Source organism: Aegilops tauschii, chromosome 7 (genome assembly GCF_002575655.3).
Source record: "Aegilops tauschii subsp. strangulata cultivar AL8/78 chromosome 7, Aet v6.0, whole genome shotgun sequence".
Taxonomy (NCBI): Eukaryota; Viridiplantae; Streptophyta; class Magnoliopsida; order Poales; family Poaceae; genus Aegilops; species Aegilops tauschii.
Window position 1 is genome coordinate 651,482,986 of NC_053041.3, and position 70,942 is coordinate 651,553,927.

At 44.6% G+C, this 70,942-nt stretch overlaps 4 protein-coding genes across 13 annotated transcripts; 1 reads left to right on the top strand and 3 right to left on the bottom strand.

Moving 5' to 3' along the window:
* Nucleotides 1–18,498: 18,498 nt before the first annotated feature.
* Nucleotides 18,499–20,619, bottom strand: LOC109782979 (glucomannan 4-beta-mannosyltransferase 9-like). Its single transcript, XM_020341605.1, has 2 exons — nt 20,335–20,619; nt 18,499–19,776 (listed from the first exon to the last, which is right to left on the bottom strand). The coding sequence occupies exons 1-2, from the start codon at nt 20,617–20,619 to the stop codon at nt 18,499–18,501; spliced, it is 1,563 nt and encodes a 520-aa protein (XP_020197194.1).
* Nucleotides 20,620–32,416: 11,797 nt separating this feature from the next.
* LOC109782965 (uncharacterized) lies at nt 32,417–42,980 on the bottom strand. Of its 9 annotated transcripts, none has more exons than XM_073505611.1 (10): nt 42,602–42,980; nt 42,127–42,300; nt 40,231–41,292; nt 37,277–39,395; nt 36,074–37,093; nt 35,893–35,994; nt 34,506–35,525; nt 33,301–34,335; nt 32,972–33,131; nt 32,417–32,809 (listed from the first exon to the last, which is right to left on the bottom strand). In XM_073505611.1, exons 3-9 carry the CDS (start codon nt 41,278–41,280, stop codon nt 33,016–33,018), a joined length of 6,462 nt encoding a protein of 2,153 aa, XP_073361712.1. In that variant the 5' UTR covers nt 41,281–41,292; nt 42,127–42,300; nt 42,602–42,980; the 3' UTR covers nt 32,417–32,809; nt 32,972–33,015. The 9 variants fall into 9 exon arrangements, 7 of the variants coding, with proteins under 7 accessions (XP_073361712.1, XP_045087129.1, XP_040251250.1 ...); XM_045231194.2 differs by having other exon boundaries at nt 40,231–41,298; XM_040395316.3 differs by having other exon boundaries at nt 40,231–41,298; nt 42,127–42,444.
* An 11,891-nt stretch (nt 42,981–54,871) lies between these two features.
* On the top strand, nt 54,872–59,148 carry LOC109782980 (protein FAR1-RELATED SEQUENCE 5-like). Of its 2 annotated transcripts, XM_073505609.1 has the most exons (4): nt 54,872–55,807; nt 56,255–58,365; nt 58,447–58,614; nt 58,724–59,148. In XM_073505609.1, the coding sequence occupies exons 2-4, from the start codon at nt 56,264–56,266 to the stop codon at nt 58,827–58,829; spliced, it is 2,376 nt and encodes a 791-aa protein (XP_073361710.1). In that variant the 5' UTR covers nt 54,872–55,807; nt 56,255–56,263; the 3' UTR covers nt 58,830–59,148. The 2 variants fall into 2 exon arrangements, with proteins under 2 accessions (XP_073361710.1, XP_073361711.1); XM_073505610.1 differs by lacking the exon at nt 54,872–55,807 and having other exon boundaries at nt 55,848–58,365.
* Nucleotides 59,149–61,628: 2,480 nt separating this feature from the next.
* Nucleotides 61,629–67,680, bottom strand: LOC109782966 (uncharacterized). The gene is made up of 5 exons (XM_073503212.1): nt 67,416–67,680; nt 66,342–66,423; nt 65,201–66,087; nt 64,415–65,124; nt 61,629–64,050 (listed from the first exon to the last, which is right to left on the bottom strand). Exons 1-5 carry the CDS (start codon nt 67,567–67,569, stop codon nt 63,649–63,651), a joined length of 2,235 nt encoding a protein of 744 aa, XP_073359313.1. The 5' UTR covers nt 67,570–67,680; the 3' UTR covers nt 61,629–63,648.
* Between the last annotated feature and the right edge of the window lie 3,262 nt (nt 67,681–70,942).

Here is a 70,942-nt window from a genome sequence, read left to right on the forward strand (position 1 = left end):
AGATACGTTGGAGACGTATCAAGCCGTCATCCTCGAATTCCAGACCATCGGCGTCATTGAGAAACGACAAGGGATCTGCACCGGCGCGGATTATATCCCCAGCAATTGTTCTTTTTCTAAGTCTCTTTCCATAGTTTCTGCAAATATTACAACATGGCAATATACAAACATGAGAGATGGATATATTAGTGGCAAACATAGACCTAGCTCATTAATTAATCACAACAAGGAATCATATGCATATATGAGCAATGGATTAGTTGCGGACCGCCTCAGTCATGCATGTCCGACGCCCCCCCCCCCCCCCCTCATGTCAAAGTTATCGGGCCGGGGTTATACTTTCAGGGTTTGGGTACGGTGGCCTCGATAGTTGGTCGGGTGAGCAGACCGCCTCTCTCTCATGCATGTCCGACGTCCCCCTTCATATGTCCACCACGAGATGGGGTATGAGATCGACAATGCTCTTACTTCTAGGGGTTTGGGTGGCCTCGAGAGTTTGTCGGGTAGGGGAGGGAGGGGGTAGGAGATCGACAACGCCTTTTCTCTAGGGTTTGGGTAGACTCGAGAGTTGGTCGTCCGATATGTCCACCGTGATATAAAATGATACATAGATGACAACAATTCTTTATTAGAAAGCAAACCCGATATCCAACATATCTACATATCATCTGATATATCTAGACTTGTTTTTTCTATATACATCCATCCATCCATACATAGCCACATACATCCATTTAGTAAAAAATTCTATGAACAAAAAAAGATCATACATCAATGGACAAAAAAAGCATTCATTAATGGATCATCCATACATCAATGGATCTCCCATATATTTAGAAAAACAATATGCATACATGCATTTACTAAAAAATTATATGAACAAAAAAACTTCATGTGAACAAAAAACCATACATCAATGGACAAAAAAAGCATACATCAATGGATCATCCATACAATGACATACATCCATATATTTAGAAAAATTTATATGAACAAATAACTTTTGTATGAAAAACAAATTCAGAGTGCATTGGCGACAGCGGCGGAGGCGGCGGGGCAAGGTAGGGGCACGGGGGAAGGCGGGGTGCTCACTGGGGGAGGCGTACGGGGACGGCAAGGTCGGGGAGGCAGGGGTGCAGCGACGGCGACGAGGAGGCGCGATGATGGGAGAGGGGGACGGCGTCGGGGCAGGGAGCAGCGCTTGGCGTCGGGGCAGGGAGGCGATGGCGACAAGGAGCGAGCGACGACGGGGCAGGGCGCGACGACGGCAACAAAGACGAGGAGAGTAGCCTGGCGGTGTCTGGGGCAACTGCAATATGGAAGTGAAAAATTCCTAAGTGTTGGTTATATAGCAAAGCCTTTAGTCCTGGTTGGTGGCACCAACCGGGACCAATGCTACCCTTTGGTCCCGGTTCGTGCCACCAACTGGGACCAAAGGTCTCTTTTCGTCAGCCCAAAGGGCGGGAAGCAGAGACCTTTAGTCCCAGTTGGTGGAACAAACCGCGACCAAAGGGGAGCATTGGTCTTAGTTCGTGCCACCAACCGGGACCAATGGTAGGTATTGGTCCCAGTTGGTGCGAAGAACCAGGACCAAAGGGTGGTGCTGTCCGGGGCCAAAAGTTTAGTCCCACCTCGCTAGCTAAGAGGGGCTCGGAGTGGTTTATAAGCCTCGCTGCAGCAGCCACTTTGAGCTCCTCTTAAATGCAAGCTTACGGGCCTAATATGACACTCCTCTGCCTGTGGGCCTACTGGACCTGCTACGGGCCTGAATCCTGGCCCAACTAGCTAGTTGGTTTTCTAGTCGTATTCAGGCCGTGGTGGCCCAGTAGGTGGCATTTTTTCCTGTTATTTTGTTTTTATGCATTACTTATTTTATTTTGTTTTTTGCTTTATTTTTTAATTCTTTTTGCTTTTAGGTCACAAAAATTATAAACTTTCTGTTAGTGCCATTACTTTTCAAATTTGAGTAGTTTAAATTTAAATTCTTATAAATTTGTGTGAATCACTAGTTTGTGAATAATTTTACTATAAAAATAGATTTTTTAGTGATTCTTTTTCCTATTATTTAATATTATTGTGCTTTATCATTATATTCAATTTGACAATTTTTAGGTTATTTTAAATGTCTATTTTAATCAAAAAAGATTTTTTTATTAATCAAAAACAAATTTTTATGTTATTTTGTTATCAAAAATAGATTTTAGTCAAAACAGATTTTGTTATTAATCAAAAACAGAAAAAATACTTTGGTAATTTTAGTTGCATAAATTTTATAAAATTTTAGTTTCGAAAACACTAGAGGTTTATAAAATCTTTTTAGTTGATTCCTTTTGCTATTAGAGTATTATAAAAGCTTTTTAGTTGATTCTTTTTGCTATTGAAAAATACTATAGTTTCGTTTTAGTTGATCATAATAGAATATTTTAATAGATTATTTTTAGTTAATTATTTTTGCTATTGGAGTTTCATAAAAGTTTTCTAGTTCATTCGTTTTGCTATTAGTTCATTTTTTGAGCTAAATGACCCTGAAATTGAAAAGCAATACAAACAAACTCTGAAAAGGTTGAAAGTTGGCATGGTATCATCATTTCACCCACATAGCATGTGCTAAAAAGATGAGAGGGTTACGGCAAAGATTGGATGCAGTTCTTGTACAAAATGGACAATCTGTTTCGAGGTATGACGGTTTCATACGAAAACTCATCTATTACAAAGGTATTTCATTTTTTGAACTTATTTGAACTCCAGACTTTTTGTGTGTTCAAAATGCACCATTCAAAGGCACATCATCAATTTTCAACTCTTTCTGACTTCATTTGGTATTTTTCATGCATTTACTGATTTTTTTTGAGCTAAATGACCCTGAAATTGAAAAGCACTACAAATGAACTCTGAAAAGGTGAAAAGTTGGCATGGTATCATCATTTCACCCACATAGCATGTGCTAAAAAGATGAGAGGGTTACGGCAAAAACTGGATGCACTTCGTGTACAAAATGGACAATCTCTTTCGAAGTATCAGGGTTTCATATGAAAACTCATCTCTTACAAAGGTATTTCATTTTTTTGAACTTATTTGAACTCCAGACTTTTTGTGTGTTCAAAATGCACCATTCAAAGCCACATCATCAATTTTCAACCCTTTCTGACTTCAGTTGGTATTTTTCATGCATTTACTGATTTTTAGCTAAATGACCCTGAAATTGAAAAGCAATACAAATGAACTCTGAAAAGGTTGAAAGTTGGCATGGTATCATCATTTCACCCACATAGCATGTGCTAAAAAGACGAGAGGTTTACGGCAAAAACTGGATGCAGTTCGTGTACAAAATGGACAATCTCTTTCGAAGTATCAGAGTTTCATACGAAAACTCATCTGTTACAAAGGTATTTCATTTTTTTGAACTTATTTGAACTCCAGAGTTTTTGTGTGTTCAAAATGCATCATTCAAAGCCACATCATCAATTTCCAACCCTTTTTGACTTAATTTGGTATTTTCATGCATTTACTGACTTTTTTAGCTAAATGACCCTGAAAGCACTACAAATGAACTCTGAAAAGGTTGAAAGTTGGCATGGTATCATCATTTCACCCATATAGCATGTGCTAAAAAGATGAGAGGGTTGTGGCAAAAATTGGATGCACTTCATGTACAAAATGGACAATCTCTTTCGAAGTATCAGGGTTTCATATGAAAACTCATGTGTTACAAAGGTATTTCATTTTTTTGAACTTATTTGAACTCCAGATTTTTTGTGTGTTCAAAATGCACCATTCAAAGCCACATCATCAAAATTCACATGTAATGCAGTTGTCACACTGCTCCGGTTGTTTGGAGCGCAGAATATTCTTGTGTTCATTGACATACGGGGTCACCAAGGTAGAATTCTGTAGAACTGTGTAGTGTGCTTGAGACCAAGAACGCCTGTCCCTAAATATTATTGAGTCCGCTCCTAGCGTGCCTTTTCCAGTCAGTCTCCCCTCATACCGCGATTTAGGGAGACCAATCCTCATACTGTGCATTATATATAATTAAGTGTGTCAAAAACCATTACAAAACATCATGAATAGAGAAGTGACCAAATTAATAGAAGTTCATCATCACAACTAAAGTTCATACATAGTTCTCATTGAACAACATATAGCTCTCTAGATCATCTAATTAAACCATACGTTGAAACTATGTAAACCATTTCAATGCAACAACAAATGGGATCATAATCGCAACTAAGGTAACAGTTGATCCAACGGCATAATGATATCAAGCCTCAGTATGGATGGCATATTTTCTAATCTTTCTAATCTTCAACCGCATTGCATCATCTTGATCTTGTGATCATTGACGACTTCCACAACATGCAACTCCAATTCCATCTTCTCTTCCACAATTCTTTTCAATTTTTTCTTCAACTAAATGTTTTCCTTTTCAACTAAATTTAACCTCTCCACAAGAGGGTCGGTTGGAATTTCCGGTTCACATACCTCCTAGATAAAAACATCTATGTCACGTTGGTTGGCATAATTGTCATAAACACTAATACAAATAGTTATAAAAGATAATATACCACATCCGAATCATAGACAGGACGAGGGCCGACATGGGGGGATACCAAAGACATCACACTATATAATAACAAACAATAATAAAAGTAAGAAAATTATACAAATATCTATCTAAATCATACAAGTAAGAATTTTTTTCTTTTACAAAGAAGATAAAAACAGAGGCTCACCACGGTGGTGCCGGCGACGAGATCGGCGTGGGCGATCGACGGCGGTGAGGACGGGGGCGGGACAGGGCGGACTGGCAAACCTAGGAAAATCTTGAGGAAAATGGAGCTTGGACAAGGAGCTTCGAGAGGAGAAAGCTTAAGTGTGGCTCGGACATTTCATCGAACACCTCATGTGCATAGGAGGTGAGCTAGAGCACCACAAAGCTCTCCCACGGCCGGCTGTCGGTGTCAAAACCGGCGGATATCGGGTAGGGGGTCCCGAACTGTGCGTCTAAGGCTAATGGTAACAGGAGGCGGGGGACACAATGTTTACCCAGGTTCGGGCCCTCTCTATGGAGGTAATGCCCTACTTCCTGCTTGATTGATCTTGATGAATATGAGTATTAAAAGAGTTGATCTACCACGAGATCGTAATGGCTAAACCCTAGAAGTCTAGCCTATGATTAGGATTGTTGTTCTCTCTACGGACTAAGCCCTACGATTTATATAGACACCGGAGGGGGCTAGGGTTACACAAAGTCGGTTACAGAGAAAGGAATCTACATATCCGAATCGCCAAGCTTGCCTTCCACGCAAAGGAGAGTCCCATCCGAACACGGGAAGAAGTCTTCTATCTTGTACCTTCATAGCCCAACAGTCCGGCCCATGTATATAGTCCGAGTATCCGAGGACCCCTTAATCCAGGACTCCCTCACCGGCCAAAAAAACAGAGTGATGGCTCTGCTCGCGGGCAGGGGTAAGGGGTATATATAGGCCTCTCTTTTGTCCCGGTTTGTGGCTAAAACTGGGTCTAAAGGATAACCTTTGGTCCCGGTTCCATCCACAAACCGGGACTAAATGTGGTGGGCCAGGAGCGAGGGTCATTGGTCCCAATTTTTGTCTGGAACCGGGACCAAAGGGGTCAGACGGACCGAGACCAATGGCCCCCGAGGCCCGGCCGGCGCCCTGGGCTCACGAACCGGGACTGATGCCCCCTTTGGTCCCGGTTCGTGGTGAACCGGGATTAATGGCCTTTTCTGGCCTGGACCAAAGTCCTGTTTTCTACTAGTGAAGGGACATGAACCGTATTTATCGTTGCTATTAAGTACAAAAAGATGGGGTTTATTCATGCGTGAATTTCTTTTGTCTGCATCATGTTATCTTGCTTAAGGCGTTACTCCATTATTTTAGAACTTAATACTCTAGTTGCATGTTGGATAGCGTTCAAAGGGTGGAGTGATAGTAGTAGATGCAGACAAGATTAGGTCTACTTTTCTCGGACGTTAGGCCTATATATACATGATCATTTCCTTGGATATCGTCTTAACTCGGCTAAATGGTGATTGAATTATGGCACAAGTGCACCTAAGTTGAAGAAGATTGCAATGACAATTCTCACTTTGACATGCAGCGCCTCAACTTGGAAAGTACATACGTGTAGAGTGACGAGATATAGTGTAGTGTATGATATTCTTCTATTGATTTGGCTGGATGCTGCTATATGTGCTGTCAATTTTCAAGTAGTATATGTTAATTTGATGCCTGGCTATATGTTTATTTTTCTCATTTTTTATCAATTTATGCTGAAATGCTATAGGGTTTCACACATTTTGCCGAACGGAGTCGACACTAAGAAGCATAGCGCGCTATTTAAAATCTTGGCACCAACATAGCATGTTTGGTACGCGATACCCTTTTTTTGTGCGGGGAACGTACGTACGTGTAGAGTGAGAGAGATACAGGAGCGTTATACTCTGATTGATTCCACTCGAACGTACGTGTGTATTGGTCCTGAGAAACAAGAAGCGATGACGTAGCCGACGTAGGTCTGCGTGATTTCATTGGGAGCCGATGCAGCCGAATCCGATGACGAAGGCGGCGACGGACTGCATGAGGAGGTAGACATACAAGTGGTCGTGGCCGAAAACCATGTCGTAGAGAGCGCAGTAGAGCAAGAAGAGCCCCATGATTATCTCCGGTGCGAGGAAGCTGCTGCTGCTCTTCTTCTTCCTCTTCTTCTTCTTCTTCTTCTTCTTCTTCTTGGCAATGGTGGTGGTGGTGGCAGCAGGACTAGAGCACGAGAAGTTTCGAGGCCAACGGAGCAACATGTCCCATACTTGCTGCAAAAACTGGACACGTTCTCTCTTAATACACAGAGACTAGCTCGGAGACGGTGCGGTTTACAAGCGGCCTCAAGGGAGGCTTACTCGAAATGCGCCCAAACTTTTACCATACCCTACAGGGGCCTTGTGATGACACCGTGCCAGATCCCGAGCAATCCTACCATCGTACGATTTTCTGAGGATTTCAATGGTTGCATCAGGAATGACATCGTGGTACTTTCGGTAACCCGGTGGCAGGGCATGTCCCTCCCTCGTCTGTGCAAGGCCAAGGCATACCACAAGGACATCACAAAGGATTTCCCATGCCGCTACCGGGCATGATTCCATGTGCCGCCTTGCTCATCTGCAATTTCCGGCGATGAAACCTTAGCAGAGCAATAAATTTCTCGAATATTGCACGCGTGCCCGAAAAATGCGGGAAGTGGCACGTGTCATGCGGTTGCCCCCTTTTTTACCACGAGAAGTTTCGAGGCCAACAAAGCAACAGGACCTTCACTTCCTGCACAAAACGGACATGTTCCCTCTTGATACCCAGAGACTACGTAGCTCGGAGGCGGTGTGGTTTACTAGCGGCCTCAGGGGAAAAATACTTGAATTAAAAAAAATGCCGGCGTCCACCGTTGATGTCGCTTGAGTGCGTCGGTGTTTCCCCAAGGAGTAAGGGAGGATGCAATGCAGCAACAGTAAGCTATTTCCCTCAATGATGACACCAAGGTTATCGAACCAGTAGGAGAACCACGCAACACTACGTAAACGGTACCTGCACACAAATAACAACTACTTGCAACCCGACACGTTAAAGGGGTTGTCAATCCCTTTCGGGTAGCATTGCCAAAAAGTGACGTAAGGATAGGGTAAAATTGTAGTAGATTGATAGATGCAAATAAAAGCAAATAAAACGCAGTAAGGTATTTTTGGGTTTTTGATAATATAGATCTGAAAATAAAAGAAGCAAATAAAAGAAAAGGCAAATGGCAATGTAGATCTGAAAGTATATGATAGGAAAATAGACCGGGGGCCGTAGATTTCACTAGTGGCTTTCTCTCAAAAAATTAGCATACGGTGGGTAGATAAATTACTGTTGGGCAATTGATAGAAAAGCAAATAATTATGACGATATCCAAGACAATGATCATGTATATAGGTATCACGTCCAAGATTAGTAGACCGACTCCTGCCTGCATCTACTACTATTACTCCACACATCGTCCGCTATCCAACATGCATCTAGTGTATTAAGTTCATGAAAAACCGGAGTAATGCAATAAGATCGACGACATGATGTAGACAACATCTATTCATTTAGGAATAGACCCCATATTTTTATTATTAATAACAACGATACATGCATGCCTTGCTGCCCTTTCTGTCACTGTGAAAGGACATCGCAAGATCGAACCTTTACAAATCACCTCTTTGTTGGAAATATGCCCTAGAGGCAATAATAAATTGGTTATTATTATATTTCCTTGTTCACGATAATCGTTTATTATCCATGCTAGAATTGTATTGATAGGAAACTCAGATACATGTGTGGATACATAGACAACACAATGTCCCTAGTAAGCCTCTAGTTGACTAGCTCGTTGTTCAATAGATGGTTACGGTTTCCTGACCATGGACATTGGATGTCGTTGATAACGGGATCACATCATTAGGAGAATGATGTGATGGACGAGACCCAATCCTAAGCCTAGCACAAGATCGTGTAGTTCGTTTGCTCAGAGCTTTTCTAATGTCAAGTATCAGTTCCTTAGACCATGAGATTGTGCAACTCCCGGATACCGTAGGAATGCTTTGGGTGTACCAAACGTCACAACGTAACTGGGTGGCTATAAAGGTGCACTACAGGTATCTCCGAAAGTGTCTGTTGGGTTGGCACGAATCGAGACTGGGATTTGTCACTCCGTGTAAACGGAGAGGTATCTCTGGGCCCACCCGGTAGGACATCATCATAATGTGCACAATGTGACCAAGGAGTTGATCACGGGATGATGTGAGTTACGGAACGAGTAAAGAGACTTGCCGGTAACGAGATTGAACAAGGTATAGGGATACCGACGATCGAATCTCGGGCAAGTACCATACCGATTGACAAAGGGAATTGGGTACGGGATTGATTGAATCCTTGACATCGTGGTTCATCCGATGAGATCATCGTGGAACATGTGGGAGCCAACATGGGTATCCAGATCCCGCTGTTGGTTATTGACCGGAGAACGTCTCGGTCATGTCTGCGTGTCTCCCGAACCCGTAGGGTCTACACACTTAAGGTTCGGTGACGCTAGGGTTGTAGAGCTATTAGTATGCGGTAACCCGAAAGTCGTTCGGAGTCCCGGATGAGATCCCGGATGTCACGAGGAGTTCCGGAATGGTCCGGAGGTAAAGATCTATATATGGGAAGTCTTATTTTGGTCGCCGGAAAAGTTTCGCACTTTATCGGTATTGTACCGCGAGTGCCGAAAGGGGTCCGGGGGTCCACCAGCCCCGGGGGGGCCACATGGGCTGTGGGGGGTGCGCCTTGGCCTATATGGGCCAAGGGAACCAGCCCCAAGAGGCCCATGCGCCAAGAGATAAGATAAACGGAGAGTCCTAAAGGGGGAAGGCACCTCCGAGGTGCCTTGGGGGGGAAGGACTCCCCCCTGGCCGCACCCTTCCTTGGAGGAAGGGCCAAGGCTGCGCCCCCCCCCCCCTCTCCCTTGGCCCTATATATAGTGGGGGGAAGGGAGGGCAGCAATACCCCAAGCCCTGGCGCCTCCCTCTCCCTCCCGTGACACATCTCCCTCCTCCCGCAGCGCTTGGCGAAGCCCTGTTGGAATCTTGCTACTTCCACCACCACGCCGTCGTGCTGCTGGATCTCCATCAACCTCTCCTCCCCCCTTGCTGGATCAAGAAGGAGGAGACGTCGCTGCTCCGTACGTGTGTTGAACGCGGAGGTGCCGTCCGTTCGGCGCTAGGATCATCGGTGATTTGGATCACGACGAGTACGACTCCATCAACCCCGTTCTCTTGAACGCTTCCGCTCGCGATCTACAAGGGTATGTAGATGCACTCCTTCCCTCTCGTTGCTAGTAAACTCCATAGATTGATCTTGGTGATGCGTAGAAAATTTTGAATTTCTGCTACGTTACCCAACAGTGGCATCATGAGCTAGGTCTATGCGTAGTTTCTATGCACGAGTAGAACACAAAGTAGTTGTGGGCGTCGATGTTGTCAATTCTTCTTGCCGCTACTAGTCTTATCTTGTTTCGGCGGCATTGTGGGATGAAGCGGCCCGGACTGACCTTACACGTACACTTACGTGAGACAGGTTCCACCGACTGACATGCACTAGTTGCATAAGGTGGCTAGCGGGTGTCTGTCTCTCCCACTTTAGTCGGAACGGATTCGATGAAAAGGGTCCTTATGAAGGGTAAATAGAAATTGGCATATCACGTTGTGGTTTTACGTAGGTAAGAAACGTTCTTGCTAGAAACCTATACAAGCCACGTAAAAACTTGCAACAACAATTAGAGGACGTCTAACTTGTTTTTGCAGCATGTGCTATGTGATGTGATATGGCCAGAAGATGTGATGAATGATATATGTGATGTATGAGATTGATCATATTCTTGTAATAGGAATCACGACTTGCATGTCGATGAGTATGACAACCGGCAGGAGCCATAGGAGTTGTCTTTATTTTTTGTATGACCTGCGTGTCATTGAATAACGCCATGTAAATTACTTTACTTTATTGCTAAGCGCGTTAGCCATAGAAGTAGAAGTAATCGTTGGCGTGACAACTTCATGAAGACACAATGATGGAGATCATGATGATGGAGATCATGGTGTCATGCCGGTGACAAAGATGATCATCGTGCCCCGAAGATGGAGATCAAAGGAGCAAAATGATATTGGCCATATCATGTCACTATTTGATTGCATGTGATGTTTATCATGTTATGCATCTTATTTTCTTAGAACGACGGTAGTAAGTAAGATGATCCCTCACTAAAATTTCAAGAGACGTGTTCCCCCTAACTGTGCACCGTTGCGAAGGTTCGTTGTTTCGAAGCACCACGTGATGATCGGGTGTGATAGATTCTAACGTTCGAATACAACGGGTGTTGACGAGCCTAGCATGTACAGACATGGCCTCGGAACACATGCGAAACACTTAGGTTGACTTGACGAGCCTAGCATGTACAGACATGGCCTCGGAACACAAGAGACCGAAAGGTCGAACATGAGTCGTATAGTAGATACGATCAACATGGAGATGTTCACCGATGATGACTAGTCCGTCTCACGTGATGATCGGACACGGCCTAGTTTGACTCGGATCATGTATCACTTAGATGACTAGAGGGATGTCTATCTGAGTGGGAGTTCATTCAATAATCAGATGAACTTCATTATCATGAACATAGTCAAAAGGTCTTTGCAAATTATGTCATACGCTTTAGTTCTACTGTTTAAGATATGTTCCTAGAGAAAATTTAGTTGAAAGTTGGTAGTAGCAATTATGCGGACTGGGTCCATAAACTGAGGACTGTCCTCATTGCTGCACAGAAGGCTTATGTCCATAATGCACCGCTCGGTGTGCTGAACCTCAGCGTCGTCTGTAGATGTTGCGGAACATCTGACATACACGTTTTGATAACTACGTGATAGTTTAGTGCGTAATGCTAACGGTTTAGAATTGTGGCACCAAAGACGGTTTTTGAAACGTCGCAGAACATATGAGATGTTCCGAAGACTGAAATTGGGATTTCAGACTAGTGCCCGCGTCAAGAGGTATGAGACCTCTGACAAGTTTCTTAAGCCTGAAGACTAAGGGAGAAAAGCTCAATCGTTGAGCATGTACTCAGATTGTCTGAGTACTACAATCGCTTGAATCAAGTGGGAGTTAATCTTCTAGATGAGATAGTGATGATTCTCCATAATCACTGCCACCAAGCTATTAGAGCTTCGTGATGAACTATAAATATCAGGGATAGTTATGATGATCCTTGAGCTATTCGCGATGTTTGACACCGCGAGAGTAGAAATCAAGAAGGAGCATCAATTGTTGATGGTTTGTAAAACCACTAGTTTCTAGAAGGGCAAGGGCAAAAGGGATACTTCATGAAACAGCAAATCATTTGCTGCTCTAGTGAAGAAACCCAAGGTTGAACCCAAACCCGAGACTAAGTGCTTCTGTAATGAGGGGAACGGTCACTGAAGCAGTACTACCCTAGATACTTGGTAGATGAGAAGGCAGGCAAGGTCGACAGAAGTATATTGGATATACGTTATATGAATGTGTACTTTACTAGTACTCCCAGCAGCACCAGGGTATTAGATACCGGTTCGGTTGCTAAGTGTTAGTAACTCGAAATAAAAGCTGCGGAATAAACAGAGACTAGCTAAAGGTGAGATGACGATATGTGTTGGAAGTGTTTCCAAGGTTGATGTGATCAAGCATCGCATGCTCCCTCTACCATCGAGATTTGGTGTTTGCGTTAAGCATGATTGGATTATGTTTATCGCAATACGGTTATTCATTTAAGGAGAATAATGGTTACTCTGTTTATTTGAATAATACCTTCAATGGTCTTGCACCTAAAATGAATCTCGATCGTAGTGATACACATGTTCGTGCCAAAAGATATAAAATAGTAATGCTAGTTCCACATACTTGTGGCACTGCCATTTGAGTCATATTGGTATAGAATGCATGAAGAAGCTCCATGTAGATGGATCTTTGGACTCACTCGTTTTTGAAAAGAATGAGACATGCGAACCATGTCTATTGGTATATATGCATGAAGAAACTCCATGCAGATGGATCGTTTGGACTCACTTGATTTTGAATCACTTGAGACATGCAAATCATACCACATGGGCAAGATGACTGAAAGGCCTCGTTTTCAGTAAGATGGAACAAGAGAGCAACTTATTGGAAGTAATACATTTTGATGTATGCAGTCCAATGAGTGCTGAGGCATGCAGTGGATATCGTTATGTTCTTACTTCACACATGATTTGAGTAGATGCTAAGTGTATTTACTTGATGAAACACAAGTCTGAATTATTGAAAGGTTCAAGTAATTTCAGAGTGAAGTTGAAGATCGTCGTGACAAGAGGATAAAATGTCTGTGATATGATCATAGAGATGAGTATCTAAGTTACGAGTTTGGCACACAATTAAGACATTGTGGAAAGTGTTTCACAATTAATACCGCCTGGAACACCATAGTGTGATGGTGTGTCCGAACATCATAACTGCACCCTATTGGATATGGTGCATGCCACGATGTTTCTTATCAAATTACCACTATCGTTTATGGATTAGGCATTAGAGACAACCGCATTCACTTTAAAAGGGGCACCACGCAATTCCGTTGAGACGACACCGTTTAGAGAAACCTAAGTTGTCGTTTCTTAAAAGTTTGGGGCTGCGATGCTTATGTGAAAAAGTTTCAGGCTGGTAAGCTCGAACCCAAAGCGGATAAATGCATCTTCATAGAATACCCAAAACAGTTGGGTATACCTCCTATTTCAGATCTGGAAGAAAAAGTAATTGCTTCTAGAAACAGGTCCTTTCTCGAGGAAAAGTTTCTCTCGAAAGAATTGAGTGGGAGGATGGTGGAGACTTGATAAGGTTATTGAACCGTCACTTCAACTAGTGTGCAGCAGGGCACAGGAAGTTGTTCCTGTGGCACCTACACCAATTGAAGTGGAAGCTTATGATAATGATCATGAAACTTCGGATCAAGTCACTACCAAACCTCGTAGGATGACGAGGATGCGTAATACTTCAGAGTAGTACGTGATCCTGTCTTGGAAGTCATGTTGTTGGACAACGATGAACCTATGAGCTATGGAGAAGCGATGGTGGGCCCATATTCCGACAAATGGTTAGAAGCCATGAAATCCGAGATAGGATCCATGTATCAGAACAAAGCATGGACTTTGGTGAACTTGCCCGATGATCGGCAAGCCATTGAGATAAATGGATCTTTAAGAAGAAGATGGACATGGACGGTAATGTTACCGTCTATGAAGCTCGACTTGTGGCAAAGAGTATTTTCACAAGTTCAAGGATTTGACTACGATGAGATTTTCTCATCCGTAGCGATGCTTAAGTCCGTCGGAATCATGTTAGCATTAGCTGCATTTATGAAATCAGGCAGATGGATGTCAAAACAAGTTTCCTTACCAGTTTTCGTAAGGAAAGGTTGTATGTGATACAATCAGAAAGGTTTTGTCCATCCTAAGGATGCTAAAAGGTATGCTAGCTCCAGCGATCCTTCTAAGGACTGGAGTAAGCATCTCGGAGTTGGAATGTACGCTTTGATGAGATGATCAAAGATTTTGGGTTTATAAAAAGTTTATGAGAAACTTGTATTTCCAATAAAGTGAGTGGGAGCGCTACAACATTTCTGATAAGTATATGTGAATGACATATTGTTGATCTGAAATGATGTAAAACTTCTGGAAAGCATAAAGGGTTGTTTGAAAGGATTTTTTCAAAGGAAGACCTGGATAAAGCTGCTTACATATTGGGCATCAAGATCTATAGAGATAGATCAAGACGCCCGATGATACTTTCAAAGAACGCGCACCTTGACATGATTTTGAAAGAGTTCAAAATAGATCAGCAAAGAAGGAGTTCTTGGCTGTGTTACAAGGTGTGAGTATTGAGTAAGACTCAAGACATGACCACAGCAGAAGAGAGAGAAAGGACGAAGGTCGTCCCCTATGCTTTAGACGTAGGCTCTACAGTATGCTATGCTGTGTACCGCACGTGAAGTGTGCCTTGCCATGAGTTGGTCAAGGGGTACAATAGTGATCCGGGAATGGATCACATGACAGCGGTCGAACTTATCCTTAGTATCTAGTGAACTAAGGATTTTCTCGATTATGGAGGTGAAAAGGAGTTCGTCGTAAAGAGTTACGTCGATGTGAACTTTGACACTAATCCGGATGACTCTGAGTAGTAAACCGGATTCGTATAGTAGAGCAATTATTTGAAATGGCTCCAAATAGCGCGTGGTAGCATCCACAAGATGACATAGATATTCGTAAAGCGCACACGGATCTGAAAGGTTCAGACCCGTTGACTAATAACCTCTCTCACAAGCATAACATGATCAAACCAGAAATCATTGAGTGTTAATCACATAGTGATGTGAACTAGATTGTTGACTCTAGTAAACTCTTTGGATGTTGGTCACATGGTGATGTGACCTGTGAGTGTTAATCACATGGTGATGTGAACTAGATTATTGACTCTAGTGCAAGTGGGAGACTATTGGAAATATGCCCTAGAGGCAATAATAAATTGGTTATTATTATATTTCCTTGTTCACGATAATCGTTTATTATCCATGCTAGAATTGTATTGATAGGAAACTCAGATACATGTGTGGATACATAGACAACACAATGTCCCTAGTAAGCCTCTAGTTGACTAGCTCGTTGATCAATAGATGGTTACGGTTTCCTGGCCATGGACATTGGATGTCGTTGATAACGGGATCACATCATTAGGAGAATGATGTGATGGACGAGACCCAATCCTAAGCCTAGCACAAGATCGTGTAGTTCGTTTGCTCAGAGCTTTTCTAATGTCAAGTATCAGTTCCTTAGACCATGAGATTGTGCAACTCCCGGATACCGTAGGAATGCTTTGGGTGTAACAAACGTCACAACGTAACTGGGTGGCTATAAAGGTGCACTACAGGTATCTCTGAAAGTGTCTGTTGGGTTGGCACGAATCGAGACTGGGATTTGTCACTCCGTGTAAACGGAGAGGTATCTCTGGGCCCACTCGGTAGGACATCATCATAATGTGCACAATGTGACCAAGGAGTTGATCACGGGATGATGTGAGTTACGGAACGAGTAAAGAGACTTGCCGGTAACGAGATTGAACAAGGTATAGGGATACCGACGATCGAATCTCGGGCAAGTACCATACCGATTGACAAAGGGAATTGGGTACGGGATTGATTGAATCCTCGACATCGTGGTTCATCCGATGAGATCATCGTGGAACATGTGGGAGCCAACATGGGTATCCAGATCCCGTTGTTGGTTATTGACCGGAGAACGTCTCGGTCATGTCTGCGTGTCTCCCGAACCCGTAGGGTCTACACACTTAAGGTTCGGTGACGCTAGGGTTGTAGAGATATTAGTATGCGGTAACCCGAAAGTTGTTCGGAGTCCCGGATGAGATCCCGGACGTCACGAGGAGTTCCAGAATGGTCCGGAGGTAAAGATTTATATATGGGAAGTCTTATTTTGGTCGCCGGAAAAGTTTCGCACTTTATCGGTATTGTACCGGGAGTGCCGAAAGGGGTCCGGGGGTCCACCAAGGGGTCCACCAGCCCCGGGGGGGCACATGGGCTGTGGGGGGTGCGCCTTGGCCTATATGGGCCAAGGGAACCAGCCCCAAGAGGCCCATGCACCAAGAGATAAGATAAACGGAGAGTCCTAAAGGGGGAAGGCACCTCCGAGGTGCCTTGGGGGGGGGGGGAAGGACTCCCCCCTGGCCGCACCCTTCCTTGGAGGAAGGGCCAAGGCTGCGCCCCCCCCCCCCCCTCTCCCTTGGCCCTATATATAGTGGGGGGAAGGGAGGGCAGCAATACCCCAAGCCCTGGCGCCTCCCTCTCCCTCCCGTAACACATCTCCCTCCTCCCGCAGCGCTTGGCGAAGCCCTGTTGGAATCCCGCTACTTCCACCACCACGCCGTCGTGCTACTGGATCTCCATCAACCTCTCCTCCCCCCTTGCTGGATCAAGAAGGAGGAGACGTCGCTGCTCCGTACGTGTGTTGAACGCGGAGGTGCCGTCCGTTCGGCGCTAGGATCATCGGTGATTTGGATCACGACGAGTACGACTCCATCAACCCCGTTCTCTTGAACGCTTCCGCTCGCGATCTACAAGGGTATGTAGATGCACTCCTTCCCTCTCGTTGCTAGTAAACTCCATAGATTGATCTTGGTGATGCGTAGAAAATTTTGAATTTCTGCTACGTTACCCAACACTCTTCACATTGCATGATAAATAGATCAAGTTGGCCAAACAAAACCCAAATATCAGAGAAGAAATACGAGGCTATAATAATCAAGATTGGATATAAAATCAAGGCAAATCTCATCATAAACTCACAATTCATCGGATTCCAACAAACACACCGCAAAAAGTCCTTGCATCAAATAGATCTCCGAGAGACCATCGTATTGAGATACAAAGAGAGAAGAAGCCATCTAGCTACTGCCTACAGATCCATAGGTCTATGGTAAACTACTCACGCATCATCGGAGAGGCACCAAATGATCGTGTTCCCCTCCGGCGGAGTGCCGAAATAGGGCTATAGATTGGATCTCGTGGTTCTGGAACTTGCGGCGGCTGGAAAAAAATTGCGTCGACTCCCCTAGGGTTTCTGGAGGAAGGAGGTATTTATAGAGCGAAGAGGCAGTGCGGGAGGCCACCGAGGTGGGCACAACCCACCTGGGCGCGCCTGGGGGCCCAGGCACACCCTGGTGGGTTGTGCCCCCCTCGGGGCACCCCCCAGGTGCTTCTCTGTCCCGTCTGATGTCTTCTGGTCCAAAAAATATTCCACAAAAAGTTTTGCTGCATTTGGACTGCGTTTGATATTGATTTCTGCGATGTAAAAAACAGACAGAAAACAGCAACTGGCACTTGGCACTATGTCAATAGGTTAGTCCCAAAAAATGATATAAAATGACTCTAAAATGGTTGTAAAATATCTAAGAATGATAATATAACAGCATGAAATAATAGAAAAATATAGATACGTTGGAGAGGTATGAACCATTAAGAAGATGGTCTATCACTTTGAATCTTCTCTGCCCGAAACATGTGAATATTCAAAGTGATAGTTCATCTCCTTAATACGAGTGTAATGAATACCAAAGCTTACTCCATCTAGACTATCCCACTATTTAAACAGATTATTTTGCTTGTCTTTAGGCGAGGTAGGACTAAAGTTTGATGGTAGCCTTATCTTTACCGAGAGCAACTCTCGGCAACCATTCCTTTACCGAGAGCAACTCTCGGAAACAGGTACTGTTAGATCATATAATTAATACATTTTCATAATTGTATACCACCGAGGTATTTTCGCTGTCCGGAACATGAAGATTCATAGTGACAATATGCATTCTTAATAATGAAGACCGAAGCTTAATGCGATTGGACTATTGAACTATATAAACATGTCTTTCTGCTTGTCGGTAGGCGAGGTGGGACTAAATCTTTGCCGAGAGCCACTCTCAGTAAAGTGTTGCAGTCGTGACTGTGCCGTTATTCGCCGCCGGATGTGCCACGTGGCAAAACTTTGTCGTGTGGTGTCCACTTGGCCCTCGGCAAATAGTGCCTTTGCCGAGTGTTGCCTTTTTGCCGAGGCCTACTCTCGGCATTATCATTTGTTTACTCCCTTTACCGAGAGTCACGCTCGACATCTTTTACTTTGCCGAGTGCCCGTGGTTTGGCTCTCGACGAAAATTATGACACCCCGCATATACGAAAATTCCAGTAGTGAGAGAGAGATACATGAGCGTTATACTCTGATTAATTCCAATCGACGTACGTACGCACGGAACGTACGTGTGTATTGGTGCTGAGAAACAAGAAGCGATGACGTAGCCGACGTAGGTATGCGTGGTTTCATTGGGAGCCGACGTAGCCGAATCCGATGACGAAGGCGGCGGCGGAGTGCATGAGGAGGTAGGCATACAAGTGGTCGTGGCCGAAGACCATGTCGTAGAGAGTGCAGTAGAGCAGGAAGAGCCCCATGACGATCTCCGGCGCCAGGAAGCTGCTGCTGCTCTTCTTCTTCTTCTTCTTCTTGGCCATGGTGGTGGTGGCGGCAGCAGGAGTGGAGGTCGTGGAGCCGCCAAGCTTCTCGGTGACGACCCACTCGTTTGCGCGGCTGGCCTCGAGGAGCCCGATGATGGTGGCCTTGGAGCGGTGCATGGACATGACGTTCTCGAAGGGGATCCAGAAGACGAGCAGGTGGCAGGACCTCGGGGTGCACGCGGCGTTGAGCAGGGTGAGGACGGCCGACACGTACATGGGCACGTACTGTGGGAGCCACACGTCCTGGCCGCCGACGAGCACGTAGGCGGGGATGACGACGCAGTACAACAGGAAGGTCACCAGATGCGCCACCACCTTCCTGACCAAGAAGAAGGCGTAGAGCACGTGGAGCTTCTTCCACGCCGACACCTGCCTGTTGGCGACGATCTCCCAGAACATCTTGCGCATGAGGTTTGCCGGCCCACACGACCACCGGTGCTGCTGGTAACGGTACGCCTTGAAGCTGCTGGGTAGCTGGCTGCGCACCTGCACGTCGCCGGCGTAGACGAACCTCCAGCCCCGCATGGACGCCCTGACGGCCAGGTCCATATCCTCCACGGTGGTGCGGCCCTTCCAGCCCCCCGCGTCGGCCAGGGCGTGCACCCGCCACACCCCGGCGGTGCCGTTGAAGCTGAAGAAGCCATGGCAGGCCGACCCGACCTCCTGCTCCACTGAAAAGTGGTAGTCCAGCGACATCTCCTGCATGCGGGTGAGGATGCACTCGTCCGCGTTCACGAACCGCCACCGCGCCTGCACCAGCGCCACGGCCGGGTCCGCCTGGAGCACGGGGACAGTGTGCCGGAGGAAGTCGCCGTTCGGCTGGAAGTCAGCGTCCAAGACGGCCACGAACTCGCACTCTTTTACGTACTGCTTCTTCAGGCCCTCCCGCAGGGCGCCCGCCTTGTAGCCGCTCCGGTTGCTGCGGTTCTCGTACCGGATGTGCACCCCCTTGCCTGCCCACCGTCGGCACTCGGCCTCCACCAGGGACCGGATGCCGGCGTCCGTGGAGTCGTCCAGCACCTGGATCACCAGCTTGTCGGCCGGCCACCACAGGCCGCAAGCCGCGCCGATGGAAACACGGTACACCTGCATTCTCACTCATGCATACGCGCATGCTTGTTTCATCAGTTTTCTCCCAAGTCAAAGCGTCACCAAACTTATAAAAAAAATATTAACAGACCCTTTTTAATATAAATTTGGTAAACTTTGTAAAGTTTGACTTGACACAAATCTAGTATGCGGAGTAAAAAAAATTGAAAGGAGTACTGCCACATCCCTCCGTAAGAAATATAAGAGCATTTAGATCTACACACCGACAAGGAAACAAACAAATAAACTTAGCAATCCCACCTTCCTCCACTTTTATATTTCTTTACAATGGAATTAGCTTTTATATGTAGTTGTGCATGCATATGTTCAAAATGCACTTGTAAAGCAGCAGCTTTTGCATGATCAGTCATGCATACGAGTGGTTGTTTCATCAGTACTCACCTGCATGGATAAATGCATTCTCTGATAATGGATCATCTTATCATATGCGTGCAGTAAGTAACAGCATAGCAGAGTGGTCATGCATACCATATCATCATAGATGAGCAATTAATCCATCATACATAGAGGTGTGGAGAATAGACTAGTACTGACCTGCTTCTCGTTGAACATGGGGATCTGGACCAGGACCATGGGTCGGTCTGCGTCATCGCTCTCCAGATTGTTGTCGTCGCCCTTGTTCCTTTGGTTACGGTTACGGTATCGGCGGTTGAGCCAGAGCACGGTCACAACGAGGCCCATGTAGAGGCGTTCGGCAAAGAGCATGAGGGACATGGCGGCGCAGAGGTAGATGGCCAGCTGCAGCAGGGGCACCACCACCGTGTACCGCAGCACCAGCCACGCCGCACGAGCCATTGTCAACATGCTCACAACCCTCATCCTCGATTCCCCCTCCTCCTCCTCCTCAGAGAGAGAGAGAGAGAGAGAGGGAGAGAGAGAGAGAGAGAGAGAGAGAGAGATTGAACTTCCTCCTCCTCCTCCTATCAGTTGGATGGATTATAGAGTTCCTTTGGTACGTATGTATATAGAAGATTGGTGGAGGCTAACTATATCGTATATTGCAATTAATTTAATACCCAAAGGGCAAGGTGCTGTGCGTATATACAATGAATGGTGTACAGCTAATAAGCCAGCGCAAGTCTAGGATACCTCTAGCATTAGTGCTGGCTAGAAAGAAAAAACGAATACGAGTAAAGTCATTAGTAGTACGGACAGGTGGGAGTAAACCCTAAACCGATGGATGGGAGCATGCATGCACAGGCCAGTACAAATTACGTACTACTCCCTCCGTTCCATTTACTCGTCGTGAGTTTAGTTCAAATTTAAACTAAACCCACGACGAGTAAATCGGAACGGAGGGAGTACATATCTTAGTGTGTGCGTTCATTTTTTCATTCGGTATGTAATCCATATTGAAATATTAAACCATAAATATTAAACCATAAAACCACGTGCGTGTCGGATGGCAACCGCGTGCTACATCCATCCTTGCGTGTTACAGAGTGAATATTATTGATTGATGGGTGAAGAAATATTACAATAAAAACCGCTTGGAGGCATATTATCCGTGGTATTAATCAATCTTTGCAAGATGGAATACCACCAAGACTTCAGTCAAGTGGCCGCAATTGGACTATCTTCACCCTCACAAGCGGTACTTAACCAGCTGGTTCACCCTCACGAGCTTCATTACCAATATGGATATCTAAAAGTCTCTTGAGTCGCCCATCCAAAAATGGAAAACTTTCAGTGACGTCGTACTTGCCCTAACGGGTTGGAAACCAAATTAATTTGATCATGGCAAGCCCAAGGGGGGTTGGGTGTGTCGGTGCACGTCACAATTTGATGGCGTCAACAGCGATGAGTGGAGCCTCATGCATGCATGTCATTCTAGTACGTCATGTGCATAGCTTGCATTGCTAGGCAGGCTCGTTCACATGTGCATGTGCGTGCACTAGATCACATGTGTGTGCGTTCACATGTGTTTTCAGTTAATTAATATTGGTATACCATGTTTTTAGACAAGAGGAATATACTAATATCACTGAGATACCAATTACACCCAGCCTTTGCAACAACAAATTATCCTTAAGACATTTACAATGCACACAGCCCAAAAATAAAAAGAATAAGAATAAAAATGAAATATTCCATTACAGTGGTCGATTCCTTGTAACTGTAGCACAAACCACAATCATGACAACACCCGAAGTTTAATTCTCCAAAAGCAACGTCTCCAAGAAGGATAACCAATTAAGGCTAGACCCCTGGGTTTACACCCTGAAAGCTAAGACTTTGTACTCCTGTTGTACTGCCGCCCCCACTTGCCGATACCGCTGCTGAGAGTCACGAATCACCAAGCAAAGTCCGCATCGCCTCGAAGACTTGATATGTCATTACTAGACCTAGGCCCTCAGCCACCATGACGTTCTTCGCTAATGTCTTCACAATAGAAATCAAAATACCGACATGTCCCATAATGTCAACAGACAACGAAGCTTCACGTCACGCCCTCCTGTAACCACACAGGCTGTAATAGGGGCATACACTACCGAATCCTATCTGATCCAGCAATCTACACGCGTCAAGCACCCAATGAAGATCTCCAGCAGCCTTCCGAAACTGGCCAGCGTCCGAATCAATGAGGACCGACATCAAGCAGAACACCATCTTGATGCTAGAAGAACCCTAGGAGTGTCGTCCGTGGATGCCATCTGATGGAAGGTGAGATCCAATGAGACCCTACACCATGTCCAGATCTAGGAGAATGGACAACAATTATGCCTGGACGCGAGCCGAGAAGAGACGGGACCGCCCCGAGCCTGCCTTAGCTCGCCTCTTCTCGAGCCGAGCCGAGCCGAGCCCAGTAGTCAGGCGAGCTAGAGATTGGGGATCGGCCCGAGCTTGCCTCTTGCTCGGTGCAGCTCGGAGGCTCAGCATGCCTAATAGCAACTAGTCGCTGCCATGTGGGGCCACAATCTGGAGGACGGGGAACGGTAGTGGAGGATGGTACCCGGCAGTGTGCGGGCGTCAGGATGCTGCTGCAGCTCATGGTTGTTTGCCGCCGGGGGAGCGAGTGGATTCACTCCGCCTTGCATGGGAGCTTGAGGTGGTCAGCTCCGTTTCCGGCGACCGCGGGGCGTAAGGAACTTGCCAGCAAGTGGTCAACTCCATCAGGCGTGGGCGCGCGGTGGTGAGCAGGAAGAGAAGGCCGACGAGCGTGGCATCGACCTGCTGGTGGTTCGTCTGCGTGTAGGAAGCCGCGCTGGAGGGCGGGATGCAAAGCTCGCGCCGACGCAGGGTCTTGGGGAGGAAGGAGAGGAGGGAAGGGAGGAGCAGAGGGGAGTGGTGGCGTGCTGTCAATGACGGAGGGCCGCGTCGGCAAGAAAGCGAGCAACCCTAGCGATTTGCTTCCCGTCTGTCTCTTTGTAGTCATTTTGCTGGGCTAGAGGAGCTCTCCTAGGTGGAGTGGCGGACAGCACAAAGGTTGCTGTCGCCGGCCTGGGATCGAGTCTCCTCATTCTCCTATAAGAATAAGACAGGGCGGCTTCTTCCCCTCTGTTCTCGTTCTTTTTTTCGTGGGCTAGATGGGCTAATAAATTGTGGGGTGTGTTGTTGAGTGGGCATTCCCTGGGCTGTGAGCGTTTAGCTCGCGAGTCGGACCGAGCCGAGCCTGGCTCGGCTCGAGGTCGAAACAAGCCCAAAAGTACAGCTCGGCTCGGCCTTTTTACTTGACGGGTGGAGCCTAGCTCGGGCCGAGTTGCAGCGAGCGCGAGCTGAGCCCAAAAGCTCGAGCTGAGCGTCCAGATTTAACAGCAATGGCCATCAATGCTCAATCAACAGCCCCACTGGTTGCGCTTCCTACGTCCTAGGACCTAGATCAACGGTCGGCCAGCGAAAGACCAGGCATCATGAGCGCCATAGCACCCCGATCAAACCATGGTCGTCGTCGTCAAAGCCTACCCACCGTTTTCTGGCCAGAGGAGGTCCGGAACGACCGCCAACTGCGCTGGCTAAGCAAGCCGCCACAGCAGAAGTTGTCACTGATGGGGACGAAGTGGTGGTCCCGCCCAGGCTGAAGTGCGAGCTACGAACGAATGAGGCCCCGCCGCCGCCGATGCCGGGCGGGCTTTGCCACCAAATCAATCTGTATAAGGGAAAGAATAGGTTGTGCAACATAATGCATTGATCGGTGCACAAGCACGTATATATGAGTACAGAGGCCACAACCTCAACTATATAGAGAAACTAGGAGGTGGGCCCAAGAGACAATATACACGTACACAATATATTCAACACCCCCTACAGTCGAAGTGACGCCGGAGACACAGAGACTGGAACGAAACTCTTTGAAGGTGGAAGTCGGCAGTCCCTTCGTCATCACATCGGCGAACTGTTGTGCAGTCGGAACATGAAAGACCCGAATACGTCCAAAGGCCACCGTGTAGAAGGGAAAGAATAGGTTATGCAACACAATGCATTGATCGATGCACCAGGCACATATATATGAGTAAAAGGGGCCCAGAACGTCAACTATATAGAGGAACTATGAGATGGGCCCAAGAGACCATATACATCGTACACAATATATTCAACACAATCGATGAAAGATTAGTACACGTTAACCAATCATTCTTGGAAGTCCACCAAGTGATGGGTCCGCACATGCACCACGGGTACCAGCTATACTAGCCGATCCGAGGAATCTCAAAGAAAAAATCAGAAAGAAACTAGCTGTGTACGTACGTTTCTTCCTCTCATGTGCTTGGTCCATAGGAACGATGGAGTTCCCGAGAGATGCTGATGAGAAACTCGCTGTGTTGTCGATTCGAACCATCGATGCTGATGAGCCACCAGGGTGCCAGATATTTAAACGAGATTCCTTGGACCTCCATCCAACGCAGCACATGTCAGGCTAATCAGAAAAGTGAAGCATGGTGTTAGAGCATGGTTAATAATATACCCAAGAGCTCGTTATATCAAGTTGCCATGTCACTTGTAGCCAATCTACTAGCCTACTTTAGCCATACTAACATGACATACAATTAATATATGGCTATCTCTTTCTCTCATAAAGCTTGTTGGGTCTTGTGCTATAGTGGACTGTAAACCTGTAACCCGCTTCTCTTCTCTCCTCCAACTAATCAAATTTGATGTGGCGTCTTTTATAACCCGCCTACATCACTCTGTTGTACATGCTCTTAGCTAGATTCCTCCACCATGTTCAGTTAGCATTAGTGATCTAGTAGTATATACATATACTCCTACATCTCAAGTGGATGCTTGATACCATTAATCAGATGCCTAGGACCTATATCTCCATCCAATCAAGTCTTCTCCTGCGAGTTTCGAGGTTCATTCGCCATGTCATGTACATTGCCCGCCAGGCATGTGCATGCATGATACATTGAAGCTGGAGTGTCTACAAGTCTACCAGCTTCATGTTAGGCCGATCGGTTACACCAGGGACGTGTTTGGTTTGGTCCATAAACGTGAGTGATTGATTTACAGACTGCAATTTGTTACAATTATTACAATCTATCAGAGATACCTTAAGTTGTTGAGGGAACCCATGAAATCAGGTATGCTTGTGCCGTTGAAGTCAATATATAGCTCAGATTAAGATATCTCAGGTGTTGCAAAGTAGCCAAAGAGGAGCTCATCTCTCCTGCCGACAAGCTCAATGATATTCTCATGTTTGGATGATAGCCGTACGTATCCATGTCAATGTTGCAGAGGTTGAGCTTGATTACATGGCCAGTTCGATTGCTGCACTGAACACCCTTCCATTGATAACAGTCGACGAGGCTTGCCTTGAAGGACAGGAGCGCATCTCACACACCAAGGGAAGTGGATGCTGCTTGGGAGATGAGCAAGCAAAGGAGTAGTGCAGTTCCTCGAACGAGGAGCGCGAGCTTGGTCAGATTGGTCGGAAATGGCAGACGGAGAAGACAGTGGAGCGAGCAGACTAAAAAATTCAGCCCAGTTCAGACAAATTCTGAGACGATAACAAGTTGAGTGCTATAGCGTGAACAGACGACAAGTTGCAGTCTGAGCCATTACAAGACTTGCACCTGCACTAAAGTGTCCATTTCTTCGGAAGTTTCAGCTCGTGACGGGCAGTCATCTCTGTGAACCTCCACAATCACTCTGCAGTTGGCAAGTTACAAAACGGAACACTGCCTTCTATTCCACAGGTGAATGCTAAATATGTTGACCCGCAAAAAAAATTGCTAAATAGGTTGACCTTGAACTGTCACAAAACACTGCTACCTCCGCCCTGATTTATTGGTCCTTTTCGTATTTTGTGCAAAATTTTCATCATAGATTTAACCAACAAAATGTTAATGCATGTCATAAATTGTTGGATTTATATTTGAACATAGTTTTCGATAATATAATTTTTTATGTATAACTAATATTTTATTAGTTAGATCAAAATATGACACTAAATACGAGGGGACTAATAAACCGGGACGAAGGTAGTACTACACGATACTACTGTCATTTCCCCAACTCTGCTCTGCTCTTTTCTCTCGGCGCCGGGCTACTCCTCTCCCGGCTCCGGCGCCACCACAGAGCTCCCCCGTCCGGCCACTCCGCGGTGGCGCGATGGACCTTGATCCTGGTCGGACGGCTGGAGATATGTCTTTCGGCGGTGATGAAGGTCCATGGCCTGCCGGCTGGCCGGCGGCGTGGCTGCAGATCTGCTCTCCAAGTGTGGACCTATCTGCTCTCTAATCTCTATTGTTTGATATTTTTTTTCCTTTTGACTTTTCTACTGCCTTGAAATTGAGGCCCATGCGCCTTCCTGGAAGCCGCCCAGGAAATTGAGGCCACGTGGGTCCTTTTTATATATCATTTCATGTGGACTATGATCAATAAATCTTCGCTATACCCCTCAAAAAAAATATGCGTCCCTGTTGTCTCAAAGAAAAAAGTGCATCCCTGAAGTAAGCAAACTTTTTGCTTTCCTTTGTTCTAAAAAATAAAAATTCTACTCGCATATTATAATTGGATTCTAGTTGATTAATAAAGCTCCCAAATTTCGATGCAAAAATAAATTCGCACATCGCTTTAAATGAACTAAATTAATTAATACTCTCTATTTTCAAAAGAAAAAGTATATCTATTATTTAGGGCTCAACTTTTCTCAAGCATTCGTTTTCTATGTTGCAGTGGCTACGCCATCCACCAGCCCATCGCCTCGCGCAGTGGCTGCCCGGGTCCTTCTCCGGCGCCCCACCATCGGGAGCGGCAGATCCTCATCTATTGTGTTGCCTCCATACACAATGGCCACATGAGGCAGAGTAGTTGGGTATTCTCCGACAGCGAAGGCAACAGGCGGCGCATCATGGTGATTCTTATTTGACACATTAAGCATCAAATAGTTGTCATTTGGCGCAGACGAGGGAGAGGTAGCGATGTAAATGAGCCGGCTCATTTTAGATGGCGAACCTACTAGAACATCTGATTTTGAGAACCATCCTAACCGGTTTTAGGAAGCGTCTAGAAAGTTCTTGAATTTTTCCAAGGTTTATTTCGGCTTTCCTATTTTATTTTTAATTATTTTTATATTTAAATAACAAACAAAATGATTTTTTTAATATTTTCAGAGTTGCAAAAAATGTTCAGTGTTTTTGAAAATGTTTACACCCATAAAAAATTATTGTGTTTTCTAAAAAATGTTGGAAAATTTAGAAAGTGTTCATGTTTAATTTTTTTAAATGTTAGCACTTTCCCTTTGTTCTGAAAAGAAAAACTCTACTCGCATATTGTAATTGGATTCTAGTTCCTAATTTTGATGCAAAAATAAATTCCTGCGCTAGTTTAAACGACATACCCTATTTTCATAAAAGTAGATCTGGTTTGGGGAACCGTCCTGATCGTTATTGGAAACTTTCTTGAAGGTTTTTGACATTTTTTTTGGTTGGTTCATTTAGGTTTTACTTTTATTTCTCTCTTTTTTTACAATTTTAGAAAACACAAATATATTATAATTTTCAAAAAATATTTGCAAATTTGCAAATATGTTTGCGTTGCCAACAAGGTACTAGTCAATCACTATGGATGAATCTATGATATGTGAAATGCAGCACATCCATCATTTGAACTATTGCCAATGAAGAAGATTCTTTCTCACCAAAAAAGCATGTGGCCTCTGTGACATAGTCGATCGAGACTAAACCAAATTAGCCATGTTGATATGTACGGAATTTAAGAAAACACATCTTTCTGATCAACTTGTTTATTTTTTACTAGGCAAAATAAAAATTAACAAAAAAATGAGCCTAGATATTTGCAGATCTATATTTGTTTACATCTCTGCGGAAATTTTATAAAACAGTTACAGATAAGTAAAAAAATTGTTTTTACCAACAATCCATATCCTAACATTAATTGGAAAATTTGTTTATTTTTTACTAGGGAAAATACAAATTAACAGAAAAAATGGCCCTATGAAGGCACCCAAGACCAACCCAAGCATGCTTGCACGCCCTAGCCACCTCGCCAGCAGAGACATTCAATAGTAGTACGCGCCAGACACTATTTATATCTTCTACACCCGACCGCCAAAGACTCTACCGTCAAGTCCTACCGCCGTAGACCTCAGGGGTAGGCTGTGTTAACCTACCGCCAAAGACGATGGCAGTAAGAAAATGGTCAGATCATGAATTTTTTTGAACCGAGGTCAAATCGCGCTAAAGTTTACAAAATGGGTCAAAACAGTGAATTCGGCCGCATGTCGTATCCGCTGTCAAAATGCTCTTAACAGATGAATGCAGTCAATTTAACGTACTTGAAAGCTTAAGTTATTGGCATACTCGCAAATAAAGCGGAAAATGAAAAAAATTGTCCTCATGGTCATAAATTTTGGTTTCATATCAGAATCATAAGATTTTTGGGCATTCGATATTTCAATTAGGCATAACAAAGATTTTTGGGTAGTTTCCAATTAACATTTTTTGGTGTACAGATATCACCAAATTTTCCGTGGGTTCGATATTTAGACTTTTTTATAATCAAATGTATTATAAAAAGTTTGGTAATACAAAACATTTTATTTCAACTGACATTTTACAACTACTACAATATTTTTAAATATTCCATATTTGCATATTGCATTTTAATATTTTTGAAAGCTAACAAGTTGACGCCTTTGAAGATTTAGATTGTCATGGCAATATCAGAAGTTGGCAAATAAAAGTGAAATATGATAAATTCAAGAATTTTTTTGTGTCAACGAAGAAAAGTTCTCATCTCAGCTGTGGATGTGACTTCAAATTATCACATGAAGATTTTTGGAATATTCAAAATAGTCATTTAGGCTTTGTTTGGATGTAAGATATTTAAGTATCTGGCCCAGATAATAATAGACGAGATTCCTAATCTCCCTACACTGGTTTGAATGAAGCTGACCCCTCTCTTGAGTGGTCGACACAAACATCACAACATGGTGAACCGATGACCATGTCCCGTGAGCCCTGTCATGGATCTCTCCCAGGATTCTCTCTATCTCTTCTAGATGTAGATCATCGTTCTAGGTGCACGCTTCATCTCCTATTGCCGGACAACTTAATTGTTGCTTTCATACAAACACATATTTTTGTCATGGATCTCTCCCAAGACATTTTTCTTATACTCCATACTATAATTGGATATCAGAGCTTTTTGTTTCTTATGTGATTTCCCACTGCCCATAAGCCTATTTGTCTGCCATGAACTTTTTTTTTGCAAGAAGCCCGCAAATGACAAATCTCGCTTATTGCCAGTAGTGGTTAGCCCTCGACTATGTATGTAGATGAGTGCAGCAACAGGAGCGGAAGGCCTTCGCCGCCACCGTGATGGGGGGTCCCAAGCAGGTGGCAGGCAGGATAGCCTCGGGGTTGTCCATTGCGGCTCGAATCGGCGGGCGCGAGGGCTTCTGGGTGGGATTCGGATGTGGGGTGGCGGCGGGCGGCTGGTCAGAGGGGACGAGAAGAAGCGGGAGTTGGGAAATGATTGGAGACGATGGATAGAGCTGACAGCTGGCACCCCATGGCCACCTCAGTCCTGACACGTGGGACCGGCGTGTCATATCCGCTGTCAAAATGCTCTTAGCCGGTGAATGCTATCAATTTAACGTATTTGAAAGATTAAATTATTGACAAAGAAGTGGTAAACTCGCAAATAAAAGGGAAAGTGGAAATAAATCCTCGCGATCATAAATTTTGGTCCCAAATCAGCATCATAAGTTTTTTGGACATTAGGTATTTCAATTAGGCATCACAAAGATTTTCAGTAGTGCAACAGGCTGTCTACCTTGTGGTGCTGAGTTCGAATCCTAGGTCTCCCAGAATTGGTGTTTTCTTTTCTCTCCCCTTTTCCTTTTTGAACAGGTTGCTAGCCCGGCCTGCTTAGCGTCGCTTAAAGCTCGGATTAAAGGTCGGATTAGGAGCTCCCGTGAGCTGCAGCCTAGTAGTATTATGTTTTTTTTTCATAAAGTTGTTTCCTTTTCCTTTTCAAAAATTTTATATGTTTTTCCCGTAAAAAATGAGTGAACCCTTTTGGACTTGACAATAATCTTTTAAAATCATGTGGATTAAGTTTTTTTAATGTGTGATTTTTTAATGATATGTAGATTTTTATATGTCATGATTTTCTTTTAAAAAATTGCATGTACAAAATATTTAAATATTATGAACATCTTTATACCTGTCAAATATTCTTAAATACCATAGAAATTTCGTTTTGAATTGCATGGACATTTTTAAAAAAATGTACGAGTATAATTTATAAAACTACAAAAAACTACCAAAAGACCAACTTTGGAAAAGCAGGAAAAAACCCACATAACCAACTCCGCTCAGGAAGCATTTCCCCCTGCCACGGAGCTATTGGACCAGCCCAGTTTCATCTCTTCGTTCGCATGGTCTTTTTCCTTTTCTGTTTCTTTTTTACGATTTTTCTTTGTTTTCACACTAGTTTCTCATGTTTTTATTTTTTTCATTTTTTTCTTTATTTCTTTCTTGGTTTTCTATGTTTCTTTCTCTTTTTGTTTCTTTTTATTTATCCTCATTTTTCTATGGTTTTATTTGTTTCTTTCTCATTTTTCATCTGTTTTCTTTGTTTCTTTCTCGATTTTTCACTGTTTTCTTTGTTTCTTTCTCGATTTTTCACTGTTCCATTCTTTTCGTTGGTTTCTTTGGTTTTTCATTTTATTTTCTTTACTTTTTTTTCTTTTGGTTGGGTTCTTCATTTTCTATTTTTTGTTCTCGATTTTCATAGGTTTCTTTATCGGTTTTCACTGCTTTTCATTATTCTTGCACATGTTTCTTCGGTTATCTTTTTTGTCTTCTTTGTTCTTTGATTTCTTTATTTCTTTTTTTGGGGTTTCAATATTTTTTGTCATTTTTCTTTGTTTCTTTTGTTTTTATTCTATATTTTTCGTATACGTCAAGGGCATTTCTCTAATACACGTTTAGCATTTTTAAATAAATGTTTAACAGTTTTTGAGTACACGGTCAACATTTTTTCTGTATGCACTTCAAAAAATTCGAATGCTTGATTAACGTTTTTCAAATACAAAATTGATATTTTCTTATACATGGTCAGCATTTTTTCTATATACATTTTCACATTTTGTAAATGCTTGATTATCATTTTTCAACTACAATAATAGCATATTTTTAATACATGGTCAACATTTTTTCTATACACATTTAACATTTTTGAAATACTTGATTAACATGTTTTTCAAATGCAATATTAACATTTTTTAATACATGGTCAACATTTTAGAGCCTGAAAATAATTAGTGATGTACAGATTACAGAGCAGAGCTGAGTCAATCATGAGCTTGCTAATCTCACCTCGCTGAATCAATTAAGAGTTGTGGTTGCAGGAACGGTGAATCGTTAGATTAATCAACACTTCTCTTCCAAAACAAAATAAAAAAATAAAAAATCAACTCTTCTCCTCCCTCTACATGGGTGATGGTGTAGCTGCAAGTAAACAGGCAACTTCAACTCTGTTCTCTTCTTTCTTGTCAGATCATGACATGCCAGCTATTTTTCTGAATGAAGGAATCAAGTGTTTCGATGCGAATTCGACAAAAGATCGTCCGCAACTTCAACTCTGTTCTCTTCTTTCTGATCAGATCATGACATGCCAGCTATTTTTCTGAATGAAGGAATCAAGTGTTTCGATGCGAATTCGACAGCAGCAAGGAATGGCCTCATCCATGACTTTGAGTTTACTTGAGAGCCAGATGAACGAGGTCAATGTTGACACCGTCGTCTGTATCACCATAACATAGTTGAGGCCTGAGGGAGGAGAACTATTTTCTTCTGAAGCCACCAGTTCCATGGGTGTAAACTGAACATACATTCAGCCCAAACATACGTTCTTCTGAATCCATTTCCATGGGTGTAAACTGAACCATAGCTAGCTAATACTACTAACCCAATAGAGATTCCCTGAGCAAGATGCAGGGAATCGTCCCCTGATCAGGAAGATGGAATGAGCATGAGGAAATTTATAAAAACATACTGCTAACTGAACAGATTAAAGTGTAGGAGTACTTGCCCCAACTTCAACTCCGGCTCCAGGCAAGGGCAACCCCAAATTTAGAGAAGAACAGTTTAGAGAAGAAGCAAGATTTAAAATGATGTAAAATGCAGCACACACCGAGCACTTGAACTGTTATGGTATACTCCGCGCTGTTCGCCGAGCACAATTTAGAGAAGAACAGTTGATCCGCTGCTACAAAACATTCTTCAGGTTGCAGAACCTGAAAGGATGTATGGATATCACAAATAGTCTGTTCCCATGCAGCTACACGACTGGTTCTTCTCTCGACGCATTAAATTAAACGCATTGTCGATACTATAAGATACAAAACCGTCGCCTTCGCCAAAGACATGCCAACTAAAAAAAAGCAAGAAATTTTGTTGATCTAACTTCAAATTCGTGTTGCGGCATCATTTCGGCTTTTGGCTCCACTACTGCTTTCATGCATACAGTTAGATGTAACCAAGCAGCAGGATGAAGATCTCCAAGGATGGCTAGTGTCCTCTTCCACCTGCTCCTACCAAGATTTCAAGTAGATGAGATCAGCTTAGCTTAACTTATCACCGAGGGATATCATGGTGCTTCCAACATAGATTAAATTAATTTAACTGACACTAATTGATATAGAAAATAGGAAGAGGACTGCGATTGATAACAGCGGAAACAAAAAGAATAGTACCAAATTGATTCAGTGGAGAGGGCGGTCCGATCTCGGCTTCTTAGCTAGCTACCATGCACTTTCTCCTTTCCCCGATCCGCTTGCTGTGCTCGGTGCACCTCCTGTTCCTTGTTTTTATGTCCTGAACTTGATGCAGCTACCACTGCTTCTTCTTCCTCCTCTGCAACCAAACAGATGAAATTAACATAGAATAAACAGCTTCCTGTTCCTCCTCTGCAGCCATTGTGTAGGCTAACCAAACAGATGGAATCAACAGCAGGGAATTACAAAAAAAAAAAAAAGACAAAGCTAGCATACGAACAAACACATTGAGAGTTGTCTTAATTTACCTCCAGATTCAACCAAGTGCTGGGACAGTATATCCCTCACCCTGACACCATCATCTGCTACATGCCACACTTGCTTGATGCGATTATACTCCTGATCGCTCGGCATGCCTACACCGTCCTCCTCCATGTCTATCACTATGTTATGCAACATGCAGCACGTGTCGACTGTCCGGTACGCTTCAAGTTGATTAGTTGGACGCCACCCTTCTCCCTGTAGGCACTTCCACATGTCTTTCAATCTTGCTAGTGCCCTCAGCGCGACAGCTGTAGTTACAGAGTTTAGTCTCTTATTGAACTCTACTTTTGAGTCTGAGTCTAAGAGGTTACTCTCCAGCTGATAAGGTGTGAGGAGCCACGGACGAAGAGAGTATTCTTCATTACCAATGATGTATTCCCTGACTGCCGATCCACCACCTGATGATATCTTCAGCTTGCTACCATTCAACCAAGTACCCTTCTCGCAGTGCTTGAAGATACCAGAGTTGCGCAAAGCCGCCATGCTTGACAAATGCACGTGGGGCCGCCACAAGTAAATGTCTCTGAACCTCATATCAGGATCAAGGACGGCTTGCATGAGTATGCCTTCATTCTCCTCATGGTCACGGTTTTGTGATCCAAATGTGATGCGAGTTGTATGTACTACACCACAGCAGTTGGGCATGCCATGGACCTTGTGAAACTTGCGCTTCATCTTCTCCATTTTTTGGGAAGAGTATGACCAACGCACATGGGGCAATGCTCGCTCCACCATAGCCTTAACAAAACTCTGAGTTACTAGTGAGGCAGTTGACTCGTTCACACCAAGAAAGGATCCTATGGTAACGGGTGAATCACCAGAGTTCAGGATTCTCAGAGCGATGGCTACTCCATCCTGCAAAGACATCACTCTCCCGTCAACAAAGCTGTGATTCCTTGCCATCATATCTTCCAAAAATGGGATCTTCACCAAGCTGCAGACATAACCAAAGGTATTTCTTCTCATTTTGTACACGGATTCAAACCCTTGTGCATCCGCAATAGAAGATGATAAGGTTCCTGCATTGAAAGAACATTGGTTACATAATCTCTAATTTACAAGGCAAGAGGTAACATATTACTCTTTATTTGTCATACTCGGGGTAAAAGTAGCAGAATACGTACAGAAAAAATTCACTTTGCAGCATATAGAGATGTGGAAATTAAAGCGATGGTGCGTGTTACTATACCTCCACATTCGATCAAGTGTTGGGACAGTGCATCCCTCACCCTGATGGCATCCTCATCTGCTAACTGCCGCACTTGCTTGCTGTAATTCTCCTCCTTTTCCTCCTCTTTATCCCCCTCCATGTCTATCACTATGTTATGCAATATACAGCACGTGTCGACTGTCCAGTACGCCTCAAGTTGATTATTTGGACGCCACCCTTCTCCCTCCAGGCACTTCCATGTCTCCTTTAACCTTGCCAGTGCCCTCAGCGCGACGGCTGTAGCGGCAGAATGTCTCCTGTTAAACTCAACTTTGGCGCCTGAGAGTGAGAGGCCATTCTCCAACTGGTAAGGAGTGAGGAGCCAAGGACGAAGAGGGTATCCTGCATCGCCAATTATGTATTCCTTGACTTCCGATCCTCCACCTGATGGTACCTTCAGGTTCCTACCATTCAGCCAAGCACCCCTCTCGCAGTTCTCGAAGAGAGGAGATTTGTGCAACATGCTTGACTGGTTCATGTTTCGTTGCGATCCCAATGAAATGCATGTGAACCTCATATCTGGCTCAAACATGGCTTGCATTAGCACGCCATCATTTTCCTCATTCTCATGGTTTTGCGATCCAAATTTGATGTGAGTTGTATGTACAACACTGCAGCAGTTTGGGAGGCCATGGATCTTGTCAAACTTGCGCTTGATCTTCTCCACTTGAGCGGAGCCAGGAAAGCTGATGTGGTGCATTGCTCGTCCTTTCATAGCCTTAACAAACCTCTGAGTTAACAGCGAAACCGTTGACCCATCCACACCAAATGATGATCCCACAACCTCGGGTGTCCCGCCGGAGTTCAACATTCTGAGAGCAATGGCTACTCCATCATGGAAAGACATCGCTCGCCCATCAACAAAGGTGTGTCCTCCTATCATCATATCTTCAGAAAGGGGCACCTTCACCAAGCTGCAGATGTAACTAAAGGTACTTCTTCTCATTTTGTACAAAGACTCGAATCCTTGCGTGCCCACCATAGAAGATGATAAAGTTTCTGCATGGCAAGAGAAGTACAAAACTGGTTATACAGTCTCTAATTTACAATGCAAGAGGTAACACATTAATTTAAATTTTTCATACTCAGGGTAACCTAGCATAACAAGAAAGGCGAGGGGGGCAACCAAATCAGAAAGTAGCTATGCATAAAACAACCCACACATACATTCAGCGCTGCGGATAAAATTTATGTCATCTGAAACAACTCGTAATCGTGTGAAACAAAAAATTTATGGAATCTATTCAGTCACCCAGCAGCATAAGTGGATGGAAGGTGTTAGAAAATGAAACAAAAGTATAATAAGATAGAGCGGCTAGCATTTGAATCTAACTTGCAGTTGCCACTTCTTGTATATAACACGTACCATTTTCTTGGGCTGTCAATTTTTTGTTTGTGTATAATTTCCCTCGATCTGTTGTTTGTAGTTGGTGTGCTTCTTGTTCCTCCTCTGCAGCAAATGTGTGGACTAACAAAGTAGGTGAAAGATGGAATCAATGGGAGGGAAAGAAAAATAAAATGAACAGATAAGAGCTGTGTTATTTTACCTCTAGAATCGACCAAGTGCTGGGACAGTACATCCCTCACCTTGACAGCATCCTCGTCTAATAACTGGCTCACTTGCTCGATGCAATTCTCCTCCTGATTGCTCAGCATGACTGCACCCTCCTCCTCCATGTCTATCACTATGTTATGCAACCTACAGCACGTGTTGATTGTGCACCGCAAATCATTTTGATTATTCGGATGCCAGCCTTCTCCCTGTAGACACTTCCACGTGTCTTTCAACCTTTCCAGTGCCCTCAGCGCCATGGCTGTAGCTGCAGAGTGTCTCTTGTTGAACTCCACTTTCGAGTCTGAGATATCACCCTCCAACTGGTAAGGGGTGAGGAGCCATGGACGAGGAGGGTATCCTGCATCACCAATGATGTATTCCCCAATGTCTGAGCCATCTGATACCTTCAGCTTGGTACCATCCAACAAAGTACCTTTCTCGCAGGACTTGAAGAGCCAAGAGTCGTGCAAAAGACTTGACTGGTTCATGCTACTTGATGCTCCAAACCAAATATTTGTGAACCTCATATCTGGATCAACGACGGCTTGCATTAGTGTGTCAGCGTTCTCCTCATGGTCAAGGTTTGGTGATCCAAATTTAAAGTAAGCTCTATGTACAACACCGCAACAATTTGGCAAGCCATGGATCTTGTCAAACCTGCACTTGATCTTCTCCATTGCTTGGAAATTGTATGGCCAGTCCAAATGGCGGAACGCTCGCTCCTGAATAGCCTCAATAAACCTCTGAGTTACAAGCGAGACAGTGGACTCGTTGACACCAAGAGAGGATCCTACGACCACCGGTGGTTCACCAGAGATCAGCATCCTCACAGCAGTGGCTACTCGATCTTGTAAAGACATCACTCTCCCATCAACAAAGGTGTGATCCCTCGCCATCATATCTTCCAAAAATGGCAACCTCACCAAGCCGCAAATGTAACTGAAGGTGCTTCTTCTCATTTTGTACACAGACTCAAATCCTTGTGGGTCCACCATACAAGATGATAAGGTTTCTGCATGGCAAGAAAATTACAAAATGATTACATGATACTAGGAAGGTACATAATATATCCCGTCGTCATGCACTATGTATGGACGAAAAGCAGGAGATAAAATCAAAAAGAATTTATAAACTGGTAGAAAGAGTGCTCAAACAAATCAAGAAAAAGCTTGTACGTATGTTTGATTTTCTGTACCTTCAAATATGGCAGAGCTGCTAATATTTGAATCCAGCTTGTAGTTGTCACCTCTCGTGTACAAAACGTACCATTTTCTTTCGTTGTCTCCATCACGTGCATATGCCTTGACATGCTCCACTTGACTGAACTTGTCCCACTCAGTGCCAGATTGTCCCGCGACTACGGCAGAGAGCAGCCATAGCCTACAGAATAACTGCAAATGCCTTGGCTTTATGTCTCTCATGTATTCTGGGAGTTTTTCCATGGTGTAATCCTTCAGGACCAGCCTCTCGAGTGAAGCGATACGCTCCAACACCTTCAACTTTGGGCAGTACATGATGGTAAGCTTCTGCAGATTGGGGAGATTGGTGATCCTCTCCAGGTCAGGGCATCCATTCACTATAAGCTCAACAACAGAAGGGAAGCTCTCAATGTAGCTGAGGTGCTTGACATGTACTAGAATTAATATTTTCAAAGAGCTTGCATTGGAGGCAAGGCCTGGAGGAAAATGCCTCAGTCTGCAATTATTGAGCACAAGCTTCTCCAAACGGCGCATGGCTTGTACTTGCTCCTCCCACTCCCACTCCTCCCATTCCACCATTCCGCCCAAGCTCAATTTGTTTAACCTTGGAAATGAAGCTGATGCCACCTGCAAGAATCCAGTCCCCACATGTTTGATGCATGGAGCACGACGGACCTGTAGAAGCTGCAGATTGGGCAGCTGGCACAACCCATTGGGAAGTTGTGTGCAACAAGCCAGGTCATCAATCAATAAAGTGTTCAAGTTGTCGAGGGGCACCATTGATGTGGACATCATCCAGCTCGGAAGTTGCCGGCCAAAATACCCCTTGATATGAAGATATTCTAGACCAGGTGGAGGGCAGAGCTTATCGAGAACCTTCTCAATTCGTTGCTGCTCTTCCTCAGAGACACCTTCCTTCTCTTTGACCAACCCATCATCTCCCAGTTTACTGGTGCAATACAGGAGTAGACTAATAAGATGCATCTTCTCGCTGAGCCTAGCATTAGCAGCAAATGAGGCAGCAGATACATTCTCTAATTCAGTTAATACAAGAACTCTGAGTTGGGAAAGAGGCCCCAACTCGTCCAAACTGCACCAATCACCATCCAAGTGGGCTCGAAACTGCAACAGTCTCCTCATATTTGTCAGACCACTAAACCCTCTAGGTACCATACATTCTATGGGAAGTGAAAGTAATCTCAGCTGGTCAAGCTTCACAATGCTATCAGGAAGATTCACCAATTTTGTACATCCACCAAGGTCAAGGAATTGCAACAGTTTCATCTTGCCAATGTTCCCTGGAAGAACAGATATATCAACATTTACTAGTGCAAGATACCTCATGTGCTTGAGTTGATGCAACGATTCAACCAATGAAGCCACATCTGCAGATTCTATATGCAGAGTCCGCAAACTAGAAAAAATAACCAGTGAATCACCAGGCTTCATCTTAATCTGGACAGTTGAGATCAATGTTCTCACTGATTGCTGCCCCTGTAGAGATTTCCAATCAAGTTCACCTGATTGTGATCGGTTAGTTTCTATGGACAACCGAAGAAACTTTTGTGAACCAAGTTTAGCAAGAATATCATTGTCTCCATCTTGAGTTACGAGTGCTTCATCTTTAGTCATATACTGAGCAAACGAGCGAACAACATCATGCATGCTGCAAACCCATAGATCAACATATGATTTATCTGGCTCTATCAGGTTCCTAGATACCAACTCCTTGTAGTAATTTTCTCCCAATTCTTCTAAATCATTAGAATTTCCATGAATAAACCCTTCACTAATCCACATTGCAACAACTTCATCCTTAGTAAAAATTCTACTTTTAGGAAGAAGAGAGTAGTACAGAAAGCACTGCTTCAGGTAAGAAGGCATATATTCATAGCTTAAGTATACTGTGTGGTTGAGCTCATTGGGCATTTTAGTTGTTGCCCATTTAGAATCATCCAAAACCTGCTGCCAGTCACGATGTAGCCCCCCTCTTTCACGCAAGAGTCCTCCCATCACTTTAACAGCAATTGGTAAACAACCACATTTTTGTACAATTTTCAGTCCGATGTCCTTTAGCGTACTGATGTGGTCTTCATCTATCTCACTTGAGCATACCTGCAAACATACGATACAAGGGACCGATACAATTAATTAACTATGTACCAAGATCCTCTAAGGCGCCCAGTTTTACGTCTTAACTATATACAAGGGACTAGTTGATGTATCAAGGTATGATTGACTATGCAATAAATACTCAAAGTACAGAAAGTACATGCCAAAAAGAAATGTTATTACTTCCTCAAAAAAAATGTTATTAAATATACTTACTTATCATTGTTGTACATTACGAAGATTTGTGCAATGGAACATACTGCCTAGAAAACATTTTTTATGGTCATGAAATTATCTTATCTCTCAAGCTCCTAAAATGCATAATACTACGCCAGACATTAATTACTAAAGTTACTCACTACATGAATATACGACCCATGTCTTTTCGCTGGCAGGGGTTCGTGTTATATTCTTTAGTTGTATTTGCAGGGGTTCACCAAAATTGTTATGACACTGTTGAGTAACTGAGCACTTGGATTTTCATCCATAAGTTGGAAAACGAGATTGGATAATCACAAAAAGTTAACTCACTACATGGACATACGACCAATGTCTCGTCATTGGTAAAAACGATACATATATAATTATCCAAATTTCCAATTATTCCTCAAGCTCGATTAAACAACATCGTGTCTCTGAACGTGTCTCAATTAGTGTTGTGGCATATTTCCCTGTTTAGCACCATGGTTTGTTGACACTAGCAAAGTAATCTTAACACGTAATTAATGGCTCATATTAACTTGGGAGAATCCTAACATTTCTCTTAATTAACTACATAGTACTATTAGCAAGTAGACGGAGATAATGAAAGAGATTTAACGTCTAATTAAGTACAGACCTGCTTCTTGAGCAATAACCAGGCGTCATCGGGCACTAATGTGTCGACGTGGTGGTAGGGCCGTATAGCTGTCACCCCTTGGGCGACACGTTCATCTCTAGTTGTGATGAGGACACGGCTGCCTGAAGCAGCAGCATTGGCTAAGGGTATTTTGAGCACACCCTCCCACGCTCCATTGTCCCACACATCATCCATTACAAGCAATGTCTTATGGTCCTTCAAGGCCTGCATTAGGGCTCGGTGAAGCGCGTCCTTAGCATTTCCGGCCAGCTGGGAGTTTCCACCGGCACCGATGATGGCTCTTCTCAGTAGCTCAACCTCATTGAAGTTTTGGTTGACGCTCAACCATATCTTTTTACTGAACCCGCGTTGGATTGCCTCGTCATTGAAGACCTTCTGGGCGAGGGTGGTCTTGCCGATCCCACCAACACCTACGATAGCAACCACCATGATGCCATTGTTGACATCCTTTCCCGTCTGCATGATTTGGGCCACCAGTGCTCTTGTGTCTTCTTCAATCTTGTCTCCAACAATAGCCGACCGGTCAAAGTCCCCTACCGTCTCCCGGCTAGGATTACCATGATGAGAAATGCGAACATTGCTGCTATGATCCAAATAGGACCCGAGATTGACGAAGTTGAAAGCAGCACTTCGCTCCTTGATGTAGTCAAGCCTCTTGTTGAGCTTTTTGATGCGGGTGCCGATCTCATGAGCATGGGAGGGATTGCGCATGCAGAAGAGCAAGGGGTTGAAACACCCTGCGTCTAGAGTAGTAGATGATCCACGCTCCATGGCCTTGAGCTGACAGAGGTCGAGGATGTCGGTAGCTTCATACATGGCACGCTTGAGCTGCCCCACCCACTCTTGAACGGTCTCATCGGTGATGTTCCTCCTGTCAGCATCAGCCAAGAAGTTTTTGAGGTCCCGGAGCTTGTCGGCCATCTTGTCGATCTCGCCGGAGACGCCCAGCACCGTCCCCACACCATCTGCTGCTAGCTGCGCGAGCATGTGTCCCACGTAGGATGTGAATGCATCCAGCACCATCGCCATTGCACTTGCTGGCTGTTGCTGCAATAGTAAAAGTGAGGTGAAATTCAAGTGGTAGCAGGAGAAACAAGGAGAACGAGCAAGAAGCTTAATTAATCTTGAACTGCCTCAGCAACCAAAGAAATATATAGCAGTTTAATCTACATACAGTTAAATTTTACAAATGGACACTTTACCCTGACGCTTTAGCCTTTAATGGTTTAAGCTTATCTACTGAATACGAACCCTCACGCTTTAATCTTAACACCCCCCTGAATTGCCCGTCTACTCATCTGCATATAGCTTAAGAATTTCAAACAGGATGCGCACCAATAACAATACAACAAGTAGAATAATCAGCCAGCAGTCAATAATCCCCTTTCCAATGACTGAAGGGAGGGGGCAAGAAAAAGGTTTAAAAAACAAATAAGAAGCTTAATTATATAGCTAGTAGAAAACTAAACTTTGAGATGGCTGGATGCCCTGTTTCATTCAGATGTGGAGACAGAGCAGCTCAATCATGGTGAAGAAATGTACAGGAAAAGACGAGGTGAAATTCAAGTAAAAAGGAGGAAGAAGTTGAAGTAGCTAGGTGAAAGTAAGCGTGCAAGGACACAGATTAATCTTGAACTGCCTCACCAACTGAAGAAATATACAGCAGTTTAGTTTCCAGTTACATTTACTATTGACGTGTTGGGAAATTACCCTGACGCTTTAATCTTAGAGTATTATCCATATACTGAACACTGACCCTGAGGCTTTGATGTTAGTAGAATCAGCTAGCAGTCAACAATATAATCCCCTTTCCAAGTAGTGAAGGAGGAACAAGAAAAACAACTTAATTAGCTAGCACTGTAGTACAAAACGCACCTTTGAGATGGACGTTCATTCAGATGTGGCGAGAGAGCAAGTGAATCATGGTGAAGACGTGGGGGTACCCAATGCACGCAGCAGCAGCTTGCCCGACGGCGGAGAAGATGCGCGTTGCCTCCGGCTCAAGTGAGGTGAAATTCAAGTGCTCCACAGACGATTCAGGCACGATGCCTAATTTGAACGGCAGTGATTAGCAAAATAATGCAATCTAACGGATGATTAGACCCATCGTGCGATGATCGGGCAGAAGCTTGTCGTCCCTATAGCAGTGCTCATCCGCATATGGCTCAAGAATTGAGACAAACAAACAGGCTTCTGATGGCCAAACAACAACTTTCATCAATCAGATTTACATGCCACATTTTTTTGTCAGCAGTTAGCTACAAGAATGAGGTAGCCGTCTCGCTAATATAATCCCCTTTCCAATTACTCAAGGAAGGAGGAACAAGAAAGAAAGACAGAAAAAACAAACCTTTTGAGTTGGACGGAACGGATGCACTGTTCACTCAGATCTCAAGACAGAGCACCCCTGCTCAATCATGGTGAGTGAAGACCTCCGGTGCAGCTTTGCCGCGGACGGCGACGGAGGAGAAGATCGATCTGGCAGAAGCTCAGCTCCACCTGCCATACTCCGGCGCGTCGGCTACGGGAGCGGCATTTGAGCTCCTCGTCCGGCCGCGCGGCGCCTCCGCGCACAACAGCTCAGCTGCGACAGCTCCTCTGTCGCGTCGCCACCGCGCGCGCAGCAGAAGCAGATCCGCAGGAGCCAGAGCAGGTGTGTGTGTCTTCTCCGGCGGCGGCAGAGCAAGATGTGGGGGAGCGTTGGTGAGTGAGTGAGTGAGGTCTTTGGATAGTCTGAGGTCGTCGCCTCGTCGGTCTTTGTTTTTGGACGCTCACGTAGTAAATGGCACTTTTAGTCTTTTCTTTTTTTTTGAGAATTTGGCATTTTTAGAGCATCTACAGCCGGGCTTCGCAAATCCGGGCCTTCGAACGCCTGCGTACGCTACCGGGCACGTCTACGGACAGTGACCGATCACGCCTCAAATTAGCCACTCTGCATCCGAGTCTCTCGTATTTCAACCCCTAGATCCATACAAAGCATGCAAAAAAAATCCTACGTACTGCACTAACTAATATTAGCCGTCGGAGATGTCGGCGACGTCGGTGTCGGGCGCCGGCTAGACGGGCGCGTAGGAGGGCTCCAGCTCATCCTCCTCTTGCTCGACCTCATCCATGTAGGCGAGCATCTCCGTCTCCTCTGCGGCCTCCACCTCCTACCGGTGACAGCGTCTGCAGATCCGTGTCGCCAGCTGCTCCGCCTCATCGAGGATGGCCTGCTGCTCCGCCTGCAGATCCGTGTCGCCAGCGTCCCCCACATCATCCTCTTCCTCCAACTCCTCCGGATCCACCGCATCCGAAGGTAGCCCCACGGCGATCCAGGCATCACCTTGCCCGGATTTGCTCAAGGAGCTCGAGCAGGCGCTCTGGTGTAACAAATGGCTGGCTCCTCACCTGGCGACATAGGGGCATGGCAACTAGGCGGACGGGGAGTGGAAAGTGGCGGCGACAACGGGTAAGCGGAGGGAAATGTGGATGATAGGGTTTCGATGCCGGCGGTCGACTTAAATATAGGCACTACGCCGCCCACCGGAGTGGCGCCACGCAGCGACATCGGTCCGGCGGAGGAGACGAGCTTCGAACCGACAGGTTTTCGGGCGTTCTCGCGTGGGACCCCGTCATCAGTCAGACGTGACGGGTGCGCCCTGGCGCCCTCATATCCAGCCCAATTTGGGCTGGATATGAGGAGTGTCGGTTAGCCCGGGCGTTTGAAGCCCGTTTAAGGCACCTGTCTGGATCAGATTTTCGTGTCCGGTTAGTGACCGGGCGAGCCGCCCGAACGTTTGAGACCTGTTTGGAGCGCTCGGCTGTAAATGCTCTTAGGTGTGACACCCAAAATTTTTAATTGGATTTTTTTTCAAACTTTTAATTTTTATTTGAGGAGGGTATTTAAATTTTCTTCTAAAGAACCACCCTCTCAAAAATTTTCTTTTATGGCAAGTGTTCTATTTGGATTCGCCCAAGACTTGATTTTGGTCTTGGAGGTTTTTCCTTTTATTTGGACTCAAAACCAAATGCTTTTCACTTGGGAAATTTCTTTTGAAAAATCTTTTAAATAGCCCCATGGCATTTTCAAGTGATCTTTTGCTCTTTCAAAAATCTCTCTTGCCATGACCTAAGTGGAAATCCACTCCCATAAACCTTCCCTCACCTTTGGATCATGATTTGCATCAAATCCAGCAAGTTGAACCTCCCCATATGATTATTTTTCCATTTAAATCTTATCAAAACAATTTCTGCCTTCCATTCTAGCTATTGGAGATTTACAAAGGAGCTACCATTTCTGTTTTGATTTTTGCCTCCAAACCTTTTCCCGATCCTAGTCCTTTGAACCCTCAACCTAGATCCATGAAGATCCACTGGTCTTCAGTTCAAAATTTTCAAACTATACTTGCTGCAAGTTTGGACCAGATTTGCCAAATTTGATGAAATTCATTCAAATCCTTCTCCAAAAATTCTGGGAAAAATCACGCAGCCTCTGGGTTCATTGAGAGGTCACCTCACCAAGTCCCAGCCCCAGGAAAATTTTTCTTCATGCCAAATCATTTCGTCGAACACCTACTGGACACTGTTGCTGTCATTGTTCAGTTAAGTTCAGAGAACAGTTTCAGTGCACTGTCGTTTTCTTCAGTGTTCGATCTCAATCTCGCCAGTACCCTGGTGTCGCCTTGCTCCCCGTCCCCTCCCCCTTGTTCCTGCGCCGCACGATCCCCTGGAGCCTTGCGGACGTCGGCGACGAGCAGGAGGTGGTGCGCCGCCCCGTGACCGATGCCAGCGGCGGCTTTGCGGCCGCCAGAGAGAGGCGCGGCGCAAACGGCGCCACCCAGCGCCGCCCAAGCCACCGGAGATCGCCGCGTGGTCTTCCACTCCCCAGAACGCGCTGCCACTCTCGTCGTGAACCGCTGGGCGCGGAGCGCGCTCCCTGCCGCCGTCGTGCCCGTGCGGCCACCCCACCGTGGACCGGCGCCATTACGCCAAGCCCGACCCAGTTTAGCAGTGGAACGGCACCAGTAAACCTCTCTGATGCTGCCTGGCCACTCAAACCCCCTGCTCAACCACTGCCTCGCCGTAATCGCTCGCCGGAGATTTCCCGTTCACGGCCATCCCCTCGAATCGCCTATAAATAGAGGCCCCGAGCTCCAGCTAGTGCCCACACCACCTCTACACCCCACCTAGACCCTGCCTAGCCACTGGGAGAGCCTCGGGGAAGTCGCCTTCCTCAACTCCGGCCGCCGCGACCCGCCACGGGATCCAGCTCGATTCGCTCCCGTGCGTGCACCCCTGCCTCCCATCTCTTGCCAGTAACCCTCTAATGCATCCCTCCTTCTGACCCGCGCTTCAATTCGAAGTTTGCAGCACTCCACCGGAGATCCCCACCATCGCCCGAGCCGCCGTCCGCCGGAGAAAGTGTCGCCGTCGACGTGGTGCTCTCCGACGCCCAAGTCCACCACCCACCGACACGGAAGGACACGCTGAAGCTCTTGGTACACTCCGATCCCCCTGTCTCGCCGTGGTTCGACGCCGGCGACCACCGCAGTCTTCGGGCGCCGGCGAACTTTTTAAACCTGACATGTGGACCCCCCCTGTCAGCCTCTATTCTCTTCTCCCCCGAAACGTTTTCTGTTGGCGCCTTCGGGCAAATACATTTTCCCTTAGAGCTGGCGCGTTTCTTTCCGAAGCGTTTTCTGTTTTCTCAGTTTAACCCCTGAAACTTTTCTGTTTCATTACAAATGAGTCCCTGGACAGAAACTCTTGTAACTTTTTAATAAAAAGTGATTTTTTAGTGATTCTTTTTCTGACAGTCTTAAAATTTTGTCTAGTTTTTTATGGGATTTATTTGGAAATTTTTTGGAGAATTTTTTATGCACGCGTTGGTTTTCACGTTAGTGCCCGTTTTCGTTATGCCGTAGGTTCCGGGAGAGGTGACGGAGCCGCGAACTTCGCCGAGCTAGACTCCGACTTCTCTGAACCAGGCAAGCATGTTTGAACCTTTGATATGATAGATGTTTTGCATGTTTGCGTGAGAGGTTGTGCGTGGCATATGAGTGTCAGTGAGTACCTCGTTGCTCGTGAGGCAACGACCCGCATGTTCCAAAGTTGCGATGATCTCTGGTGAGAGATGGCCTAACCATGTGGTGACATGAAGGGCAGCAAGGTGGTACTGTTGTAGCATACCAGCCTTGCGTCATCCGACAAATTCCGACGTTAACGTGAACGGAGTCACGTTATCGTTCTTCCCCTTCCGTGCTACCACATGTTTTCTGCCAGAATGCGGTTTAGTAAGTTGGTAACCTCTTTCCGTGTACACACCAAACAGAGGGGCCGGGATGATGGTTCCATGGTCCTGGATTAAAGCCAGTCATCCGGTCAGGGGGCATGGGTGTTTCCGGTTGGGACCGAGAGGGGGCACCCCTTAGAGCGCGCGTATAGAAATTTGATCCCATGCTACGCGAGGTTGTAGCCTCCCCGTCTCAAGGTTTTTCTTGAACGTTGCCGAGGGTGATTCCTGGCTTCGGAATGTTGAATGGATGTGTACTGGTTAGATGTGTTTCTTCCAAAACACCGTAAACGGAACTAGTCCCCGTGACTACTGAAATCCGTTGGCTGTGGTTAAAGTACAAACTCTGCAGAATCAAATCCTTCCGAGTCATCGTATCCTTGATCAAGTAGAGTGATCAGTATATCCATATCTATCCTCGTGGAAATTTATCCCCGGTGAACAAGCTCAAGTGGTAAATCCAGTTTAATTGTTATTCCTGTGGATGGACTAACCTTTTTTTGTCTCGTACTTGTAATGATTTATATTCTCGAGCTACCGAATTATTGAGCTGCGATATAAGCCCTTTATGTGATGTCGCTCAGACGTCCGACTGTGGCATGATTGTCTTTTACTTTCAATATAAGCCCTTTATGTGATGTCGCTCAGACGTCCGACTGTGGCATGATTGTCTTTTACTTTCAATATAAGCCCTTTATGTGGTGTCGCCCCGACGCCCGACTGCGACATTATTATTATCCTTGCAGTTTCCTCTCGAGGAGTCATTCAGACCCTCGTTTGGCACCCAGTATTTTATTTTGAGATTTCGGGAGAATTACCGCCCGACTTCTCTGTTTTTTCCCCATGCATTATTGTCTCTATGTCAGAACGCACTTGTTATTCCGTTCTTAAGCTTCATGTTTACATTTGTTATATCTTATGTCCGAACTGTCTTGTGAGTACTTTCATAGTACTCACCTGGCTTGTTGATTTGGCCAGATGTTGACGAAGGCGATCTCTTGGATGAAGAGTTTGATAGCGAGTCCCACACCTAGAGGAGTCCCAGTCAGTCCCGTGCGATCCTGGATATTGGTCACTTGTATTATATACGCTTCCGCCACCCGCAATAAATCTCCTCGAGCTTCACTCCGACGCTCGAAGGGCTGTAGTCTTCAGGAGTCATATCACCCGCTCCGCTGTGATATTTCCACCACCGTTGTTATCGTGAGTTAGTAGTTATGCCACCCTATCCGCCGTTATGTTTTATCAGCGTGCATGTAATAAACTGTTGAGCAGTCTCCGCTCAACCTTGTATTATATTCAGTACTCCTGATATTTTTCTTCTGTGACCAAGATATTGTCTACCAGTAAGAAGGTATTCTTCTTTACTGGTCCGTAAAAGGGATTGGTCTCTCAATAAATATTTTATTGAAAAACCGGTCGTGACATTAGGTTTGACAACATTTTTGAGAAACTGATGGCAACGACATGGTAGTTTCTCTAGAGAAGGCATTTCTCGTTTTAAAACTTTGGTGGTTTGATCTCTCTTTACAGATAAAACTGCCATCAAAATGACGTTCGCTTGCCACCGCTGTCTCAGATAGCACCAGCTGGGTAACATTACCGTTGTTTTTTGCCGAGTCTAGTAAGATCTTCTGTGCGCTAATTCATGTTAGTTACCCTATATTATTTTAGACTTATCATGTGGTAAATAATTCATGTTAGTTTCTTCAGAGAAGGCAGTAGAGCTGTGAGCATAGTTTTTAATAGCGCTAAGCATCTTAGCGGCGGACCACTTCCAAATGCTATAGCGTGCTATAGTGGAGCTATAGCGCGCTATTTAAAATGTTTGCTCATTTATTTGGATCAAAGTCTCTTAGCGCAAGACCTTTTGTAAACGCTATAACGTGCTATAGCGGAGCTATTTTAAAACAATGGCTGTGAGGTGGGTCGATGATGTGGGAGAAAAGAAGTTTAGTGGGATGAGTAAGGTGATCATGGCAGCAATACCGACCACGGGTGGTGATCGGCTCTATTGCTAGGAAAAGGAGGTCGATATATGCTAATATTTTCAAAAGGTTGAAGAATAATTGACAAATGGGTGTGCAATGCAAGTCATGCAACACGTAAATGTGGCTTGTGAAAGATATCAATTTAGCTGTAATGCTTTCATCCAAATCAAACTAGACTAAACCTAAACAGTTTACATAATAAGAAAAATAACAGTGATCCTTTTTCTTGAGGGGAACTAACAGTGATCCTAATAATTGGGGTTGCATGCCCACACACGTCAGGTCACATGGCCTGAGCGAGCAATAAGGGAGTAGGCCCCACTACCAATTATCAATGCAGGCTGTACGAGCGAGCATAGGGTGTTTGGCCCGGCCCGCTGACGCACATGTCGGGCGCTACTGCTCGACGAGTTGTTCGAGTTGTTCTTTTTAAAAAAAAAAGGTCTGGGACTGCATTAATAAACGTGAAAGCAATAGTACACATACAATCAAGACCCTCAAATAAACTAAAAATAGCAAACAAGCCACTGAATCTCATGAAAAAGACCCTAATAGAGAACAAGAAAAGTGATCGGGTCCTTAGCTCCTCCTCGAAGGATTCAATCATCGCCGACGTCGGGGACGGACCACTTGGTCCCGTGAGATCAGCGCGATGACCACCATGGACTCCAACATGGAACTGTATGTTGCCTCCTATTTGGCGCGTTCGCCGAGTGGATAGAAAATGGTCGTCATTCAACCAACCGATTTGAGGGTTTCTTGGAGGAGACCGGCGGGCCAACAAGGGTGCCGTAGCTCCTTCAAGACCACCATCGAGATGTGCTCAGGATCCCCATCAGCTTCATTCGGATAGGAGCCAAAAGCCCTTTCCCAGATCAGGGGACACCAACACCTTCGTCGAAAGCTGGGATCAGGCAAGGCACAACTCTAGGAGACAAGACCGTGAGTCGAGGCCCCTCATCCTGCCACTCCCCTCATGGCCTGCAAATGCATAGGGTTTAATTGTAGCTTTTCCGAATAAGAGTATCGATCCCACATGAAGCACAGGAATTGGATTTTGTCTCTTTGTAGTGACTTATGGGATTATACCTGCAAGTAATTGTAGACTCAAAGCAAAATGAGGGCGAAGATAAATAATAGTTTTGAGTAACATGCAAGAGTAAATTAATTGCATAAAAAGTAAATGAAAGTACTCTAACAAGTAACAATTGGGAACTAACAGTGGAATAAAGCGTTCTCAGTGAGTCTGGAATTCCCATTGTCTATCGCGACTTATGCTACGGCATAGTACTAACTGGATACTTGAGCCACTCTTGACGTTTGCGCTTGGCGGTTCCAGTATAGAATATGTTCTACCCTAGGCAGACTTCATACCACACACACCAGTACCGTAGTTTCCCCATGCGGATTATCACCACGGTAATTCATGGTGTCTTGGACTGGTGGGTGCTCACACATCTTCACACACATGGCGCAAGGGAGGCATGAATCCAAAGACTTGACGCCCACTCCAAGATTTAGTAGTCGTCTACCCCATAGTTTTCTTAGATGCAACCGCCATATGTGTAACCCTAGATTCCTTGCTAGCCATATAAACCAGGGGAACGACTCGTAAACAACAAATAACAAGGATCTCGTGGTAGATCAACCTATAATATGTACTCCCTGGAAACAAATACAATGAAAGAAGGAGTAGAGTATTATCTTTTCAAGAGAGCCTGAACCTAGGTAAACACCGTGTCCCCCTGTTACCGTCGCACCAAGGCTACCTATTCAGGACCCCTTACCCGAGATCTGCTGGATTTGACTCCATTATTGGTTGCCAATGAAGGTCCCTCTGAGTAGTCACAGGTTTGATTGCGCAGCAGATCAACGACGAGGTCGACTCTGGCACGACTTTCCTGCCAGGACAGATCTTCGTCTCCGGCAGCATCTCCTTCCTTCTCGACTCGACCGGCCATCTTGGTCAGGTCATTTCGCCCTAGGATTGATCATTAGATTCCGAAACTTGGAATACAACGCAGATTCCATGACGAGCTCGTCTTTACAAACTGGGAGTCAGACCTACTCAAGGACAAAATTGCTACTCCTTTCCCAGCTCTAGAATTAAACCCGATCCAGGACGTCAGCGAAAGCCTCACCTCATATCTGACCTCTTCACATCAAGCTAGGATCCGGGCATCACGCCAAACAGCCAGACACTTAACCTGGCTGGCAAGGAAGAGCCCAAGGCCATGCCAGAACGGATCTCGGGGTATATTTAGGATGAATATTAATTTTTGGATTGTAGTATAGACAATTAATAGCTTATATTGGTGAATATGTATGATGGTCTCGCTTCTTCGCATGCAATTGCAAAATTGGAGTAATCTGTGAGACAAAATGTATGAGGGGTTGATTGACTTGGACATGTGGTTTATGTAATTTTTATATACAAAGGGGATACCCACTATTTGAGGATTAGTCTAAATTCTTATTATGGTGATTTAGCTGAGATTTATCTGAGGATTAGTATAATTTCGATGGTGGCATGGTTGTTTGGCGTAGTTTTGCACTGAGTTTTGCTGGCCCAACAATCGCCGAATTATTTCTTTCGCACCAATTCTGGAGACTCATTTTATCTTATTTTCTTTTTCTTTTTTCCTTTTCCCTTTTCCATTGTTTGTTTTTTTACTTCTTTATTTTGCTCTGTTCCCCCTTTATTACCTTTTTCATTAGTAAAAAACATATCTGTCTTTGTGTTTATATGAGTATTTGTGAAAAAGAACACAACAGGCAAGTTTTAAAGCCTGATGAATAATTTTTAATACACATTGAACGAGTTTGTAAGCCGGTGAACGGTTATGTAATACATGCTGAACATTACTTTAATACATGGTGAATATTTTTTCAGCCCGGTTAACATGTTTAATTTTCTTTTGAACATAAAACATGTTTTAATAAATGGTGAATACTTTTTAAGACACGGTGGACATATTTAGTAGATGATGGACAATACACGCTGAGCATTTTTTAAGACATGGTGTGTGACTGCTGCATGTTATCCAAGCAACGTCGTCTGCCATTCCCATCAGCAGCAAGCTATCGAGCAACCGAGCCATTGCAGCTCGTCCATGGGGATCTCTGCGGCCCCATAAGCCCTGCCACGCACGGCAGTAAAAAGTATTTCCTACTGTTGGTCGATGACATGTCGCGTTACATGTGGATTGTGCTTCTGAAGAGTAAAGATGAAGCGCTCCGGGCAGTAAAAAAATTTCAGGCAACAGCTGAGCTTGAATCCGGGCACAAGTTGAAGGTTTTGAGGACAGATAGAGGGGGAGAGTTCACCTCAAATCAGTTTGCACACTACTGTAATCAGCTGGGACTTAATCACCACTTGACGGCGCCGTATTCCCCTCAGCAAAATGGCGTTGTCGAGAGGCGAAACCAAACTGTAGTTGGTACGACCAGAAGCTTGTTGAAGAGCATGTCAGTCCCAGGCAAGTTTTGGGGAGAGGCAGTATCTACAGAAGTATATTTGTTGAACCGAGCTGAGACTAAAAGTGTGAATGGCAAGACCCCATACGAAGCTTGGCATGGAAAGAAACCAAATGTCGAGCATCTGCGAACACTTGGTTGTGTGGCACATGTCAAGAAGGTGGGCAAGCACCTGTCGAAGCTCGATGACCGCAGCTCGCCCATGGTGTTCATCGGATATGAAGCACCATCCAAGGCATATAAGATGTATGATCCGGTTGGAAAGAAGCTCCACATCACTCGAGATGTCGTGTTTGAGGAAGAAAGGAAATGGGAGTGGGGCCAAGGTGAGTCCCAGGAGCAGTACATCATTCCCAGCTTCGTATTTGAAGTTGCACAACCAGCAGCGGTCAGCGGAGAACCAACAGGTGCAGCAACTCCTACGGCATCCAGAACTGCTGCCACTGCAGAAGAAAATGCTGCCACGGCAGCTTCTCAGACCCCCAAAATGCCTGCCACGGCACCCATTCCTACAGCAACGCCCCACTCAGCTATGACTCCTACAACGCCTGCCACATCAGGGTCTACTTCATCGTGGAGTACGCCGGTTGGGCCACAAGGAAAACGCTTGCTTGAGGAGTTGTATGATGAGACCGATGAGGTAGAGACACAGTACTCAAACTTGTGTTTTCTCGGAATGGAGGAACCTGCAAATTTTTATGAGGCGAAGAAAGAGAGCAGTTGGCAGCAGGCTATGCAGGAGGAGATGAACTCCATTGAGGAAAACGACACATGGGTGTTGACCGATTTGCCAAAGGGGCACAAGGCCATTGGATTGAAGTGGGTCTATAAAGTGAAGAAGGACTCTGGAGGTGCTGTGGTGAAGCACAAAGCACGACTTGTTGCAAAAGGATATGTTCAGCGGCAAGGTATTGACTTTGATGAAGTGTTTGCGCCGGTAGCTCGCATTGAGACCGTGCGTTTGCTTGTGGCCTTGGCAGCTCAGAGAGGGTGGGAAGTTCATCATATGGATGTGAAGTCGGCCTTTCTAAATGGAGACTTGGAAGAGACCGTATATGTTGAGCAACCTTCTGGTTTTGTCAAGAAAGGAAGTGAAAGCAAAGTTCTGAAGCTTAACAAGGCATTGTATGGTCTGCATCAAGCACCCCGGGCATGGAATGCTAAATTGGACAAGACATTGGCAGATTTGGGTTTTGAAAAATGTCCATATGAGCATGCTGTGTACAAGAGGAAGAAGGATGGTGCAATTCTGCTCGTGGGAGTGTACGTGGATGACTTGATCATCACCAGGGACAACACAAGGGAGATAGCAAACTTCAAGAACCAGATGAAGAATATGTTCAGCATGAGTGACTTGAGCCTACTCAGTTACTATCTTGGAATTGAAGTGAAGAAAACCTGACAAGGCATCTCGTTGTGTCAATCAGCTTATGCAGCAAAAATTCTGGACAAGTGTGGCATGGGAGATTGCAAAGCAACTCAAACTCCTATGGAGCAACGACTGAAATTGAGGAAAGTAAGTGACTCTCCACTAGTTGATTCAACTTCTTATCGAAGCATAGTGGGAAGCTTGAGATACCTAGTGCACACTCGTCCGGATATATGCTATGCCGTTGGGTATGTCAGCCGGTACATGGAGCAGCCGTCTGAAGAACACATGACAGCGGTAAGACATATTTTGAGGTATGTGCGAGGCACTCTGAATCATGGGTTTCTATAAGAGTGAGGAGAGGAACCAGCTGAAGTTTGTTGGGTTCAGTGATAGTGATCATGCGGGTGACATCAATGACAGAAAGAGTACCTCGGGTGCCATCTTCTACATTGGTTCAAACCCAATCAGCTGGGTGTCACATAAGCAAAAAATTGTGGCCATCTCCTTATGTGAAGCTGAGTATATAGCAGCGGCATCCGCAGCATGTCAGGGCATATGGCTGGGGCATTTGCTTGCTTATTTACTTGGCGAAGATTCAGTTCAAGTTGTGCTCAAGGTGGACAACCAATCTGCGATATCTCTGAGTAAGAACCCTGTCCACCATGATAGAAGTAAACATATTGATCTTCGCTATCATTTCATACGGGATTGTGTTGAATCGGGCAAGGTCAATGTTGAGCACGTGAGAACTGAAAACCAGCTTGCTGACATCCTTACAAAGTCTTTGGGGAGAGTGAAATTCCATGAGATGAAGGAGAAGATGGGGATGAAGGCGCTGGAGAAAGAGCAACAAGGTTAAGGGAGAGAATGTCATGAAATTAACCTCGTTGCATTTCTTGGTTTCTGTTACATTGGTTTTCACGTTCCTGTAGGATGGCACGTTGCTGTGATGTAGCATGTGTCCGTAGCGTTCCAGTTTATAGTTTGCTTGTTGTAAATAAGATAGGGCCTGTCATGTGCATGCGCACGCACAGGATTAGGTTGAGTCGTAGTAGTCCTGGTCAGCTTCCGAGCGATCTTCCGTGGGATGGCACGGGTAAATAGGATCGAGCGGAAACTTAGCGATGGAATAGGCCACGATCTGTTGTACGTGCTGCCTAAGAGAATAAGAAAAGAAACAGAAAAGAGGCAATCAGTGCGCGTCGCCAAAACCTGTGTGCTTGCCTTCTCTGTCTCGCGTGCGTTCGTGTTTTTTGTGTCCACCAGATTGCGTGCGTTTGAGTGATTCATGGGCTGAATTTCCTGACAGAGTCACACACGAGGACATCTGCGCACACCCATCGTAAGATGAGGACGAGTCCGTGTTGGCACCCGAGCAGTCGGCCCTCTTTGTCGAGGCGTGGAGTGATGCGGTCGGCTGCGGGCAGGATGGGAGTGAACGTGATCTTAACGCCATGATGGAAGACGCCGAGGAGGGGCGGCTCCAGGTGGTGCGCACGGAATCGGCCGAGGAATCCGTGGTCGGTGATGATGCCTCGCCAGCGCTTGCAGACGGCGGAGGCACGCGGGAGGGAGGATGGCTGGGGCGGGAGACGGAGGAGGATCTCCCCGAGCATGTCGTCGTCTTCCAGCACCGCCGCCCAAGAACTGCTGCGGCGGCGGATCATGGTGGCGCGCTGCGCACCAGCGTATGTCGATCTAGGGATGGAATCACTTGCACGGATTGATACAGGTTGGGTTGGAGTTGCCGTATGTCGATCTAGGGATGGACTCTTTGGCAATGCCAATTCAATGCTGTTACACTGTCCAAGTTAGTTGATTAATCTCCGCCATCTCTGGACTCCTTTTGCAAGCTGCTTGCAAAGACATCTTATATTGTGAGACATTTTACGGTGCATCATACTCCTGTAAATAGTGGGTAGTATATAGTTCATCCAATGGTCATTATTGATCCCTGTTTTTTTTTCTCTTGAGGACATTTTAGTAATTGGTTGTAAGGGTAGATTAGTCCTTTCTTAATGATAATGTTATTAATTAATAATATGGGTAATTGCTATGATTAATAACGTAAGTAATCACAGCTGGAATAGAATTGCCCTATCTTAGTTCGTAGGTTTCACTTCTCGTGCGTTCTTCATTTTTCTGCCGCCGCCTCTCTGCCCGGCAGCCGTCGCCTGAGTCGCACAGGGGCCGCCTCTCCTTCTCCCGCCCTCCGGTCGCTCCTTCCCCCGCCCATCGGTCGCCGTTTCCTGAGTCGCACTGGGGCGGCCGCTCCATCTCCCGCCCTGCGGGCGCCGCCGCAAGATCTTGGACGGGGCCCCAAGATCTTCAACGGCGCAGCCGGCCCGTGCCGCCCGGCGGCCCTCTCTCTCCATCGAAGGATCTTCGGACGGCGCCCGAGATCGGTTCCTCCGCACGTCGTGGTTGAGATCCCTCGCATAGGTATGTTGCCTCTGATGCTCCCCAAACACCATAGCTGGGCGCACATGGATGCTGGCTGTGCACGCAATACGAATTCGAAAATGGCTGCTGGGTTTTCTGTCCGTGTGGATGCTGGATTAGTAGTGTGTGAGAGGTTCCTAGTTCTTCTCATTTTTCCTAGCAAGGAATAGTAGTGTGTGTGAGAACTCTCAGATTATGAGTTTGATATTATGGGATGCATGTTACTTCTTACAAGAACATAATACAGATTTCTTAGAACATGAAAACGATGGGTTAAATACTATGGCCAGTAGGATTCTTGGCTGCTCAGAAAATTAGTAAGGATGTCAGAGATTATTGGTTCAGTTACAGATGATAATCGTTGACAATGTATAATTAATATGTTTTAGTTGCAGCGTATTTTCTTTCATGTAAATATGTAACAGGTTTTGCTGTTTCTTATGGCAGGATATCGGCATGGCTGGCGAAGGCATCTCGATAGATGAATTTATGGAGTACGACTCGATGGTCAGGCAGACATTTAAAAGTGAGAACGAAGCGTACAAGTTCTACTTAGGGTATGCGAAGAACAAAGGGTTTGGTGTTAGAAAGGGCGATCTGAAATATAAGGGAAACAAGGAAAATGCATACCGGAGGACGTTTGTGTGTTGCAAACAAGGATATCGTGACGTAAAGCACTTTGATGAAACCGACAAGAAAAGGACGCCAAGGGCACTCTCTCGGTGTGGTTGTCCTGCTCTTTTGCAGGTTGAGCTTCAAGAAAGCACTGGGTTGTGGTTTGTAAAGAATTTTGTTGACCAACATAGCCATCCATTCATAAATCCTGAGTTGTCACCTTTCTTGTGGTCTCATCGTGGCATGACCGATCCACAGAAGGCGGATGTCATTGAGTACTCGGTTGGTGGACTTCGCACACATCAGATAATGGATGTGATGGAGAAGCAGGCTGGTGGTTTGGGCAAGGTTGGATTTATATCTCGCGATCTGTATAACCATGTCGCGTTGGAGAAGAAGAAAAAGATAGAAGGTAGCGATGCTCAATTTATGCTGAACTACATGACAGCACAACAGATGAAAGACCCAGATTTTTTTTACAGATACACCGCAGACAGTGATGGGCATCTGCAGAACATATTCTGGGCAGACGCCCAATCTCGCTTGGACTATGTTGCATTTGGTGGTGTGGTGGTGTTTGACAGCACATACCGGTCAAACAAATATAGGTTGCCGTTTGTTCCATTTGTGGGGCTGAACCATCACCGCAGCACAGTCGTGTTTGGGGTTGGTCTTGTATCCGACGAGTCGGCTAACTCATATGAGTGGCTGCTTCAGGTTTTTTTGGAGGCAATGCACCAGAAGCATCCCATTTCAGCGATCACAGACGGCGACGTTTCAATGGCCAAAGCCATATCATTAGTCTGGCCTAGCACATATCACCGTCTGTGCAGCTGGCATATCGAGCAGAATATGGTGCTTCACCTCCGAAAGGAAAAGCTTAAGGAATTTAGGAAATTTATTTACTATGCCATGGAGGTTCATGACTTTGAGAGACGCTGGTTGGCTTATAAGAAGAGATTCAGAATCACAAGGAAAAAGAAAGATGCATGGATTCACAGGATGTACGAGCTGAGAGAAAAGTGGTCTGTAGCATATAACAAGGGAAGGTATTTCCTAGGGATGTTGAGCAATCAGAGGAGTGAGTCTCTAAACTCGAGGCTTCATGTGCACCTGAATAGGAGAATGAAACTCGTTGATCTCGTGCAACACGTTGAACACTGTGTGTCAGTTTTGCGTAGGAATGAAGCAGCATTGGACGCTGTAGCTTCGCACACAATCTCCTTCACTAGATTGACTGCCGATCCACTTGAGATAAGTGCCTCATCTATTTATACCCCTGTTATGTTCAGTAAGGTAAAGGACGAGATTGTCAACTTATCAAGATGGAATGTTCTTGAGGTGGAAGAGGACACTGGTTTGGTTAGCTATGGAGTTGCTCGCAAAGAGTCGGTGCACGTTAGGTTCCATGTCACATGTATTTTTGATGGATCTAAGATGGAAAGTGCATATTGTGGATGTAGGAAGATGGAAAGCGAGGATTTTCCATGTGCTCATATATTTTGCGTTTTGAAGTACAATGGGATATGCACCATCCCCGCATGTTGTGTGAAGGCTAGATGGACAATGCAAGCCAAGCCTGCTTTCAGTTCTGTGAGGAGTGCCAATACACATGTATGGTCAGAACAGATGGATAAGTACCATGAACTGCGCAATATGGCTAGTGAGGCTTTATTCACGGCCTCAGCTAGTGAAATGCAGTCAGAAAAGGTGATGGAGTACCTGAGGAGCATATTGGACGAGGGCAACAAAAATGATGGGAATACTGGCACGCCATCATTTGTTCCTATGCCGGCTTATTTTTCTGGGGCGCGGCAATGGTTTACAGATCAAGTCCAAGACCCTAAACCAATAATAAATCCCAAAGGCAGACCAGCCAAAGAATCGAATAAGAGGTTGAAGCCATTCCTGGAGAATTTGCAAGCAAAAAAGAAAACATTGAAGTAAGTGTTTGGTCATTTTGATGTGTACTGCATATGTTCATTTCTTGGTTGCAGCCTGTCAATATGGTTTACTTTTTGCAGGAAAGTTCATGGTCAGTTGAGTAGGGGGAGGAAGAAAAAAGTGAACAATACTATAGAAGAAGCAGGAGAAGAAGAAGGAGGAGAAGGAGAAGGAGAAGAAGAAGAAGAAGAAGAAGAAGAAGAGGCGGCAGAAGAAGAGGATCGTGCTAAGAAGAGGAAACCGGTGAAGTAAGTTTTAAAAAAAATTCATGTATCTTGTCTACTGTACTTGTGCAAGTCGAACTGTTGTTGAAGCATGCTAATATGTGCAATTTAAACAATGTTTTGCACTACACAGGAAAGCTTCAGCAAAGGTGACTGAAGTTAGTATGATGACTCGGGGGAGAAAGAGAAAAGAGAACAATGACGAAGTGTGTGCTAAGAACAAAAGACCTTTCAAGTAAGTTTATGCATTTTCAGAAGTACATGTTGAACCCTGTGTCGATACCATGTTAATTTATTTGAGTTTGTACAGGAAAACGGCTGGAAAGTCGACAAGGGGGACAAAGAAAAGATGACAATGAAGCCACTTTCTGTTTGCCATTATTCTATCGAATTATTGGTCACAAGTGTTATACATTCAGTTTTTTACTACGGAATTTATCATCAGAGTTATATTTGTACTTTGAATGAGATGAATTTATCATCAGAGTTATATTTGTACTTTGAATGAGATGTACATGCACGCTACATTTTCCCGTTTATGAGATTGGAATTTACAAGATGCATCAGTGTTGACTCTTGTTGTTATTGTACTGCATGACTACGTACGTACGTGCCCATCTTCTCTTTGTGTTTGTGTGAATGAACATACTTGCAGTTTCTCTCGTGCTAATCCTTCTCACAGCGGTCATGCATGGCCGTACCAGTCGTACGTTATACATGGAATTGATTGATCATGTTTCCATAATTGATCTGAATGTTCGGACGCTTTCTGATGGACCATAAGCGCATCATGAGTCAGTAAGAGCAAGAAAACCACCATGAACTAGTACGTTCATTCGGTTCAACATTAATGATCTGTAGGTGAAATCTAGTCTTACAAAGTGGGGATTAAAATTCTAGCAACATATATTATCATCATGAACCAAAAAAGTATTGAGTATCTCCTACATTTGTATCTCTCTTCTTGTAATTTCTTTGCGAGTATTATGTCATTCGACGTGTCCTTCTCGCCTGTAGTAGGCAACTCTGACGCTAGAGCATATAGTTTGGTCTCTAATTCTGATATTTGTTGATCCTTCTCCTTCAGAAGCAAGGCCGCAGTAGCCAATGCATCTTCATGACAATTGTCCATTGCCGTTGTGCAGTAATTGACCATCTGTTCAGCGTAGTTGTTGAGGAGGTCTTCCCGAATGAACAATTTGCAACCCAGCTGCGTACATTAATAACATGGGGAGAAGTATACGTCAATAATAAAACACTAGGAAATTCGTTCGCAACAATGCATGAGCGTGACAACAGACCTCATGCATGTTGCATTTTAGGTAGCAACACCGCGTGTTATAATCAGTGTAATAGATGTCTCGGACTGCTGGCTCGTGACAAGCACATAGCAACTCAGGCAAATCAGGATCATCTGCAATACAAAAAATATATGTAGAACTGAAACTCACTGCTTAACGATCGAACAAAATATACAAAAAATGACCCAAAAAAATATAAGGGGATATAAAGGAATGCCAAATCAATAGTATGCTTCATCTATGCTAGTATGCCTTTCCATATGACACTCCAGTTGTGTGCAGCGGTCAAATTGTATACATCATATATTTGCACAACATGAAATTAAACTGAAATGAAGATGCATCAATTTGAGCTCAATAGATAGATATTCATCTCAAAAAATATAAGGGGATATAAAGGAATGCCAAATCAATAGCTTAGGAACTCGACAAAAGAAAGAGATGGGGGCCAATGGATCAATGGGTCGGATGCGAGTACCTGCATCGGCCGCGACAGATCTGTACGGCACTGGTCGGCGGCGCGTAGGGCCTTGACGGCGACGGGGCATGCCGGCGACGTCTCGCCTTAGTCCTCCCCGTCGGCGACCCGCTCCACATCCCGCAGCTTAGGAGGGGAACACGGGCGGCGGGGACATTTAGCCGCCGACCACAGCCGCCTAGGAAACCGGGGAGGGGCGGCGCCCGCGGTGCTGGCTCCTCCGAGTACGGCGGCCTGCATCGGACGGCGACGGGGCATGCCGGCGACGTCTCGCCTTAGTCCTCCCCCTCGGCGACCCGCTCCACATCCCGTAGCTTAGGAGGGGAACACGGGCGGCGGGGACATTTAGCCGCCGACCACAGCCGAACACGGGCGACGATGGCTATTGAAAAAACAAATGATCACGTTAAATTCCACTAATGCCCTTCACTTGTTTTTCGGGGGAACCAGCCCGCGTTTTCGTTAAACAGTGAACTACCGAAACTACCCCTGATCGTAAAATATACTACCAGAAATCTGGAGTAGTATTTCCATATCTGGGCCATCCATACAGAAAAATGAACGGCCAAAATTCATCTGATGCACCGTAAAATGTCTCTATATTGTAAGGACGGAGGGAGTACATCAGAGCATTGAATTGTTAAAAAAATTATCTCTGTTATACGTGACTCCTCAGGCAGCCGCCTCCTCCCCATCTAGGGTTCCTCTGCCTCCCACCGGTGCCGTCGTCGGTCCGCCTCGTCTCCGGTGGCCTTAGGGTCATGGTAGCGCGGTGGACCCCGACCCTTGCCGTGGGAGGGCTCCGTTTTTAGACGTGTCTTCGAGATTTGTTAGGGTTTGTGTCCAACTCAGGAAGTCGAGAAGGCGGCGGCTCCCTGAAGATGGAATAAGGTTCTCCCCGCCTAGCCCTCGTTCCGATGGTGCGTTTAGCATCGTCGGTGGACGTGCGGATGTGTGTCTCCGGTGGATCTGTCCTTCGTGGATTCGCTCGGATCCGTTCGTCGTTCATCTACGTTCGTGTGTTTTCAGGATGGATCCTTCCGATCTACGCTACTCTTCATCGGCGACGGTTGCTGTTCTGGTGCGCTGGTCCTATGGGGCCTTAGCACGACGACTTCCCGACTGTCTACTACAACAAGTTTTGCCCAACTCCGGCGAGGGAGGGGCGATGACGGCGGCGCGCCTTCGGCTCGCTTCAGTGCTTGTAGTCGTCGCTAGGTGCTCTACGGATCTGGATGTTATTTATATTATTTCTGGTGTTCGTTGTACTGCCATGATTAAAGATGAATAGATTGGATGTTTTCCCGCAAAAAAATCTCTCTGTTCTTTTCTTTTTTTATCTAGACATTGTTTGTTTTTTCTTTTTTCTGTTTTTTTGATAAAGGATGCTTTTATTATCTAGAATGTAGCATCAAGACGATACAAAGCATTTAGAGTATCACCCATTCTCTACATAACTAGGATGCACATAGTCAAACACCAAAAAATCTGACAAAAAACAAGAAAAAAATCCGACAATTTGACAACAGTAGAGTACTATAAACTGACACTATACCTATGTCGAAAGGGCTGGTGGACCAATCCGAAGATTATGTTGCCATCCACGTTGGGTAAAAACCTCCATAGCCACCTGCTTCAATCGCGTACACACCGCCTTCAATAGTGGTTGGTACTCCGATTGTTTTAGCATAGACCACGTATGAAACGAGTGAGTGCAACGGAAAATAACCTGCAGAGGAGAAGCATTTTTGTCCTTAAAAATCAAATCATTTTTGCATAGGCAAAGCGACCATAGTAAGGCATACGCTCCCACTCTTATTAGTGTTTTGAACCTATTTAAAATATGTCCAACTAATGACAAAAATATTGACAACATTTATGGGCGGATACAAATTTTCTTTTGATGTTGTTGTAAATGGCATGACCTTTTGAATTGCTACTATTCCAGATCAAAATGGGCACCAACCAAACCAAGGATATTCAAGGAGAATGTGAGTGGATTCGGTCCGATGTGGATGGGAAGATTATTCTCACTTGAATGCTAGCTGCTTCTTTTTTCTAACGAGAGAGACCGCATCTTCTCTTCTTTCACCACAGAGATTGATCTGATCCTTTTAGTGGCACTCCACGAAAGTTCATCAGAAAATAGCCGGTTCGCCAATCCGCTCTCACGTTCATGGACAAGGACTTATTACTATGTTTTCCCTTTTTCTTTTCTTTTAAGACTAGGAGCACGGATTATATTGTACTCCCTCCGTTCCTAAATATAAGTCTTTTTAGAGATTTCAATAAGGGACTGCATATGGAGCAAAGTGAATGAATCTACGCTCTAAAATATGTCTACGTACATCCGTATGTCATAGTCCATTTGAAATGTCTAAAAAGACATATATTTAGGAACGGAGGGAGTACGTAGGTAGCTTGGATATGTATATTTATTACCAGTAATAAATGTTTTGAATAATAGGATGATCAATATTAGAGGCGATCCAAATAATGACCAAACCCATTGGCAAACTAACCTCAAAGCAAATGCAAGTACAATTATACAAGCCTGATAAGAAGGATGCCTGTCAACAATACCAACTGAACAAATAAGAAATAGGCAGAGTGGGGGCTGTATATCATTTCTCCTTACATCACGAACAATGCCCGACACTTAGGATTAAATATTCTAACAAAACCCGTATACTTCATTCTGTAGAGTACAAACATATAAATACCATTATAGCACTAATGTCCAGCAAAGACCCACTTAGTGCTTCAAATACAGATACAATACAAAAATATAGAAAACTGAAAACTTATGTAGATTCATGTACCAAACAATTTGCATGCAGCGGAATTGGCACTCCTTGTTTCATGGTGCATCGTCTTGAGTGTTCTTCATGAGGCATCCCTCCACGCTCTCTTGATTTGTCATATAGCTCACCAAAGACCCACCACGAAGCCTATGCTCGTGACAAGATAAACAGATGACACATGATTTATATCTTCAAGGCTGCTTTGTTTTGCATCATTTGCCGAACAATTCTTGGAGAGAGGAGGACCACAAAGACCAGGGTTGGCCATGTATATATACATCTGATTGTCAAGAGTTTGTAGCTGTGGTCCAGATGGTATTGCACCTGATAGATTGTGGTATGACAAGTTTAAGTGGCTCAAAGAAGTTAGTGCCGACAAACCTGATGGGATTGCACCAGAAAATTTGTTGTATGATAGGTCCAGCGATTCCAAATGCTTTAAATCACCGATCTGATTTGGGATTGTTCATGTCAACTAATTGCTTGATATATTCAAATTGGTGAGGGCAATCAGTAAACTTATCTCCTCTGGGATTTGTCCTGTTAAACTGTTATTGGACAAATCAAGATTCACCAATAGCTTGTAGATTTCGAAACTATAGTCATGCTTTTGGTCTTTCGTGATTACTGGAATGCTCTCTTCAAAGTTGTAATCCTCTGTAGTGTCCTTGGATATTATGGTCATCATTGCCTTCAAGTTTGAGAGTGACCATGGTATGCTTCCTGATATATCGTTGCCTGATATGTCCAAATAATGAAGACGGGCAAGGGAAGTGAGATTGTCCGGAATATGGCCACTGAACATATTGATCTCAACCTCAAGATTTGCAGCAGGGGCATTTTCTCGGGTAACCACATTGGTAATCCTCCAGAGAAACTATTGTGTGAAAGATCGAGGAATTTTAATTGTGATGCACTTTGAAGAATTTCTGGGAATTCACCGGAGAGATCATTGTTGTTCAAGGCTAGACTGAGCATTTGGGAGCCAAACTGATTTGTAGAGTTTGCACCAAACTCCTTGAAGCATTGCATAACATCTCCTGTGAACTTGTTTCCTGGTAGGTCCAGCCGTTGCAGACTAGCCAATCGGCATAAAGATGATGGTATCATGCCTCCAATCTGTTTATTTGAAAGCAACAACTCTTCTAGAAATGGAGCTTTCAGGTCTGAAGACAATGCCCCTGAGAGAAAGAGTTTGATGATAGGTTCAAGCGGACTATATTTATTGGGAGCAACGGGACTTGACTTGTAAGGTTGTTCGACCCGAGATATATATGGTCAGCCGCCATGTGTTGTAAATTTTCTGGTAATGAGCCATGCAACTTGTTTCCCGATGCATGCAAGAATGAAGCTCGGGAAAATGTCAACCAGAACCAATCAAGAATAACATCATCCAGGTTTGAATTTCCAAGAACAAGAACATCAATGTCAATCTGCCATTTGAGCCACTTTGGAAAATGAGGTCTAAAATGGCATGAGGGAAAACCTACGACCTTCAATCTAAATAGAGGAACCCATTTTTGGTTGATAGATAGTTTCAACGAGTTGTATGACAAGTCTAGATACTCTAAATTCAATAGTCCTGCAAAATCCTCCTCTGTGAGCACATTGTTTAATTTATTATAGCTAAGGTCCAAATGCTTTAAATTGCCCAAACTTGAAGAATGCCTTCTCAAGAGCACACCACTGAAGTTCTTGCAGCCAAGGTCTGACAACTTCAAATTACGTAAACTCTCAAAATGTTCCTTGAGGAGTACACTGTTGAAGTTGTTGTAGCTGATGTCCAACCATTCCAAATTACAAAAACTTGGAAAATGTTCCCTGAGGAGCACACCGCTGAAGTTGTTGTAGCTGAGGTCCAAAAACTTCAAATTACCTAAACTTGTGAAATGTTCCCTGAGGAGCACGGCGCTGAAGTTGTTGTATCCTAGGTCCAAAAACTTGAAATTACCTAAAACTCGCAAAATGTCCCTTGAAGAGCACACTACTGAAGTTGTTGTAGCTGACGCGCAAACTCTCTAAATTACCTAAACTTGTGAAATGATCTTTCAAGAGCACACCGTTGAAGTTATTGTATCCTAGGTCTAGTTCTTTCAAATTACCAAGTGCTCGAACTCCTACGGGTAGAGGGCCAGCCATCATGTTTCCAGATGCACGGAGAACACTCAGATTGGTCATGTTCCTAATCCAAACGGGTAGATTTCCGGTCATATTTGTATACTGTACTGACAACTCTTGCAATGTATTCCATGAACACATTGGCAATCGATCCATGAACTCAGACATGCTCGTGTTAATGTTGTTAAAATCAAATGCCGATACCTCCAAATCACACAAATTTTCTAAATTTCTTGGTAGCAAACTCTCAAGATTGTTCCACCTCAAGTCTATGACCTGAAGCGACATCATGTTTCCCAGTTCACTGGGAACGGACCCATTCCAGCCGCAAAATGAGAGGTAGAGCTCCTTGAGGCTTGTAAGATTCCAGAACCAGTTGTGCTTGAGTGATGTATAGAAGTTGTTCTCAGACATAACAAGGACCTCAAGGTGCGAGAGGTTGGAGTTGGAATGTAAATTACTAGCAGGCACAGTACTATTAAGGTCACATTCGTGCAAGCAAAGCACTTTAAGAGAAGGGAGCATGTTAACCGTGTGAACCCAATCCCTCACAAAACTAAGATCCACAAAGCTCATGTCAAGATGACTCAACAAAGAGAGGCGTGGCAACCATGCAAGATCCACTGCTCGAAGACCATCATAATTACCACTAACATCGAGATATTGCAACTTGGAGAGATTCCCAAGTTGGGAAGGTATCGTCCCAGTGAACACTTCTTCTTCGGTACAACCCCCCGTAAACACATCAACGGTGGAGATTTGTTTATACCTCTTCATAATAAAGGGTAGGATGGTCCTTTTTATTTTTTTAGAGTATGATGTTTTTTTTATGTATACGACACCCAACCCCCGCCGGACTGGGCCGGGCCCATAAGTTTGTAGAGTATGATGGTCTTTTTTTTATGTATACGACACCCAACCCCCGCCGGACTGGGCCGGGCCCATAAGCGCGCCCCATCACGGGAAGTAAAAATTGAAAAGAAACCCAAAACTAGTGGAGGTAACAGGATTCGATCCGCAGACCTCTTGCAGCAAGCATGAGTGGCTCACCAGTTGACCCGGCTAATGACTGTGTAAAGACTTGACCGTGAAACTTTAAAAACTAACACCAGGGAGCGCGCCTTTTCGCGGGCTGTAAAAAATCACAAAAGAATTGAACCAGCTAGGAATTTAACCACAAATCTCTTGCAACAACCGTGAGTGGCATACCAGTTGAGCTGACTAATGTTTGTGCAAAACAAGGAGTGCGCATACTTAAGAACTAACACTAATGCACAATTTAGGTACCTTTTAAAAAAAATCAAACATTTGTTGGAAATTCTGAATAAATTTCTACAAATCAAATATTTTTTTAAAATCCAACAGTTTTCTAAAATTTCATTTTTTTAGAAGCATGACATATTTCGAAAATTTTGAACAACATTTTTAAAAGCATGAACATTTCAAAAAAAATTAAAGAGATATGTTATTTCAAAATGTTAAGAATATTCTTTTGAACAACATTTTCAATAATTTTAAAGAGAGATGAGGGGCGTGCAAACTTAAGAAGTAACATTCTGAACAATTTTATGAACACAACTTGAACACTTGCTTTCTTTCTGGCTTATTATGTGGCAAATGTAACTTCATGAAGTTTTAAGCCGGTTTAGCTCTCACGTGAGGAACAAAGCATGCATTGGGCCCTTCGTATCATGCATGGTTGGACACGCGTGCGTGATTGAGCCTTTGGTGTTGGGTGACACGCATGAGGGAGCCTCGTACTGGATGCCTGGATTTCTGTTTTTCTTTCAGTTATACGGTTTAATACCGAGCCTGATTTGAATTCGGTTATTAAAAAGAAAAAAATTGATTTTTGGACATTCTTGAAATGAACCCAACTTTTGCAAGCAGGTGGGCATGGCCATGATATGCATCCATGCCAGGTTTGAACGATTCTGACACCGTATGCAAGTCGCGACACCTCCGGCCATTTATCGTCATTTTTTTACAGAGAAAACTCCAGAAAAGGCAAAACTTGTCGAAACACAGGCAACTTGGACTGGTGACTTGAATTGGTCAGAAAAGGCCATGAAAAAATTGGGGCCAATTAAAGGATGTTGAGAAACAACATGCTCTCAGACGGACCTTTCTGGCCAACCCGGATAAACCTCTGTTGAACATGGTCCATTTGGGCATTCTTGAAATGACCCCAATTTTCCAAGCAGGTGGGCATGCCCAAGGTAGGCATCCATGCCAGGTTTGAACAAATTTCCGACATCGTATGCAAGTTGCGACACATCTAGTCATTTATCGATCTTTTTTACCAAGAAAACACCAGACAATGCAAAACTTTTCAAAAACCAAAGAAACTTGACATGGTGCCTTGAATTGGTCATAGAAGCCATGAAGAAAATTGGGGCCATTTCCATTGAACATTTGTGTTTTTTGGGACATTCTTGTAACAATCCCAACTTTTGCTAGCAAGTGGGCATGCCCATGGTTTGCATCCATGCTAGGTTCGAAGGGGAAAAGTATTTAAAATCATAATAAAAAATAGTTACTTAAAACTGTCATATTGGTGAATTATTTTCTGTTTTTGCGAGTGCCAATGGGCCAGCCCAGTTGGCCGGCCTCCTGCGTGTGTTGCCGTCTATTTGATGCTACTTCCGAAACATATGGGATTTCCTAACTGAGACTCGTTGCATGAAGTTGTCAACCGAACGGATAGAACGAGCGAAACAAGTAACATTATGGTCTCGCCTATTGAGCATCCTTAGTGACCACTGAACCTTCAATATTTCGAATATTTTAAAACCAATTTCCAGAATTTCAAACTATTCATATTTATTAATCAATGTTTAAGAAATTCAGAAAATGTTCATAATTTGAAAAAAAATTGTACATGTCTTCAAATTTTTTTTTCAAATCAGGAATTTCAGAAAATGTTCATGTTTTCCAAAAAATGTTCAAAATGTGTTTATTCAAAATTTTCAGAACTGTTAGAGAAATGATTGGGATTCCAAAAAAAATTTCATGTATTATAATTTGTTTGGAATTTAAATCAATGTTCTAGTTTTCATATTCTTTTAAAAAAATTCAAAAAATGATGGTCTTATGCTTCTGTTACAAAAATTGTTCGCAATTACAAAAATGTTTGTTGTTTTTTCATTTCTTTTCTGGAGTTGGAAAAAAGTTCACGTTCCAACAATTGTTTGTGTTTCCATAAAAATTTGCAATTATAAAAATGTTCCGGTTTTATAAAATATTCGCGTTTCAAAGCTGTTCATGGTTTTAAAAAAATGTTTCAGTTTATTTTGTATTTGTTGAAAAATCTGAAAAGTGATTGGGATTCACAAAAAAATCACGTTTTGTTTTCAAAAAAATATTTTGCGTTGGAAGTCTTTAAAAAATTCTGCATCGTTCGTATCCTTAATGCTTTGCGCTGATATTTAGGGGAAAACGGTGGCTAGGCGTGCTGGTTGTAACACGTTTCTCAAAGTCTGGAGGTCCTGAGTTCGAGTTCCTGAAAGTGTGCTTTTATTTTTGAAGCGCTGCTATACGCTATCTTCATGGGCCGGCCCAATCGGGTGGTCTTCTCTACATATACGTCTGGCAAGGAAGTACGACTTGTGAAATGACTATATTACCCTTTATACGTTTTAGGAGGGGGGTTGTACCGAAACAGGTCTCCATTGACAACAGTTATTGCCATGGCGCCATGATGAGAGATGACCAGCGGGGTCGAGGAGGCTTGCCTTGAAGGACAAGAGCGCATCTCGCTCACTGCTAAGGCAATCCTCTGATACACTCGCTTGGGCATGGGAAGTGGATGCTGCTTGGGAGATGAGGAAGCAAAGGAGTAGTGCAGTTGCTCGAACAAGGAGCGCGAGCTTTGTATTCAAGATTAGCTCAGTAACTTGGGCAAAGAGACTTGACTCCCCCAGTCCACGTCATTGTCTGCATACTTTTCTTCCAGTGATACTTTTCTTCTGGTGGCGGGTTGTGGCCAAGCACGCATGCATACTTTTCTTCTAGTGAATTAATAACGATGGATGGCTCCAACGGCTCCTGTACGGAGCGGCGACTACGGAGGCGATGGCGCGGGCGAGGCGGGCGCGGGGGTTTCCGACCAACGGTGCGCGTTGATACGTCCATTTTGCATCATGCTTTTATATTAATATTTATTGCAGTATGAGCTGTTATTACACATTATATATCAACACTTATGGCTATTCTATCTTATTTTACAAGGTTTACCATGAAGAGGGGGAATGCCGGCAGTTGGAATTCTGGCTGGAAAAGGAGCAAATATTGGAAACATATTCTGCACAGCTCCAAAAGTCCTGAAACTTCACGGAACTTACTTTTGGAATTTATAAGAATTACTGAGCGAAAGAAACACCTGAGGGGGCCCACATCCTGGCCAGGAGGGTGGGGGGCGCGCCCACCCCTGCTGGGCACGCCCCCTGTCTCCTGGGCCCCCTGGTGGCCCTCCGGTGTCCATCTTCTGCTATATGAAGGCTTTTACCCTGGAAAAAATCATGGGCAAGCTTACGGGACGAAACTCCGCCGCCACGAGGCGGAACCTTGGCGGAACCAATCTAGGGCTCCGACAGAGCTGTTCTGCCGGGGAAACTTCCCTCCGGGAGGGAGAAATCATCACCATCGTCATCACCAACGATCCTCTCATCGGGAGGGGGTCAATCTCCATCAACATCTTCACCAGCACCATCTCCTCTAAAACCCTAGTTCATCTCGTGTATCCAATCTTGTATCAAAACCACAAATTGATACCTGTGGGTTGCTAGTAGTGTTGATTACTCCTTGTAGTTGATGCTAATTGGTTTACTTGGTGGAAGATCATATGTTCAGATCCTTAATGCATATTATTACTCCTCTGATTATGAAAATGAATATGCTTTGTGAGTAGTTACGTTTTTTTCTGAGGACATGGGCGAAGTCTTACTATTAGTAGTCATGTGAATTTGGTATTCGTTCGATATTTTGATGAGATGTATGTTGTCTTTCCTCTAGTGGTGTTATGTGAACGTCGACTACATGACACTTCACCATTATTTGGGCCTAGAGGAAGGCATTGGGAAGTAATAAGTAGATGATGGGTTGCTAGAGTGACAGAAGCTTAAACCCTAGTTTATGTGTTGCTTCGTTAGGGGCTGATTTGGATCCATATGTTTAATGTTGTGGTTAGGTTTACCTTAATACTTCTTTTGTAGTTGCGGATGCTTGCAATAGGGGTTAATCATAAGTGGGATGCTTGTCCAAGTAAGGGCAGTACCCAAGTACCGGTCCACCCACATATCAAATTATCAAAGTACCGAACGCGAATCATATGAGCGTGATGAAAAGTAGCTTGACGATAATTCCCATGTGTCCTCGGGAGCTCCTTTCTCATTATAAGAAATTGTCCAGGCTTATCCTTTGCTACATAAAGGATTGGGCCACCTTGCTGCACTTTATTTACTTTCATTGCTTGTTTCGCGTTACAATTTATCTTATCACAAAACTATCTATTACCTACAATTTCAGTGCTTGCAGAGAAAACCTTACTGAAAACCGCTTATCATTTCCTTCTGCTCCTCGTTGGGTTCGACACTCTTACTTATCGAAAGGACTACGATAGATCCCCTACACTTGTGGGTCATCACGCATCG

Excerpts from the sequence above, each read along its gene's own strand:
- LOC109782966 (XM_073503212.1), bottom strand. The coding sequence starts at position 67,569 with ATGTGTCGCAACTTGCATACGATGTCGGAAATTTGTTCAAACCTGGCA. Across the intron at positions 66,424-67,415 it reads TATCCGGGTTGGCCAGAAAG|CCCGCGAAAAGGCGCGCTCC; the intron begins GTCCGTCTGAGA and ends GATTTTTTACAG. Across the intron at positions 66,088-66,341 it reads GTCATTAGCCGGGTCAACTG|GACCATCCTACCCTTTATTA; the intron begins GTGAGCCACTCA and ends AAAAATAAAAAG.
- LOC109782979 (XM_020341605.1), bottom strand. The coding sequence starts at position 20,619 with ATGAGGGTTGTGAGCATGTTGACAATGGCTCGTGCGGCGTGGCTGGTG. Across the intron at positions 19,777-20,334 it reads CCATGTTCAACGAGAAGCAG|GTGTACCGTGTTTCCATCGG; the intron begins GTCAGTACTAGT and ends GTGAGAATGCAG.
- LOC109782980 (XM_073505609.1), top strand. The coding sequence starts at position 56,264 with ATGGCTGGCGAAGGCATCTCGATAGATGAATTTATGGAGTACGACTCG. Across the intron at positions 58,366-58,446 it reads GCAAAAAAGAAAACATTGAA|GAAAGTTCATGGTCAGTTGA; the intron begins GTAAGTGTTTGG and ends TACTTTTTGCAG. Across the intron at positions 58,615-58,723 it reads AAGAAGAGGAAACCGGTGAA|GAAAGCTTCAGCAAAGGTGA; the intron begins GTAAGTTTTAAA and ends TGCACTACACAG.
- LOC109782965 (XM_045231196.2), bottom strand. The coding sequence starts at position 41,280 with ATGGCGATGGTGCTGGATGCATTCACATCCTACGTGGGACACATGCTC. Across the intron at positions 39,396-40,230 it reads GGTTATTGCTCAAGAAGCAG|GTATGCTCAAGTGAGATAGA; the intron begins GTCTGTACTTAA and ends GTATGTTTGCAG. Across the intron at positions 35,526-35,892 it reads ATTGACAGCCCAAGAAAATG|AAACTTTATCATCTTCTATG; the intron begins GTACGTGTTATA and ends CTTGCCATGCAG.